This window comes from Rhinolophus hipposideros, assembly GCF_964194185.1.
Source record: "Rhinolophus hipposideros genome assembly, chromosome: 2".
NCBI lineage: Eukaryota > Metazoa > Chordata > Mammalia > Chiroptera > Rhinolophidae > Rhinolophus > Rhinolophus hipposideros.
The window spans coordinates 10,095,786-10,167,874 of NC_138048.1; the positions used below are offsets into that span (position 1 = coordinate 10,095,786).

General features: G+C 41.3%; 1 protein-coding gene across 1 annotated transcript; it reads right to left on the minus strand.

The window, feature by feature from the left end:
• Positions 1 to 15,134: 15,134 nt before the first annotated feature.
• On the minus strand, positions 15,135 to 45,103 carry ERICH6 (glutamate rich 6; the record flags this gene model as incomplete). The annotated part of the gene is made up of 12 exons (XM_081069962.1): positions 44,924 to 45,103; positions 36,463 to 36,525; positions 36,161 to 36,216; positions 35,933 to 36,049; positions 33,192 to 33,305; positions 32,081 to 32,238; positions 31,577 to 31,647; positions 30,559 to 30,704; positions 25,388 to 25,473; positions 23,287 to 23,442; positions 20,090 to 20,318; positions 15,135 to 15,398 (listed from the first exon to the last, which is right to left on the minus strand). The coding sequence occupies exons 1-12, from the start codon at positions 45,072 to 45,074 to the stop codon at positions 15,135 to 15,137; spliced, it is 1,611 nt and encodes a 536-aa protein (XP_080926088.1). The 5' UTR covers positions 45,075 to 45,103.
• Between the last annotated feature and the right edge of the window lie 26,986 nt (positions 45,104 to 72,089).

Consider the following 72,089-nt stretch of genomic DNA (forward strand, 5'->3'; position numbering starts at 1 on the left):
ACTGGCTGGCTTAAACAATAGAAATTTCTGTTCTCACAGTTCTGGAGACGAACAGGCCCAAACTAAGTTGCTCTCAAAATCGGCCTCTGGCGAGGCCTCTCTTCCTGACTTGTGGATAGCCTGTGTGCACACAGGCTTTCTTCTGTGCTCACGTGGAGAGAAGGAGGTGGTAAGAGAGACGAGAGAGAGATGGAGCTGGAACCACTTATAAGGACACCAGTCCTGTGGGATTAGGGCCCCACCTTTATGACCTCATTTAGCTTTAATCACCTCCTTCAATTCCCTATCTCCAAATACAGTCACAATGAGGGTTAGCTCTTCAACATGAGGATTTGGGGGGAACACAATTCAGCCAATAACAGGCACTTTTCAGACTAAGGTGCAGAGAGGGGAATCCCAAGCAGAGCACAGTCATCCTACTAAGTTGAGGTGCCAGATTGGAGTTCAAGGAGGTGGCTAGAATTTGAAGGGCAGACACCAAAGAGGGAGCTGTGCAAAGAAAGACATCCAGAAGTCTCCATAGGCGTTCCTTTGAGTATATTGCTGAAACCCCATGAGGCCGGGCACAGAATGGGGAGTTGTGAGCTGAACAATTCCCAGAGTGCAAAAGGGGTGGGTAACATACGTGTTCTGAGCTGCCAGAATGGAGAGTAACACATTTAGAGCATGCAGTAGAGACCCCAGGAGGGTCACACCTTGGCAGTAGGGCTAAACTAGCCCAGAGGGAAGACTACACCAAACGCACACATACAAGCCTCATAACAAGACTTAAAAGGCTCAACGTGATCCCAAAAGTAATTAACTATCTCACAGAAGAGTTTACATGCTTTGGAGGAAACAACAAAGTTCAATACTCCCCATTGGAGAGTCAATAAAAAATTACTACACATGGAAAGAAACAGGAAAATGTGAAGCATAGCCAGGAGAAAAACCAATAAAGAGAAACCACCCAGAAATGACTAAAATGATAGAATTAGCAGACACACATTTTAAAACATTTTACACATATGCTCACATATATAAAGGAAAACATGAATACAATGCTGAGAGAAATTGAAAGTATAAAAAAAGAACCAAATGGAATTTATAGCAATAAAACAATACAATGTGTTACACAGTAATTCTCTGGGAGGCTTAAAAGAAGATTAGACGCTGATGAATAGGTCGGTGAACTTGAAGACGTAGCAAAAGAAATAAACTGAAGAAATTAAAAAAGACTGAAAAAAGTCAGAGCATCAGTGAGACAACATTCTGAGATAAAATTTTTGAGTTACGAGAATCTCAGAGGAGGCAAAGAGAAGCAAGTATTTGGAAAACAATGCTGAAAAATGTTCCAGGTTTTTGAAAAGTTTGAGGTATAATTCACATGCCATACAATTAACCCATTTAAAATATACAATTGTTTTTTAGTAATATTCACAGGCTTGTGCAACAATCACCACAACCTAATCTTAGAACATTTTTGTCCTCCCTAAAACAAAGCCCTCCCGTGACCACAGTCAATTTTAGAATACTTCCATAAAAAGGAAAGCCTATGCCCTTTAGCTGTCACCCCCTTATTCTGGCATGCCCCAGCACTAAGCAGCCACTAACCTATGTTGTAGCTATATAGATTTGCATATTCTGGACAGTTCATATAAATGAAATCATACAATATGTGGTGTTTTTTGACTAGTTTCTTTCACTTAGCACAATATTTTTCAGGTTCGTCCATGTTGTAGCATGAGTCAGCACTTCATTTCTTTTTATTGCTGAATAATAATCCAGCAATAGTTGTATAGATACACTATTATATCTTGTAATTGTATAGATAACACTACATCTTATTTCATCAGCAGAAAGGACATTGGTGTAGTTTTCTCTTGGCTATTGAGAATAATATCACTATAAACATTTATGTACAAGATTTTTGTAGGAAATATGTTTTCAATTCTCGTAGGTATATACCTAAGAGTAGAATTACTGGATCATGTGGTAACTTTATGTTGAATATTTTGAGGAACTGGCAGACATTTTTCCAAAGTGGCTGTGCAGTTTACATTCCCACCAGCAGTATATGTTTCAATTCTACACTTCTTATTTTATTTGACTTTTAGATTTTAGCCATCCTAGTGGTTATGAAGTGATACTTCATTTTGGTATTTTTTTTAAAGATTTTTATTTAAAAAACATAGCTAACATACAATATTATATCAGTTTCAGGTGTACACCATAGTTGTTCAACATTTATATACCTAAAGAAGTAATCACTATGATCAGTCCAGCAATCATCTGACACTGTACAATGGTATCACAATATTATTGACTATATTCCCTATGCTGTACATTACATCCCCATCACTTGTTTGTTTTGTACCTGGAAATTTGAACCTCTTATTCCCCTTCACCTTTCCCTCTTTTTAATTTTTCAATTACAGTTAACATTCAATATTATTTTGTATTAATTTCAGGTGTGCAGCATTGGGATTAGACATTTATATAATTTAAGAAATGATCCTCCTGACTAGTCCAGTACCCACGTGGCACTATACATAGTTATTACCATGTCATTGACTATATTCCTTATACTTTACATCCCCATGACTAGTTTGTAACTACCAATTTGTACTTCTTAATCCCTTTACCTTTTTCATTCTGTCCCCCAACCTCCCTCCCATCTATCACTCCTATAAATCTAGAACACATCTGACACCATAGTTATTACTGATTATTGATTATATTCTTTCTGCTATACCCTACATCCCCATGACTACTTTGTAACACCGATTTGTGCTTCTTAATACCTTCCCATTTTTCACCCACCCCGTCAACCCCCCTCCCATCTGGCAACCATCAAAATGTTCTTCGTATCTATGAGTGTGTTACTGTTTGTTTGTTCTTTAGATTCCACATATAAGTGAAATCACATTGCATCTGTCTTTCTCTATCTGATATGCTCCTCTCAGCACAATATCTTCCAGGTCCATTCATGCCAGCAAGGATGAAAAGAACCCATTCCCTTCCCTGGCCGAGCAATATTCCATTGTATATATGTACCTCCTCCTCTTTATCCATTTTTTCATCGACTGACATCCAGGCTACCTCCACATCCTGGCCGTTGTAAACAATGCTCCAATGAACATATGGGTGCACATGGCTCCTCGAAGTAGCATTTGGGTGTCTTCAGATAAATACCCAGAAGTGGGATGACTGGGTCCTTCTTTGTCTCTTGTTATAGCCTTGGTTTTAAAGTCTACTTTGTTTGGTATAAGTATTACTACATCAGCTTTTTCAGGTTTTTTTCCGTTTTCATGAAATATTTTTTCCATTTCTTTAGTTTCAGTCTCTGTGTGTCTTTCAATCTGTAGGGAGTCTCTTGTTGGCAGCATATGTAAGGGTTTTGTTTTCTTATTTATTCAGCCACCCTGTTTTTGATCGAAACATTTAATCCATTTACATTGAAAGTAATCGTTGTACATATCTATATATGTAACTATTGCCATTTTATTGTTCATATTTTTTATTTTATCTTTTGTCTTCAAAAAGTTCCTCTAACATTCCTTGTAATACTGGCTTGGTGGTGATGAACTCCTTTAGCTTTTTCTTCTCTGGGAAGCACTTTATCTGTCCTTCGATTTTAAATGATATCCTTGCTGGTTAGAGTAGTCTTTGTTGTAGGTCCATGCTTTTTGTCACTGAATATTTCCTGCCACTCCCTTCTGGCAAAGTTTCTGTTGAGAAATCAGCTGACAGTCTTTGGGGAGCTCTATTGCAGGTAACTAACTGCTTTTCTCTTGCTGCTTTTAGGATTCTCTCTGTCTTTAACTTTTACCATTTTAATTATAATGCGTCTAGGTGTGGGCCTGTTTGGGTTCATCTTGTCTGGGACTCTCTGCACTACCTGGGCTTGTGTGTCTATTTCCTTTGCCAGGTTAGGAAAGTTTTCAGTCATTATTTCTTCCAACAGGTTCTCAATGCCTTGCTTTCTCTCTTCTTCTGGTACCCCTATGATGCGAATGTTGCTATGCTCAATGTTGTCCCAAAGGTCTCTTAAAGTTTCCTCATTTTATTTATTTATTTATTTATTTGCTGTTCCAATTGGGTGTGTTCTACTACATTGTCTTTCAAATCTCTAATTTGATCCTCTGCTTCATCTAGTCTGCTGGTGATTCCTTCTAGTGCATTCCTCATTTCAGTTATTGTATCCTTCACTCCTGACTGGTTCTTTGTATGGTTTCTGTGTCCTGTTTTATGCTTGCAAACTCTTTGTTGAAATTCTCACTAAGTTCCTTGAACATCCTTATAAACAGGGTTTTGAACTGGTAGGTTGCCTGTCTCCATTTTGTTAGTTCTTTTTCTGGAGTTTTCTCCTTTTCTTTCATTTGGGAGGTAGCTCTTTGTTTATTCATTTTGGCTGCTTCTCTGTTTCTGTGTATTAGGTAGGGCTGCTATATTTTTTTGCTGGGTGGCCTTATGTAGTAAGTACCCTATGGGGTTGTATGTATCACAGTCTCCCTGGTCACTTGCTCTGTGTGCTCCAGGAGTGTCCCTTGTGTGGGTTGTGTGTGCCCTCCTGTTATAGTTGAGCCTGGATTGCTATTGGCACCTCAGTGGGTGGGATTGACCCTCAGGCTGACTGCCTGTAGGGTTTGGCCACATCCCTAGCTTATGGGCTGTAGTGAGGTTTACTACATGGAGTAGGATTTAGCCCAGCAGGCTCTGGTGCCTGTTCAGACCACTGTTTGTGCCACTAGTGGGGCTAATTGGGTGGTGCTCTGCTGTCATCTGAGCCAACCTTCAAGTATGTTGGTTCTGGGGCCTCTTGGGAGGTGGTCCATTGAAGGCCCAGGTCAGACACTGCCTGTGACTGGCCAGGAATTACCTAGTAGGAGCTACAACGCAATCCACTGTTGGTTGCTGTCTGTGCTGGACCTGGAGTCATGTGGGAGAGGCCACATTGTGGCCATACCAGAGAATGCTGCCACCAGAATCAGGTCTGGGGTAGCTCTGCAAAATGCTAAGACACACTGAAGCATGCTGCTGCCTGGGGCTGGTTGCCAGCTCCTATAAGATTCAACCACCAATCAAGCCTCCTGCCATATGGAATTAGGTGTGGTGGGGTCTCAGTGAATGAGTAGGGCAGAGCTGCAGAGCTCACCAGACCAAACAGATTCAGATTTGGCCATAAGCGTAGTGGGTAGGCTTAACACAGGAAAGATGGCACTTGCCTGCTGGCTGCACGGGGTGACAGTAGGACCTCACACAGGGAAATTGCCAGCTGTCCTCCAGGCTGCCCCTCAGTCCGCCCCCTCCCCCCCGTATGCCTCTGATGCTCCCCCAAAGCACCATCCCTCTGCCGGATCCCAGGGTGAGTACCTGTGAGTGAGTGAATCTGTGTGTGGGCCCTTTAAGAGGACATCTGGGTTTCCCTCAGCTTCCATCCCACCTAAAGAGTCAGAATCCCCACTGTTTTTCACAGCCAGATGTTGTGGGGGCTCCTATTTTCAGCACCAGTATTCCTGGGTGGGAAGCCTTGTGTGAGGCTGGGGTCTCTTGCTCCTCCGTGTGGAATCTCTGTAGCCGAGATATCCCTCTCAACTTTCATCCACCACATGACAGATGTTTGGGACCACCCCATTTTGTGTCTTTGCCTCTCCTACCAGTTGAATGAGGCTTCTATTTTGTATCCTTTGTTATAAAACTTCTGTTCAGCTAGATGTCAGATAGTTCTCCAGGTTGATTGTTCTATAATTTAGTTGTAATTTTAATGTGTTCACAGAAGGATGCAAGCACAGTGTGTATCTACTCCACCATCTTGGATCATTCAGCTCATTTTGGTTTTTATTTACATTTTGTTTTTTGATAGCTAATAATGTTGAGCATCTTTTCATGTGCTTATTGACCATTTGTATATCTCCTTGGAGAATGTCTATTCAGATTTTTTGCTCACTTTTAATTGGGTTGTCTTGTTATTTATTGAGTTGTAAGAGCTTTGTATATATTCTGCATACTAGAATTTTATCAGATATGCAAGTATTTTCTCCTGTGGGTTGTCTTTTTACTTTCTTAATGGTTCCTTTGAAGCACAAAAATTTTTAGTATTAATGACGTTCAATTTATCTTTTTTGGAGGTCACTTTTGCTTTTGGTGTTTTATCTGAGAAACCATTGCCTAATTCAAGGTCATCAAGATTTATGCCTGTGCTTTCCTCTGAGTTTTAGTTCTTACAGTTAGGTCTTTGATCCATTTTGCATTAATTTTTTTTATATGATTAAAGGAGGGGTCCAACTTTATTTTTTGCAGGAGGCCATCCAGTTCTCCCAACACCATTTGTTGAAAAAGACTATTTTCTCCTTGTTGGAAAATCAACTGATCATAAATGTGAGGGTTTATATCTGAATTCCCAATTCTCCATTGATCTATATGTCTAGCCTTATGCCAGTATGACACTGTCTTGATCACTGTAGTTTTGCAGTAGGTTTTGAGATAGGAATGTCTGAGTCTTCCAACTCTGTTCTTCTTTTTCAAGATTGTTTGGTCTATTCTGGGTCCCTTGCATTTCCATATGAATTTTAGGATCATCTTGCCAATTTCTGCAAAAAAACAGCACGGATTTTGATAGAAATTATGTCAAATCGGTAGATCAGTTTGGAGAGTATTACCTACCATCTTAACAATTTTACGTCTTTTGATCCATGAACATGGGTGTCATTCCATTTATTTAGGTCTTCTTTAATATCTTTCAACAATGTTTGTAGGTTTCAGTGTACGAGTCTTTACTTCTTTTGTTAAAATTGTACCTAGGTATTTTATTTTTTGATGCTATCGTAAATGAAATTGTTAATTTATTTCAGAATGTTCATTGCTCATGTGTAGAAATACAGCTTATTTTTGTATATTAATCTAGTATTCATTCTGTAACTTTGTTGAACTTATTTATTAGTTCTAATATTTGCGTGTATATATGAATTACTTAGGATTTTTTCAATATATGAGATCATTCCGTCTGCAAAGAGAGAGAGTTTTACTTCTTTCTGATCTGGATGCCTTTTATTTCTTTTCTTGCTCTGACCAGAACCTCCATGTCAATAAGTAGAAGTGGCTAGAGCAGACATCCTTGCATGTTCCACATCTTGGTGGAAAGCATCCAGTCGTTGATCATTAAGTATGATGTTAACTGTGAAGTTTTCATAGATGTCCTTTTTCACAATGAGGAAATGCCCTGCTTTTTCTGCATTTATTAAAATGATCGTGTTTTCCCCCTTTATTCTGTACTATTGTCTATTAAATTAATTTATTTTTTCAGATGTTCAACCAACCTTGTATTCTAGGATAAATTTCACTTGCTTAGGGTGTATACTCATTTTTATATGTTGCTGGATTTGGTTTGCTAACATTGCTTGAGAATTTTTACATCTATATTCATCAGCTATATAGATATTTAGTTTCTTTTCTTGTGCTATCTTTGTCTGATTTGGTATCAGGGTAATATTGACCTCATAGAATGGGTTGGGACATGTTCACTCTTCTCTTTTTGGAACAATTTGTGAAGAATTAACATTAATTATTCTCTATGTTTGGAAAATTCACCATCTAGACCTGGGCTATTCTTTGTGGAAATTTTTAAATTACTAACTTGATCTCTTTACTTATAAGCTGGATCACATTTTTCATTTCTTTTTATGTCAGTTTCTGTAATTGGTATACTCCTAGGAATTTGTCCATTCCATTTAAATTATCTAATTTGTTAGCACATAGTTGTTCATAGTATTCCCTTATAATCCTTTTTATTTCTGTAAGTGTGGTAATGAATTATGAATTATGTCCCCTCTTTTATTCCTGTTTTAAGTAATTGGAATCTTCTTTCTTTTTTCCTTTCGCCAGGGCTTTCCTAACTAAGGGCTTGTCAATTTTGTTGTTCTCTTCAAGGAATGAATTTTTGGTTTTTTGTTGATTTTTTCCCCCTGTTTTTCTATCTACTAAAAACTAAAAATAAAGAGAAAAATCTTTAAAACAGCCAGAGTAAAACAAGACACATTGCTTATAGAGGCAGAGGAAATGCTGCAATACCGGAGATAATGGATTGATGCTACACTTACAACAGATGAATTGATTTTTTTTTAAGTTGATTAAGAAAAACATACTTTCTTTGAGTCTCAAGCTGTCAGTTTGATCTCTCCACAAGACAGTCTGCTTTACCAGGAAAAACTCTTTCCCTGTCCTCGAATTCCCAACCACCATGTCCCAGAGTTTTCCATGGTAGAGGTGATTGTTTATTCTTCAAGCATAAAGGGAAAAAACATCCAGAAAAGCAGTGCTGATCCCAGTGCTGAGTGTAGGCAGGAGTCTGTGCTGATTATGATGCTTTTTAGGGAAATATTGTTTTTCTCCCTTATTTTGGTCCTAATCCAGTCATGATCAACCTTGTCTGCATTTTAGAATCAGCTGTGGGAGCTTTAAAAAGCTACCAAAATCCCTCTACATCCCAGACCAATTTAAATTTAGAATCCAGTGGTGAAACCTGGCAATCTGAGAGTGTGTGTATATAAATATAAAAGATATGTATGTGTGTTAATATAAAATGTATGTATGTTGTGGTTTCTTTTTTTACTTATGTGGAAATTTAAAAATATGTACCAAAGTGGAGAGAATAGTGATCTTCAAACAGTGGGTATGAGAACCCCCAGGGGTGAAGGCTTCTCCATGGGATCAATGTGAGCTGAATAGCCAGGATAGAATTGACACCCCAAATATGCTTTGTCCAGCTTCCCCACCCATGTGAGGTGTAAAATGGATGTGGTTCTTGGTCATGAAGCAGATACCATTACACACACACACACACGCACTGCTGTGAAGAAAACTTTTCCTCTATGAATTTACGTCCTAGTGGTTGGAGGCCTACGAGTTAACTTACAACTGCCAGTTTAGAGATGACTGTCCAGTGATTTGCAATTCTTTGCTTTCAATGAAATTTTAAAAGTTTGAGCCAGACTTCCACTAAAATTTTACTTTCAATATACCAAAATTTGTCATGTTGTTGTATCAATTATGTGGTACTAATAATTGGAATGTTAAGTCAGTCAAAAGAATTTTTTTGAACATTTAGAGCTTTAAGGTCATAAGAAGTAAAGTTTTAAAATTTTAAAATAAATACATACTTTTGTGGTCAAGAAGGATTAGGAGGTAATCAGTAATATGATCTTCAACCATAAAAATATATCACAGTCCAACAAACTTCCTTGGAGGAAGTAGAAATGAAACTATACGTTCAAAATGAAAAAAAACAACGTTCAAGAACTATTTTATAAATCTTTTAAATAGATAATGCTGGATATCATTGCTATGGTATTTAGATTCCATTTGATTCATGTTAGAAAATAGTGTTTTAAACATCGATGGACCTAGAGGATATTATGCCGAGTGGAATAAGTCAGACAGAGAAAGACAAATACCATATGGTTTCACTTATATGTGGAATCTAAAGAACAAAATAAACAAAACTGAAACAAACTCATAGATGCAGAGAACATTTTGATGGCTTCCAGCTTGAAAGAGGGTTGAGGGGGTGCGTGAAAAATGGGAAAGGATTCAGAAATACAAATTGGTTGTTATATAGTAGTCATGGGGACGTAGGGGATAGCAAAAAGAATATAGTCGGTAATATTGTAATAACTATGTATGGTGTCAGATGGGGACTAGGTCTATTGGGGTGATCACCTCGAAAGGTATATAAATATCTAATCACTATGTGGTACACATGAAACTAATATAATATTGTATGTCAACTGTAATTGAAAAATAAAAGAATTATTAAAGAAATAAAATCAACTGATTAGCAAAAATAAAAGAATGTTTTATTTTAAAGTGTCAACATTCACAATACATTGGAAATTACATTCTTCACAATTGCTTAAACTTAGGAATCACTATAAATGTCAATTGAAAAATGTGCAAGGGAGAACATGCATTAAAAATAATTTTTAAAAAATTTTAAAGGTATGAGAAGGGGATAGTTTGAAGGTCACTGGTCTAGATGGATTGCTTTGTTTCCTTTTGGAGGGAGGGCCAAGGACCATTCATTAGAATGTAATTTATTTTAAACCTTGTCTTTGTAGTTTAATGAAGCAGAAATTGATCCATACTTTGATCTGTTTTAGGATGGATAAATAATAAAAGTTGCAAAAATTTACATGTGTGCCTATGAAAATTAGGTGGGAGTGTTTTGTATAACACTTTTGATCTATTCCCTGTAAGTAAAGGAGAAACAAAATGTTGATATGGTGCAAAGTTACTTTTACTACTTCTAATAATAATATAGTTTATTTTATGGTAATAATTAAGTCATTTCGTTCAGTCATCAGCTTTTAGTTTCTGTTGATTATGTAATCTAATTATCTAACCTAACTCTATAATCTATTTCTATCTTCAGGAGAAAGGTGAGTCCATTCCCTAGTTTGGTTAGGACTTGTAAACGCGAGGCTAGGGTCTCTGCACAAGCTTGGCTGGGCTCTGTAATAATCACAGTTGTTTCCATCACTGAGCACAGCTTACCGCACGCCGGGCACTGGACATATATTCTCTCTACTGGTCACTATCACCATGCAAAATTCATGTTCTCTTTTTCAGCTTTTATCTGTTTACAGCTGAAAGAACTGAGGCTCACGGAGGTTCAATAACTGGTCGAAGAACAACACACAGCTAGTTGGTGGAGAGCTGGGATTTGCCCCAGGACTCTGGTGGTTTCCACTTCATGCTGGTCCTGGGCAAAGAGTCCACAGTCGAGAAATGAGGGAAGAGCCCTGGATGCAGGGTCCTCAGACTGGGTTTCCTGCTCCCTGGTTAGCTGTGAGGCCTAAGAATGCACTTACTGTCTTTCAAGTTTTAGTGTCGGGAATTTGTAGGATTATGTAAGACATCAACTATAAGCAATGTAAGAGTACGCAGGAGGATTATTTTACTCTGTCTCCTAACTCTTATTCTAGAATTCGTGAAAAGCTATCATACCACTTTTTGGTGTCAGAAGTGTTCGTAAAACATCATTTGATTTCTGTGGCATTGGGAATTAAGTTGTGTTTTTCCATCAGTTGAATGCTACAGTAAATGGATTATCAAAGCTTAGAAGTGTGTGGAAGTGCACAGTATCTCCACCTAATTTTGGCACTGGGGAAAGAAGTCAAGTAGTGTGGGCGCCAGACAATGGAGCACATCTTTTTAGCTAGTGAAATATTGCCTGTGTGAATTCCTGATCATCCGGAATTGAAAGAAGTTGGGTAGAAAACGTCTAAGGGATTCATGTTAAACTCAATCTGGTCTCTATCTCTGGAGAATTATATATGTAAGCGTAGACAAGAACACAGTTGGTATTAAAGGAACATTTGAGATCAGGAGAAAAGACATGTGTAAGTTCCAACCTTCATGGCCCGACTCCCAACTCTACTTTTAAGGGTTCAGTGAAAGCCTCTGCTGACTCACCGAATTGTTGCTTCTCCCCAGTTACTGCTTCAAAAGTCCCTTCTATGTTTGCTTGCCTACTTCTGGCTAGTCTTTTAAAAAACAACAATTTAGGATATTAAAAATATATGAAGAATGATTAATGAAGGCCCGTAAACTTATCACCTTGCGTAAGAAATCGGGGTTTTGGGGGGTTGTTCATATTGATTTACACAGTTCATTCCTTTTCACTGCTGTATGGAATTCCACTGTTTGCACACCATGTCTTAGTTCAGACTGTGATAACAAAGTACCACAGGCCGGGTGGCTGATCAACGACAGAACTTTATTTCTCACAGTTCTGGAGGTTGGGAATCTGAGATCAGGGAGCCAGCAGGGTCGGGTTCCGGCAAGAAGCCTCTCCCAGGTTTCAGACTGCTGGCTTCTTGTGTCCTCACGTGGAGGAAAGAGTGATCTAGCTCTCTGCTCTCTTCTTATAAGGGCACTAAGTCCATTCTTAAGGGCATCTTTATGACCTAATTACCTCCCAAAGGCGTCACCTCCAAATCCTACCATGTTGGGATTAGATTTCAACCTATGAGTTTTGGAGGGACGCAAACATTTGGTGCATAGCACACCCCAATTTACCGACTCTTCTGCTGAAGGCCATTTTGTTGTTTTGCTATTACATCAGTGCTGCAGTGAACAAGCTTGTTTTTGTCTGTGTACATGTGGGATTCTCTAGGATTTATCTGTGTAGGAATGGAACTTTAGTGTGTTGGGTGAGCACACCCTCAGTTTTACTAGATAAGGCAAATGGCTCTCCAAAGATGGTACCAATTTAATTTCTCCAAAGCTACTTCAGCATTCCCATTGTTCTCTCTGTCTGGACTCCCCTTTTCTCAGCTCATTGTATGACTGCTTTCTTCTCAACCTTTACATACCAGCCCCTCCACGAGGCCTTCTCTAACCACGTAATATAAAGTAGCGCCCCCACTTATCTTCCTACTTACCCGATGACACTCATTCACATTACTCTGGCTTTTTATTGCATTGATCACAATCTGAAATGATGGACTTTGCTGTCTCTCGCTGGAAGGTAGACTCCCTGAGAGCCATGTACAATGCCTTCCATGTATTAAATCTTCAATGAATGAAGGAATGTGCACATGGATGGCTTCTCTACTCGGCAAGTTTCTTACCCTTTCCTGGACTTCTAGTCACCGTCCCAGCATTTTGCTGCCCACTGGTGTATAGATTAGGCAGATACGTTCCCAAATAGATACCCTGTCCAATGCTCTCTCTTTCCTTCTGAGCTGTCCCAAGATCTTATACATTGACTCTATCCACACTTGAACCTTCTTCTTTGGACTGAAGCCAGGTCATACCCCTCTATCCTCCATGCCTGGAATGATACACACACACACATATATATATTTCCTCTAAAAAAAGTGATCATTTGTCCAACAATGTATAAATAAAACCTAAAATATGTATAAGCAAAATAAAAATAAAAGTCATATTTCTGAAATCAGGAATAAGAGGAAACAAGGATTTTTTTGTACTACTTTAAGTTTTAGGTACAGCAATAATTTTGTTAATATTTATATCTGGAAAACCTTACACTTTTAAAGTGTTTTCTTCTTCCCTAATCCACTCTTGGTATATATAGGTGCTCAAAATAAGATATTATTATTATTTTTAACAACTCAAACCCTTAAATAAATATAACTGCCTTGAAATATGACCTTAATAGATAGATAGTAAATAAATATAAGTATTTTTCACTAGGAAACCTTTTTAATTTGAGACACAACATATATTTATTACATGTTTATTACATCATTGTTTTAAAAGTAAAGATCATTCTACATAACCTCTGGTTAATGCAACGTGGTGTAAGATGCTGTCTCATTATCCTGCCTATGTCCAATTAGGCCTCATTCAGTACCTACTGTGGGCTAAGCACTCCAAAAATCATTTTTACTGATGTACAAAAACATTCAGTTAAGGCCTTGCTATGATCGTTACTTGTTGTACTGTTTTGTGCTACTCTTCAGAGATATGCTGATACATATTAGCTCAATTAATTTAATATTCTATCTCACTTGATAGAAACGAAAAGATTCTCATCAATGAAAAGGAGGAGGCAAAAGACAAAAATAAAAAAGAGAGATTTAGCATTGATCAAGATGTAAGTTTAGCAACCTTATTTGCACAAAGACAGTGGTGGAGATTAGCAAGAGTAAAAATGACAAAATAATAAAACTGAATCTTTAGTGTTAACGCAGTTCCTATACAGCAAGCTGGCTAATGGCAACAACATAAAAGGTGGTGAAGGGGTTAATATCAGGACTGAGGAGCCTTCTCCCAGTAGCTCAGCTACTTCCTAATCGGTGCCCCAAGCTTCCAGTTACTCCTTTCCCTTCCATTCCCTGCTTGCACTTCCTCAGTTGGCTCTTAGGAGGAAAACAACATGATTTAATACTTCACACTAAGTGGTGAATGGTAGATAGGCTTAATCCCTCTTGTGCATTAGCACCGAATTTGGAATTCACTATAAGGAATGGCCCTCTCAAACTACATTTCACCCTCTCCCAAAGAACAGTTGGGCGGAAGAGGGGTACAAGCTTCCAGCTACACAATAAGTCACGGGGATATAATGTACAGCATAGGGAAGAGAGTCAATAATATAATAACCATGTATGGTGACAAATGGTTACTAGACTTATTGTGGTGATCACTTTGTAAGGTATGTTAATATTGAATCACTATGTTGTACACCTGAAACTGATATAATATTGTGTATCAACTATAATTAAAATTATATTAAAAAATAGTGGTGAATGACAGCTTTAGGCTATATGTGGCCATTCCATTTCAAAAAAACTATTACAAAATTATGAAAAAAAAAAAAAAAGAAAAAGAACAGGGAACCAACCAAGAAGCCTGGGCAAGCCCAGGAGATGCAGTGTTTGGGTGCACCAGGGACCTCTTTAGGGTTGTCCACCTCCAGCTCTCAACTGCTTTCTGCTCCAAAGCGACTTTATCACTGAGCAGGAGAAACTGCTGGGCTGTCCTTGCAGATTGAGCCACATCCATCCCCTCTCCCCTTGGAAGGGAAAAGAAAAAATGTCCCACTGTCCTTTGCCAGCCTGTTCCAGTTACGATTCCCCATGAGAGATGCCTGCCTGAATTTTGTGAGGTGGGAGAGAAGCTGCAGCCATCATTCATCTTTGGCAGGAGGTGGGTGGATATTCAGCTAGATGGCAGTTCTTGTTATTCCCTCACTCTAATGTGAGCTGCAGCTCTTCCCGCAGAGCGCAGAGCTCAAGCCACTTTTTCACTTTGGTGCTCCTGGCTTCCTGGCTTCCAGAGATTCCTTCACTTCCAGATTTCCTGAAAGCCAGCAGGGTTTTCCTAGGCCTTCACTTCCCCAATCTTTTGCGTGGTTTTGGAAGCGTCTAATCCCTCCCTGCTGTTTTCCTCACGGAACTCTGATTGGGACACTTTTGATGATTTACTCATTCTCTGCTGTCCTGAAAGTGAGTTGTTTAGTTTTCTGAGCCAGAATGTAAACCTGTGATGACTCAAGATGTGTTCTAAATTGATAAAAAAGCCTATGTCGTGGTCTTTCCTGGTCATTTTATACACGTTTCTTGAACTCTCCTACATCACCCCCCCCCTAAAAAAAATCAACAAAACAAACGAAAGCACCATCATTCTTAAATTTTTTCATTTATTATAGCTGCTATTGTTGTTATTGTATCTTGCTTTATACCGGAATTGTTACAAAGGGCAATTAGTTTTAGAGTAAGTGAAGAAAGGTAGGAAGGTTGCTTAAATTTTTCCCAAACCTGGCTGGAGGGAAAACTCACACATCCTTCAAGTTTATGAAACAGGCGTCGAATCTTTATTAAACTGGCCAGCAGAAGAAGGTCGTCCCCATTCACGTATCGGAGAACTGGAATCTCCTCAGGGTTTGCTAGCTTTTCAGCAAAGAAAGAGAAGGAAAGCTCAGGGTCCCGTAGTGGAAATGGTGCCTGTGGAACCAAGGAGGTGGAGGAGGTGGCGCTAATTTGGAGCTGGATTCCCTCTTGAGTCTAATTATCTATGAACCGCGGCGGTGTTATTCGAATCTGAACAAGGAATGAGCTGAAATGCTGCCGAGACTTGAGAGAGGAGAGCAGGCCAGAGCAAACAGAATTTGGACACATCCAAATGTTTACAATGTATTCAAGTAATTGAACTAGGATATCCTGAGCAGAACACAAAGATGCCTTCCTGGGATGTACCCTGTCGGGGGAGCGTGGTGGGTGCTGGCCTGAGGCTGGGAGGGTACTGAGGGGAGAGCCTTTGTCAGAGAAGGTAGCACCTGAGCTGATTCAAGAAGCACCTGGGCAACTAAAACTCCTTTCCTTCTCCTAAAAGTGATCCTGCCTCCAGGAGGCCATTCCGCGTTAACCTCTCCATGACCCTTGGCCTCTGTGCCCCCCACTTCCTCACAGCCTTTGGTGATTCAGGCTAATGCTCCTTGCAGCTGCCGGAAGGTGAATAGATCTGCTAGGACCGTCTTGCCTAAGGAGTTTCCAGTTTGCGGCTTCAGGACTAGCCTGGGAGTGGTGTGTAGCCTTAGTGGGACAAGCTAAATAAAAGCTGAACTGCCTCCTGTCAACAGAGTGACTACTTACCTGCAACAGACAAGAGAACTCACAGGATCTGTCTGCCTTTTCATCCCCACATCGGGAGAAAGGAAGGAAGGTAGGATCAAAAGGGAAGGAAGTAAGGAAGGGAGGGAGGGGTATGAAATGGATGAATAATGAACAGATCAGTATTTATCCTCCTGCAGCCAGAATCATCTCTTAAAACCCACATCTGGTTCTGCTGCTCATCTGCACAAAAACCTTCCTGACCACTGCACTGTACACCTGAAGCTGAATAATAATGAATGTCAACTATAAGTTTATATATATATGGTCACAGGATGTAGAGTATAGCATAGCGAATAGAGTAATTAAATTGTAACAGCTATATATGATGTCAGAGGGGTAATAGGTTGGGGGAGGGGGTTATCACTTTGTGAGGGGTATAAATGTCTAACTATTACATTGTTTTGTATACCTGAAACTAATTAAAAAAAAAAAAAGCGGATGGGACCATATCCAGAGTGATAAATGACCAAATGAAACCACTAACCCAAAACACACATGTGCTGAGCTCAAAGTCAACAGAAATGAGACGCATGTGCAGGCAAGACCTTAGATAAATACTAGGATGCTGTTTGGGAGGCCGCCCCTCCTCCCCTCTGTGTGGAGCCCTGATTGGGGCTAAAAGCCCGGTGCTGCAGCTAGCCAGTATTACCACTTCTCTGCAGTTACCAGAAGCAAACGTCAGGAAACAAAACATGCAGGAAAACAGAGATTCTCACATACAAAAATGAACACACAACCAAGAAGCACTGAACATCTGAGGAAATTTGAGGTCATGAAACAGGGGCTTCGGATTCACCCATCAGAGACACTATACTTAGACTCAAGAAAATAGAATTAGTCGCCAGAGGAAGACTTTAGAATAGACATAGTTAATATTTTCTGAGAGAGTTAAAAGAATTATTGTTGTCAAGGAAAACAAAAAAAACTACAGGACTTGGAAGTTTATTCTACACACGTTAAAAAAAAACATAGTTAACAATTTTACAGTACCATTGTAATATGTAACAATTAAAAATAAAATAGACAAATATGCTTGGAAATACGATATGGAAAAACCTTTAATACCTGTTAAGTGGAAAACAAAAAACAAATAGAATCCCCCAACAATATAATCAGTATGGTATAATCCAATTTTTATTTTAAGAAGATATATGTGAATAATTTAAAATACATAGAAAAGAGAAATACACACCAAATTTTGGGTGGTGGTTACCTTTGGGAAGGGGGTTAGAATAGAAAAAAGGATAAAGGGGGAATCTCATTTTTTACTTTCTATATGTCTATGTTATTTGAATCTTTAAATATGAGAATGTATTCACACGTCCCTTTTGTATTTTTTTTTTTTTGGAACAGGACGTTTTTTATTTTTATTGGGGAACAGTGTGTACTTCCAGGACCTTTTTTCCAAGTCAAGTTGTTGTCCTTTCAGTCTTAGTTGTGGAGGGCGCAGCTCAGCTCCAGGTCTAGTTGCCTTTGCTAGTTGGCAGCCCACCATCCCTTGTGGGAGTTGAACCGGCAACCTTGTGGTTGAGAGGACGCGCTCCAACCATCTGAGCTATCCAGGAGCTCAGTGGCTGCTCAGCTCAAGGTGCCATGTTCAGTCTTTAGTTGCAAGGGGTGCTGCCCACCATCCCTTGAGGGACTCGAGGAATCGAACTGGCAACCTTGTGGTTGAGAGCCCGCGCTGCAACCACCTGAGCCATCCAGGAGGCAGCTAAGCTCAAGATGCGGTGTTCAATCTTAGTTACAGTGGGCGGAGTCCAACATCCCTTGCGGGACTCCAGGAGTTGAACCTTGGGGTTGAGAGCCCACTGGCCCGTGTGGGAATCGAACCGGCAGCCTTCAGAGTTAGGAGCAGGAGCTCCAACCACCTGAGCCACTGCCCCCCCCTTTTGTATTTTTAAAACATCTAAAGAAAGGAGGATCATTAGGAAAGTAAAAACTTTTAACATCAAGTTCTTTCTTTTGCATGAAAATGTCTCTTTTTTCTGATTGGAATTCATTTCTGAAGGGGGGGTGCATTTTGTACATTTTTGGTAAGAATCACTTGCCATGAATGTAAGGTACTAAAAGGAGGCTGTGCCGTACATTTCTCACCAAGAAAGCTTGTCTAGAGCCGCGTCAGCTGACTGTGGCAGCGAGACTGACAGAAGCAGCCGGAACAGTGAGGAGCGCACTGCAGGCCTTCATTATATGCTGGCTGAATCGGAAGTTTCCCTTTTGTTTGGTGTTTATGAGATATTTCTGCCCGTGCTAAATATTGAGGTCTTATTTTCACTTACTGAAAAGGATTGACTTTTTCAAGGTTGAAGACACCGTTGAAGTTTGGAGCAATCTCTCCCAAGAATTGATGAAACGAAGTCCGAGTTTAAGGGACTGTTCAAAATCACATGTGATATATGCTACATATGTATAGAGATACACATAGATCTCTATGCCTGTCTCTACATCTGTGTGTCTATTTCAGCTTTACTGAGGTATGATTGACAAACTACATTTGTGTGGGGCTCTCAGTGACTGAGTACTTAGGGCCAGTACTTAGGGCCTGCGCATAGTGCTTTGCGTTCTCATTGAGTCTCCACCACAATCTACCAGGTAGGAATCATTATCCCCATCTTATAGATGAAGTGTGGAGGAGAGACTGTCCCCTGTGTGACCACTGCCGGACCCGTGAGCTAGACTTGTGCCAGAACAGATTGCTTTGCGTAAATCCCCTCAGAGACTGTCTGATTGTAATCGGTACTTTCCTTCTGACATAAACCAGTCCCTCTCCTCTGTGTTCCATGAGTGCTGGTTCCTGGGAACAGGCTGTTGTGCTGACCCGAGCAAGAACGTAAGGCATTTTTCCTTACCTGGGGATGGGTCACATACTAGAGTCCCTATCCATCCTGCCTGTTCTATGTAATTGTCTGGGGCTTGCCAAGCAGTGCAGAGGGTATGCACTTCACATTGCAGCCGCCCAAGGTGCACCTTGTACGTTAAGTTTCCCCTACTAAACGTGGTTAATTGCCAGACTGGAATGGCCAGCCTCTTCACTGTTTCCCTGCCCATCACTTATGGAGGTAGATTTTCAATTTCGGAGCTTCTCCCTGGGTCTGCGTGTACAAACATGAGGGAACTGAAGTTCAAGTTCACCCACTTAGCTGAGTGGCAGAGCTGAGGTTTGAAGCAATGTCTCTGTAACCCGAAGTCCTTAATGTTCTTAACCATTGTGCAGTATTGCCAGTTACTGAGGGTGTGAGTGCTTGGGCCACAGCCTGGGTCGGACAGAGGAATCAGTGAGATAGAGTCTGTTCTTCGGGAGCTCGCCATTCGGTAGGAAAGGCAGCCAGGAGGATCAGTACGGCAGCATGCTCAGCAAGCCTAGGGACAGAGGTGAGAACATGTACCAACAGGAGGCTGTGCCGTACATTTCTCACCAAGAAAGCTTGTCTGGAGCCCTGTCAGCTGACTGTGGCAGCGAGACTGACAGAAGCAGCCGGAACAGTGAGGAGCACATTGCAGGCCTCCCAGAGGAGGATGTGACTGACCCTCACTGGGCTAAGGGCTCGGGGGTCTGGGAAGTGTCTCCAAGGAGATGGGGCTTCTGCTTGATTTGAACATGGTGAGAACCCAGGTCTCCTGACGTAGCGCAGGGCTTTCTACTACAGCACAGAGAAAAGCACACATAATACGAAATCCTAAAACCAAACTCCCAAAGCAGCCCTACGCAGCCACAGAGCAAACACTCAGTAAATGTTGCTTGGATCCAAGTCCAAACCAAACGGAATTTCTGAGAAAGAAAAAACAATTAATGAGGCTGCCCCAACTCCATATGAAACTTTCACCATGTGTCTTTTCATTGAATTCTAAAATTCTTAGTGGACAGTGGATTACACACAAGTATAATTTATCAGTAATAACACTAATAAAAGTTATTTTACTCTTATTATTCTAAATGCTTTAATTGTTTTTAAAAACATGCTTACCTTCACTTTGGTTCCAACACTGATTTTTGCCTGTTGGCCCATTGCTAGAAAAGTGATTGAAATCTTGTCTTGTTCTAAGATGCGAACTCCAACATAATGGTTCAAAGCCAGAAAGACAGGCTTAAATGAAACAAAGGGTGAGGAAGAGCCAGAACTTGACCAATTCCAAGCCCTTACTCTGTTGCCAGCTGGATCTGAATATTGACCTCCCAAGATATTGATGTATACCCTGGGTAGAAAGGAAATAAAAAATCATACACAGTAGCATAGTAATTCCACCCTGAAATGAGCCCTGTCATTTGCTAACCAGAGAGCAGCAGTTTATGGTAGCCAATAGCATAAAATGATGGAAAACCTCAGGTAATCCTAGGAGTCATAAGACTGTGACTGAATTCTATATTAATTTGAAGTACTGGGCCCAACTCAAGACCTACTGATGAACCAAAATGGGTCTAAAGGATGGAACCAGGATGGTAAAGCAATTTGGAGAATTTTGTGCTGGGAGGGATGAAAAGGGAACAGGGAAGGTTTAGTCTGGACCAGAAGAAATACAGGACAGCAATCTATGTGCAAGGGGAGAAGGCCAGTACTCAGATTTTCCTCGATGAAAATGAAGACCGGGGGATGTAAATTCTGGGGAAGGCCAAATTGGCCACATTGCAAGAAAGGTATCCAGCAACTGGGAGCCAGGAGACTTTCTAGGAGACCTCCCAACAGGCTGGGTGTGGGCAGGAGGGAGCGGTCTCTGTGGAGGAGACGAGCTCTGGACCAGAGCAGAAGGTGGAGCTCACACTATCCGGGCTCCCCAGTCTCAGCATCGCCAACGCCACAGTTTACTATCCACATACGATTTAGCGCTGCACAGTCTGCCATCTAGTGGAGCTAATGACTTCCATTCTACTCGGTTATCTCCTTCTCCTACTCTCACCCTCTTCCAGCTTGGATCACCTTCCTTTCTTGAGCCGACAGAATTGTTCCAGTTCTGGGTACTTAGAAAGTTGGCTTAATTGGATAATGAATTATGTTTTAAAAACCAGATGAATTGGCCACGAGGACCCCCTAAGTAAAATGACTAATCTTATCCCCCCCAGTATCGATTAGTGGCAGTAACCTAATAGCAAAAGTACAAGTGAGAAATTGAGGTTATATTATATCTGGGAAGGATGATGCCAAATTATCTAGATAAATTATTTAATCAACACTCTTTGAGTCTATACCATGTACAGATAGATACATGCTATGTAGTGGCAAAGGTCCAGGGTGTGTCTTTAAGGAACATGAGTCCAGCAGGGGAGACAGGCTTGCTTCACGAGAGGCAGCTAGAAGTGGCTAGGAGAGTACCAGAGAGTCCCGTCAGAGGGCCCAGGAGAGCAGGGGGGGCTATGGGGGTGGTGGTGTGTGTGTGTGAGAGGGCTGCACTGGCAACAATAAAGTCCTAGGAGCTAATGACTATCTGGTGACAATGACATCCTGCCCCCACCCAGTGTAATACAGAGCCGCTATTGAACCCTGAAGGATAAGTAGAAATTCTCCAATATACAGGGAGGTAGTACATTGACTACTGATTTGGAATAAGAACACAAATAGCTGTCTGCGTCCTAACTTTCTCAACTCCTGGCAGTGTCCCAACTTTGTCAACTATTGGCAGAGTTTCTCAAGATGAGATGGTTATACCTTTAAAAAATTTAAAGGGAGGGAATATCTCTGTCTGAAAAGCTCAAGGACTTTAAATTGTTTTTGCAGTTCGAACCTATCCGAGCTCCCCAGTGAAATTCGAACCTGAATTTCACTTTCTCAGGCCAAATGAAATAATATGAAGTCACAGAGTATATCAGTTAGTAGATCAAAATGGGATCGGGATTTTAATTTTTCTGGAGATTTTGTTTGTATGTTATTGTTGTTGGGGGTGGCTGCGGGAAGCTTACTAGTTACAAATACATCTCAAACAATACTGCCCTGGGGCACCTGTGCACTGTAAATTATTTCCATGGATGAGACAGTGTAACATTATGAGGGCACAGGCTGTACAGACACCGCCTGGGTTCATATCCCAAATCCCCACAGTGACCATATAATTTACTTAGACGCTTTTTCCTAATATTGAAATTGTATGCTTCGTATTCTCTTGCTGTTTACAGAAAGAATATGATGAGCTTTGTTTTACATAGTTGCCTAGGAGTTTTCCACTGAGAAGCATATGGAAAGGCATATATCAATATTTCTCTGAATTGAACATTACTATCTAAAGACCACTAGCTTAAATAAATTTTCTTAAAGCCATTTTTATCATTAAAAAGGAAAAAGAAAACTTCCAGTTATAAGATGAGTAAGTTCTATATAATACTGTAGTATACAAGGTCAGACAGTTAAGTTCGCGAACTTGTTGCAATGATGTTGCTAACCTTTTTTGAAATCAGAGGGATTGTTCATTATGAATTTGTACCAACTGGACAAACAGTTAACCAAGTTAACCATTTGGAAGTGCTGAAAAGGCTGCGTGAAAAAGGTAGACGACCTGAACTTTTTGCCAACAATTCATGGCTCTTGCATCACGACAATGCACCAGCTCACACGGCACTGTCTGTGAGGGAGTTTTTAGCCAGTTAACAAATGACTATTGGAACACCCTCCCTGCTCACCTGATCTGGCCCCCAATGACTTCTTTCTTTACCTGAAGATAAAGGAAATATTGAAAGGAAGACATTTTGATGACATTCAGGACATCAAGGGTAATACGACAACAGCTCTGATGGCCATCCCAGGAAAACAGTCCCAAAATTGCTTTGAAGGGTGGACTAGGCGCTGGCATCAGTGCACAGCTTCCCAAGGGGAGTACTTCGAAGGTGACCATAGTGATATTCAGCAGTGAGGTATGTAGCACGTCTCTAGGATGAGTTCACAAACTTAATTGTCGGATCTTGTATACTTAAAAGTTGCTAACAGAGTATATCTTAAATGTTCTAAACAAGAAAAAAGAAATGGTAATTATGTGGCATGATACAGGTGTTAGCTAATGCTATGGTGGTAATCATTTGCAATTTATAAGGGCAAATCAACACAGTTGTACACTTTTAACTTATACAATGTAATGTCAATTATATGTCAGTCAAGTTAAAAAAAATAAAAGGAAAAATAAAATTTCACAAACCCAAAAAACACAAACCGAAAATCACAGCAGGAGGAACCTAGGAGCCTACCAGACATTTCCATTTGGATGGTAGCAGGAACTTCTGCCAGAAGAATCGAGCACCGCCAGGATTGCGGGGTTTGTGGGCATGTCTTCTTGGACGATACACACGAAGCCATTTATCTTGTTGGGCACTCGGATGATGGCGAGGTTTCCCGATGGGTAGCTGAGATCAGATAAGGTCATTCGAGTGTTCTAATTAATGGTCCTTGGCTATTCTGGGAATAAATTCAATTTATGAGAGAGCCCTTTGAAACTAAAGCATTCTGAAAATGGGAGGTACTGTTATTACCAAAGGATTTTATGTGAATCAAAATATATTTCTGAGACACAAGAAACCTCAAGAAAACACTAGCAAATGGAATCTAACAACATATAAAAAGGATTATATATCAGGACAAAGTGGAGTTTATCCCAGGAATGCAAGGTTTAACATCTGAAAATCAATTAATGAATATACTATATTAATAAAGAGAAAACAACATAAGCAGAAAAAACATGATAAAGACTGTTTTTCTTCTAAGATCAGGAATTAGACAAAAATGTCCACTTTCCCCACTTCTATTCAACATTGTACTGGAGGTTCTAGTCAGGGAAATTCTATTAAAGAAGACATGAAGGACATTCAGATTGGAAATGGAAGAAGTAAAACTATCCCTGTTTGCAGTTGACATGCTCTTTTACATACAAAATCCTAAGGAATTTGCAAAACAATATATTAGAACTAACCAATGAGTTCAGCAGAGTTGTAGGCTACAAGATCAATGTATAAAAAATGGTATTTCTGTACACTATCAGTGAACATTCTGAAAATGAAATTAAGAAAACACAATTCCATTTCTAACAGCGAAAAGAATAAAACACACTGAAGATAATTCACTAACTGTTAATACCTAGTCCTATCTAAGCTGAGCAGAAGTCCAGAGATGAAGTGAACACAAGATTGATTCAGAATCATTTTGAAAATCATCCACAGCCTTCAAGAGACTCAAGAATCAAAGCCTGGGCATGAAGTGATAACTGAAAATAAAAGTTGGGGAAGTTATTTAAAATTCATTGATATAATTAAAATAAAACCTATATACTGTTTCTCATAAGGTCTAGGGAACTAAAACTTCATTACACTTCCTGTACGGTGAAAGTCCTTTTTCCGGTTTATTACTGAGGTTTGACGAAACATTTAGGGAACTATGACTAAAAATGACTTTCTCCTATAAGGTGAGGCGTTCAGTTCTCCAAAACGACCTCTTCCTTTCATAGTTATTATTTTTTTGTTGTTGAGAGCCCACTGGGCCATGTGGGAATCAAACCGGCAGCCTTCGGAGTTAGGAGCACGGAGCTCTAACTGCCTGAGCCACCGGGCCGGCCCCTCCTTTCATAGTTTTTAAAAAAATTATTTAAAAATTGTTTTTAACTTTCCTTAAGATATTAAATTAAATAGACTTGATGTTAAAATACCAAAAGGCCTGGCCATCCATCTGGCAGAAATTCATGTGATCAATAACTCAGAGTTCCATAAAATTAATATTGAATTTTTGTATTAAAAATAACATGCTGCTCATGGATGCGTAAACTGGTACACAGTTTCTGGGCGGGGGCAAAATCTATCAAAGTTTTAAAATGTCCATAATTTCTTACCCAGAATTTTTATCCCGAGGTATTTAATTCAAGGGAATAAGTGATAAGTATGCAATGAAATATGCACAAAGCTATTCGTTTAGTGGTCGTACATAATAGCGCAAGATTGTAAAACCACCTTTGTTCAGTAATAGGGGGTAGGTTAAATTGATATAGTACATCCCATAATGAAATACATTGTGGTTATAAAAGTGGTATTGTATCTCTATATTTATTGTACATTATATACTCAAACATTATTTATTATATGTATAAAGGGAGCAAGTTATAAAATATAAATAGTTGAAAAACGGATTAAAAAATTACATATATGCTAACTCAGAAAAAAGTAAGACAAGATGTATGAAAAGATGTTAGCTTTTCTTTGGATGGTAGGATTTGGGGGTAATATATACTTTAAAAATATTTTTCTTTATCTGTCTTTTTGTGAAGAAATAAAACTAATAAAAGTAATTTGTTGCAAGAAAGGATACAATATTTGTGTTGTCCCATCTGGAAATGAAGTCAGAAATTTGCTCCCATGTTTGTAGTGCTTCTCTAAAAGCTCATTCCTCATGATCTATAAACCCCAGAAAATAAAAGGACACTTAACTGTTCATTGTTTCAGATAGCATGCATTAAGTATTGTAACAACAGACATCCTTTGCTTGCTAGACAGTGATACAAACCATTTATTAATTTAAGTGTTTGGCCTTGCTTCAGCAACAGGGAACAATTCTTAGGAATCATTAAAGATTGTCCCTAACCCCTTGAGATAATTTGATAAAATCTTTCTGGCAAAAAATATGACATTACATACCTGTTTGAAGGGGTTTTGTTTTACTTTATACACATATTACTAGAAAAACAAAACAGAAGATAAAAGCCAGCCCTACCACAATGAAAATATTCTATATCCTGATTATAGTGGTGGTTGCCTAACTGTCAAAACTCATAGAGCTGTATACCTAAAAATGGTGAATTTTACTCTATGTAAATTTTTCTACAATAAACTGATTTTAAACCCCAGTAGAAGCTGTAGCATCTGGCATCTCTTCAAGGATGACCTCGACATGCATCTGAACAAAACACTAGTGGAGTATGGGAAGTTGAAGAAAGAAATACAGGGAGATATTCCTTATTATATCTCTAGGTTTAACTCTTTTATAGGTAATACAAAATAAGAGATGAATTTGACCCCGACAATATTTTATAATAAATTATAGATTTAATTTGATTCTATTTATTCCCAATCTTTAATTATAATAAAATGGATACAAGAATTCCTAGAGCTGAACAGTGCAGCAATCTAAATTTTCATGTAAACGTTAGTTAGATACTTTAGAAGACAATACATTTTTCACTTTTAAAAATATGAAATATGAAATAAATTTATATAAGTGCTAAAATATGCAGTTTTGTTAATGAGTAATTATAAAGTGAATACCCATGTTATCACTGCTTGGGTGAAGAAACAGAACAATGCTGAGACTCTAGAAGCCCACTGTATGTCTCTCCCAAAATCAATATCCTTCCTTTCTAGACATAGCCACTAGTCTGATTTCACAGTAATTTCTTTGCACTTTTATAATTTCTAAGCAATATAGTTTAATTTTTCCCATTTTGAATTTTACACAAACAGAATCATACATTATATATTTTTATGTTTTTATTTCTTTCTGTCAACATTGTTTATGAGATTCATACACTCCAATGACTTTCATTTGGACTTTTCATTTGGACATAGTATGGTATTCCATTGTATGAATTTTCACTATCCATTCTATTGTTAATGGATAGTTGGGTTGTTCCCAGTTTTTGGCTATTATAAACAGTACTATGAACATTCTTATGTGCATGTATGCTGTTACCCAGTTCCCCTCAGATATTACGTCCAGAGGTGGCATCGCTGAATCCCAAGATATGCCTATCTTCCACTTTACCAGATAGTGTCAAAATTATGTCTAAGTTATACAAATTACATTCCCACTAGAGGCAAATAATAACAACTTTAGCTCTGTATCCTTTCCAACACACAGTACTATCAGATTTTATATTTTTTGCAAATATGATAGTATGTACTGATCTCTAACTGTGATTTTAATTTTCCTTTCCCAGCTTACTAATGAGGTTGAGCACCTTTTTATAAGTTTATTGACCATTTGAATTTTCTCCTTTGAGAAGTGTGCAAGTTTTCTTGGCCCATGTTCTATTAGGTAGACTTTTTCCCCATGTCCTTTTACATTTAGGATATGAGCCCTTTGCATGTCATGTGTGCTGCATATATTTATTCCTTCTTGGCTTGTCTTTCACAATTTTAATTTTAATTTATCAAATCCTTTATGGACACTGCCGTTTTCATCAGTTAGTAAATCTTTCCCTAATCTAACCTGAGGTAATAAAGCTATTCTCCCTTATAAAATAAATCTTTGTAGTTTTGTATTTCACATTTAGGTCTTTAATCTACTTGGAATTGATTGTTAAATATTTTGTGAAATAGTGACTCCAATTTCACTAAAAAGAGTATAGATGCCTGATTGTCCCAGCACTGTGTATTGAAAAGATTTTTCTTTGTCTATTATTGCGCAGTGCCACTGCTGTAATAAATAAGATGTTTATGTACGCATGAGTCTGATTCTGGACTCTTTATTCTTTGTCATGGGCTTCTTTGTTTATCCTGCTCTGACACTACACTGTCTTAATTACTATATTTTGTAATGGATCTTAATACCTGGTAGAGCATATTCCCCTGCCTCCAAACCTTCTTCAAGAATGTCTTGGCTATTCTAGATTCTTTATATTTCCATGTAAATTTTAGAATCAATTTGTCAAGACCTCCCTTCCCCCAAAACATACAAATATACAATCCTGTTAGAATTTGAAATTTGGGAAGGATGTCATCTTTAAAATATTTAATCTTCCAATCCATGAACAAATTTGTTAAATGGGTTGTTTGAATATTCTATTGTATTATTGCTTCTTTTTTGGTCTAATAGCCCTCTTAGTTATTGGGAGGTGTAGGCTGAAGTATCTCCTTTATATATTTTTAGGCTATGTTAATATGGGAAAAAATATTTTTTATTGTTATATCTTCCTGGTGGATGAAAACTTTTATCATTACGAAGGGCATCATTATGAAGTGATCCTCTTTATCTCTCGCAATGCTCTTTAGTGTTTTTATGATATATCATTTTTTCTTTATTTATATTTAATCTTTTTATATCCTTATATTTTAGATGTGTCTCTTATAAACAGTAGATGGTTGAATTTTTTTTCTTTTAAAAAAATTGTCTGACAGCCTTAGTCTTTTAACTGGAGTATGTAGTCTATTTATATTTAGTTACTGACATTCCTTGATGTTTTCTATTTGTCCCCTGTCATTTTGGGAGATATTTAAAATAAATTATTCTGTTTTTTGCTTTACTTCTACTGGCTGGGAATTTATACTCTTTCCTTCTGTTAGGTTTCTGGCTATTCTAGAAATTTCAGCAAGCAAACTTAATTTACCAAAGTCTGAAGTTCAGTTATGTATTTGTCCTTTTTTCAAATGAAGGATTTTAGCACACTGTAACTGCATTTAGCCTTCTTCCAACATCATGTACTATTTGTCATGCATTTTTATTCTATAACTGTTTTTTGAAACTCCATGAGCCATTATTTATTATTATTATTATTATTATTTTATCAGCCATTTTTTAGTTTTATTCATATATACCATATATCAGTTTTTTGCTTCTCATCTTTCTTAAAACTCAGACCACCCAACTACACAAAGAATATTCTTTGGAATTTCCTATAGTGAGGGGCTACTATTGACAAACTCTCTTCGTTTTTCCAGGCAATGTCTTTCAGGGGCACATTTTCTTGCAAGTTATGTTAACTGGGTACAGACTTCTAGATTGATTATTGTTTTCTTTCAGCGCGCTGAGGACATCCCACTGACTTCTGGCATCCGTTATTGCTATCGGAGCACCATCTGATGGCCTTGCTGTTCTCCTTTAAATGTAAGTGAAACTTTCTTTATTTTCTGTTTTTAAGATTTTCCTTTTGTCTTTGGTGTTCTACAATTTCACTATGAAGCGTCTAGGATTTTTTAAAAATCGATCCTGCTTGGGATTCATTGGGCTTGTTCCATATGTTGATCAGTCTCTTTTATAAGTTCTGGAAAATTGTCATCCATTCTCTCTTTAAATACTGCCTCTGTCTGATTATCTTTCTCCTCTCCTTCTGGGATCTTGAATAAATACATTTTAGATCCCTCATTTTATTGGTATATCCTACACTCTCTTCTGTATTCCTTGCCTTTTTTTCATCCCCATGGTGAATTTTGATATATTTTTAATGTCTTGTTCAGGTCATTAGTTCTCTCTTTAGTTGGATCTAACCTGCATTTAACTCTCATCATTTAAGTTTTTAATTCCCAGTAGTTGTTTTTTATGTCTATAAGTTCATTTTTTTTCTTTTTAAAGCTGTTATGTCACTTTATAGGTTTCTGTTCCCTCTCTATATCTCCAAGCTGATCTTTCATTTTTGTGAACATAGTTAGATCACTTCAATTTCCAAAATCTTTGCAGATCTTTTATTATTGGATATTATTCCTCTGGATTTTCAATTGTGGTACTGAGTTTCCTTGTGTTCTTGATTCTTTTTTCATGTGTGCTGGTAACTGAACTTGAAAGATCATCTATAGGAGTAATTTGAGGGCTGGATGAATGATGTTTCCCCACACAGAATTTGGATTTGATTTTGTCAGGCTCCTCTGTTCACTGCCTCCCCTCCTATGTCACCCGAGACAAACAAACCTGGTCTCAGTGATTTAATTTATAGGAACCTGTTTTGAGGAACTATACTTATATAAAAATAAACTCATACACAAAGATAGTCGAAGCAATGTTATTTAGGATAACAAAGATATTGTTAATAACTTGTATGTCCAATAACAAAGGAATGGCTAGATAAACTATATCTAAGCACATAGATATTAAAATGATGTTAATATGAGCTATATAACATCATGGAACATACTTTTTATAATTCAGTTTAAAAAGAGATAAAATTACATATATAATATAATTACAAGTACATTAACAAAACCTATGCATAAAAGTCTTGAAGAGTGTTGTCTAATAGCACTTTTGGTGACTATAAAATGTTCTGTATCTGTACTGCAATTTGGCAGCCATTAGTCATATACAGCTATTTAGCACTTGAAATGTAGCTAGTGTGACTAAAGAATTACATTTTAAACTTTAACTTAATTTTAATTAGTTTAAATTTAGCCATACATAGTATTCACTACTATATTGGGTAGTGCAGATATAGAAAATATTAAAATATTAATAATGATTTTTGGGAAGTGGTTGAGACCTTTGTTGATTTTCTCCCCTTCTTTTTAGTTTTCTAAGGCTTCCAGATGTTCCTTAATGTACAATAACCACGTCTTAAAGTAAAAAGACTTTAATCAAAAGGGCCCCCTATAAAACATATGTAAAGCACTATTGCAAAGTCTAGTAGAAGTTAAAAGGCCAAGTCTATACAATTCTTTTTGACAATAGTTAAAGGTGCCATGTGCCAAGCTGCTATATTCATCATGACAGCATTTATAATTTTAGGTAAAATTGGTTTTTAAAGAGTAGCAAGTAAAATAAAAATCAAAGCTAATTACCTTTCCACATGCTGTCCTAGAATCACAACAAACAATGGATATGTTTCTTTCATCTAGTTGAAAATCAAATGGTTTGTCATCAGTTAGATCTTTTTCTGGAATATCCATGGAAAGTTGGTAAGAAATTGTTTTCAAGTGCTTTGAATCTAATGGGAAAAGGATCACACGAAAGTACATACATGTTTTAAATTTTCCAAAATTGCTATTCTAACATGAAATTTCAAATACAAATGCATTGATTCATCAGACTATTTTTTAATGGAAGGAAAATGAGGCCCTTCATTAAGTTAAAGTGGGGGCCTTCTTTTGTTAAAAAATGAGATCATTTCTTTGTTAAAAGAGGAAAAATGATAATTTTCATTAAGTGGAATTTTCTGGCATTAGATTTAGTAAGAAACAGTTGAATATCAAGGCATTGTATACGAGAGATTTAATTTAAAAACAACCAAAAATGTATCTTCTCTAGGTATCTTTGTAATAGCTCAGAGTGGTAGAGGAGAACCTGACGTTCAGAAAGATTAAGTAATTTACCTAAAATCAGACAGCCTAAGAGGAGAAAAGCAAGGATACAAATCCAGAACTCTGATTCTAAAATCAGCGCGTCTTTACCTGTACCAGCACTATAACTATACTGGCCCGCCGACTGATGGAAACCACATATGAGGCAAGGAATCTGATTTATTTTTGACAGATTTTACATACCCCAGCTTGAAAACAAAATAGAATGTGTTCTTAATAAAACAAGAGACAATGAACGCAAAAGCTCTTTGTAGCTATCCTTCAAGTGCTCTATGGATCTTGCTCATTTATTTCAATCAGTAACGAGAGGAAGACTAAAAACTTCAAAAGCCAAGATGACTTAAAATATCAGATTTATTCTGAGCCATTTTGACGGAAGCATTGACTGAAATTAAAATGTTAAATATTGTTTTTTAAGTATGCCAATTTTAGTTTTTGGTCAAACATGTGAGCTTTCTAATGTACAACTGATGTATAACAACCGCGTTGATGAACTCACCGTCTTCAGTGGAAGTAGTGTGTTCATTCGGTATCATTGCCAAATGTTTGGCTATTTTTTCCTCCTGTTTTCTACAAGATAAACAAACAAACAAACATGTCAATCTGAAATGTGTTTCAAACTTAAAACTGTATACCACAAATTTTAACTGTTTAAAATTTGTTATTTTTATCTGTTATTACTTGTAAGTGCAGTCATTTAATCAGAGTACGTGGGGCTCTGTTTTGTGCACACATTTCTCCAATATAGCAATTCTGAATTGCTCTGACAATTTGGGATTGGTAAATTTCTACTTTAAATCAGCACGTTCACTGAGTTTCTTGGAGCTTCTGAATCTCATAACATCCATCAGGAATTGTAATAGGTTTGCTTTGGCCAATTTTTTAGTTCTTCACTAGAAATACCTATTTGAAATTATATATTTTGAAGAACAGGTTAGTTTTACAAAAGGCTGTTTCATTAAGAGGGTCTCTCTGAGTTTCAGTAGCAACGGCCCCATGCTACCTCTGCAAGGCTTTCTCCTTTGCTTTGAGTCTGTCAACTTCACTGCCATAGGCTGTATGAGGGTTGATAGAGATTAATTCAGCTTCAGACCTTTGCACTTTTTGTTTTTCCTCATAGATGTGGTCAAGCAGATTTTGGAAATAACTACAACAGGGGGCCTGGAAAACAAAGAGGTCACTTTCATCTCATCAGTCCTAGATAAAGATAATTAGAAGGGGGAGAAAACAAAAATGGCTAATGGGGTTTGAATCTATCATAATCTTTTTGGTAACAGCTTTATTGGGATACAATTCGTACACCATATAATCCATCCATTTAAAGTGTACAATGCAATAGTTTTTAGTATATTCAGAGTTGTGTAATAATCATCACAATCAATTTTGGAACATGAAGCCTGAACCCATTAACAGTTACTCTATATCCTTCTCTCCTCTCAGCCCCTGGCAACCCCTAATCTATTTTCTGTCTCTGTAGACTTGCCTATTCTGTACAATTCATATAAATGAAATCATACAATACGTGGTACTTTGTGACTGGCTTCTTTCACTTAGCATCATGTTTTCAAGGTTCATCTATGTCATAGCATGCATTAATACTGCAATTCTTTTTATGGCTGAATAGTATTTGATTTAACGGATACACCACATTTACTTGCCCATTCATCAATTGAAGGGCATTGGATTGTTTGCTCCTTTGGGCTGTTATAAATCATGCTGCTGTAAACTTTGTGTACAAGTTTTTGTGTGGACATACGCTGTCAATTTTCTTGGGTATGTACCTAGGAATTGAATTGCTGGTTTATGTGGTATTTATATGTTTACCTTTTGAGAAACTACAAGACTGTTTTCCAAAGCGGCTGCACCATTCCCCTTTGACAGTGTACAAGGGTTCCAGTTTCTCTACATCCTTGCCAACACTTGTCTGTCTTTTTGATTCTAGCCATCTGTGTGGGTGTGGAATGCTAGTTCGCTATGGTTATTTATGATTTGTGTTTCCTGGATGGCTAACACTTAACTTTTAAGAGTGGCAATGCAGGAGAAAATACTGCATATGTTTAAAAGTGGTATTTAAAAATAACATCATTTCCCAGTAAACCTGCTTTAGAACTTACATGTCCTATTGGTTGAGAACTACTGTTGTCAGAGTCAACATCCACACTGGAAAAAAATGTTCTTAGATCGCTCCCACAAAATTCACACCTGGGCAATATCTCCTCCTCTTCTTCCTTCAGAGAGGGCAGAAAAAGTAAAGACATGCCCACAAGAGCCCCTGAGAGAAGGAGGAGCAAGGGCTCTGGGCAGGGCCAGCGAATGTCCAGTAGGAAAGCAGGGGTGGTGGGAAGTGGTACCTATGTGAGGCCTTCTGTCAGGCACCCTGCGGACTCCCAGACATAGTTGGTGGGAAACTTTCAGGGGGCTGGTCCTATACTAGAAGCACCAAGCCAGCAAGGTCTGTATATTCCAGTAATGAGACATCACCTCTGTTTAAGAGCTTGTGAGGACTGAGGAGGCTCAGGTGGTGTTTTGCCGGCCTGTCTGGAACAGGCCACGAGAGCAGAGCTGAGCCCATCAGGAGCGACTTGGTGGGTCCTTGAGAGGCCGTCTCAGTGTAAGAAGACATTTGCAGAAATGACTTTGACATCAGTGTCCCTTGTTGGGGAGGGGGATGTGCAGTGTGTAACTAGATGCGAGATGAGGATAACACATACGGGATTTTAGGCAAATGGTCTAAGGAGGTTGAATACCACAAACTCTTTCAAGAAGTGTCAGGTAAGAAAGAGCCTTGACATTACTATGTAGACCACCATTTACAGTGATCAGCTTTTTGACATAGAGTCCTTTTTCAAGGGAAAGCCCAGGTTGAGGCCCTGAATTCTCCTGTCTGGTCTCTGAAGGTAATTCAGGAGCGGGTGGGGTGACCAGGGGAAGCAAAAGGAAGAGCTGGAGTGAGAGGCTCCGGCCTGAGGAGTTGAGGCACTGCGGCCACGCTGGTGATCTGAGGTCACGACGACGAGCAGCTGCGCCTCCGCACGGGCCTCCAGGAGAAGACCCAGATCAAGACTCGTGGTCATGAACACCACCCGGGCATCTGTATGTGCCATAGGACCCTTCTCCGGGACTGGCAAAATGGCCACTGTGGGGCCAAAGGGCAACTGGGGTGGCCTGCGCAGCCAGGGATTCACCCCAGAGTAATGCGCACCATCTTCAGGCCGCTGAAACCACACGGTAGTACAGCTGCAAGCAGCACACGCTGGTTGGGGGCGGATAAAATCTAGGATGGCTACCAATGATGGAGCAGGGCAGAAAGAGAGCTTGACAATGACAGGCCATCTGCGGCCTGTTCCATACAAGGGTTTTAGAAGTGAACTTCTCAGCCCGCGGTCCCTGTACCCCTTACCAAGGATGAAGCAAGGTGGCGGTGCTTACAGCCACGAGTGAGGCTGTAATCTGCACCCAGAGAGGGTATGGCCGCAGAGGAGAGCTGGCAAGCCAGCTGCTGCTGCTGCTGCTCCTGAAGCAGGCAAGTGCTAAAGCCCCATCTCAAAGGTCTGTCTGAAGAGCAGGAGTCAGCTCTGCCCAGGTGCCAGTGAGGGCACAACCTCCTGGAAGAAAGGCCACAGGCCTTCCTCGTGTTCAGGCCCACCTCTGGATGTCAGGGGAAGAAAGCGCAAGACGCTTCCTGGATACAAGCCTTTGCAATTCCGAAAGAGGAAGGTGCTATGTTTGAATAAAGAATTTCCACCCAAATTGTCTATAGGGTGACCATAAAGTTCAGAAACCTGGGCAAATATAGACAATAAATGCTGACTGATATTAAATTATATGCTATGGTTAATGTGTTTGTTGCCTTCATCGGAACTGCACAGCTCACCGTGCTGCTCGAAATGGCGGTGAGCACCCAGGGGGTGCACCCAGGCAGCATTCCCATCAACCCCTGCACACACACCGGCCGCGCCCTCACACGGGTGGTCTCTTGCTTTCCGTGAATAAGCCTGCACCTGTAGTGCGCCCAGAGGAAGTAATCAAAGGGGCTCCGATGGGAGGCCAGTGGTGGGGGGGGACATGCTGCTCTCTCCGCGTGGCCATAACATACAAGTTTGGAAATAATCATTCCACCAGTCAGCCCCTCACACTCTGGTGAAGCAGGTGGTGTCCCATCCTGTTGGAATTACTAAGGTGACCTGTCCCTTGCCTATCAGGCACAGGCATTAATTGGTCACTTAACCTGATGAAATATGGCAAACCTGTGTTCTACCTATGTTTCCAGGCTTTATGGCCACTGTTACGGGTTGAATTGTGTCCACCCCCAAAAGCCATATTGAAGTCCTAACCCCTGGTACCTGTGGGTGTAGCCTCATCTAGGAATGGGCTCCTTGCAGATGTAACCAAGTTTGAATGAGGTCATTAGGGTGGGCCCTAATCCAATATGATTCGTGTCCTTGGAGAAGACACAGTTGGACATTTGGACACAAGCACACAAACACCAGGACAGCTAGACAGAGACTGGAGTGACGCAGCTGCAGGTCACGGAGCAAGGACTGACACTACGCCCGGAGTTCCAAGAGGCGAGGAAGGATTCTCTCCTAAGGTCGGACTTGCTGACTCCTGGAGTTTGGACTTCTAACCTTCACAACTGTGAGATAGTAAGTTTTTATCATTTTAAGCCATCTAGTTTGTGATACTTCGTTACAGCAGCCCTAAGAACCTAGTAGAGCCATCCTGTCTGAGTGTTATTCAAGTAAATGGGCTCTTTACCTGTTCTTTTTAAAAGCATGTTCACTGTCTTCTGTGCAAATCATCATGTGGCTTTTCACATCATTTATTACAGTAGAAAAAAAAGAATTAAAATCACCTTGAAGGTAATGCCCAAACTGTAACTCTCATGTTTGAATGCCAGAATGGATGGTGGCCCGATGCTGGGTAACGTTCTCAGAGAAGGCTCAAACAGTGTTAGGAAGTCTTCCTCAAACTGAATTTTAAAAAGAGAGAGAGAAAATAGAAGACAAATGATTTTTACCATGAGCATAGCACTCACTAGTACGAGCATAGCATACTAGTTGGACTGATAAACATTTCTTACCTCTAGCTCACATAAAATATTTAGTTTGGGTTCTTCTGGATTAATTACCCATTTTTCTGAAGAGAAAAGGAGAGATTTAGAAGGAAAGTTTTTTCTTTTGTGCATTTTCTCTAGTTTGGGGATCCTAGCCCATCACACACACTGTGTAAATGCCCTAAAACCCTACCTGTCCACCACCTTCTTGTGCATGTTCTCAGGGGCGGGGCTTTCCTAAGGGGTTTGGGGACCGCCCAGGCTAAGGGGGGTTCCTAACAGCAGTTTGCCTTCTACAGCAGAAGGGATGACTCTGCACGTCCATTCACCTCTTAATTTAGAAGCCAGATTTACAGGTTCAGTTGTCTTCGTTACAGAGGATACTTTCTTCTCTGTAAAAAGAGTGCACATTTGTCATTAATCCTGACAAGGTGGGAAAGAAGTTTAATATAAAAGAAAATATGCCTCTTGGAAAAATAAGTACCCTTAATGTATTTTAATTTTTTTTTGCCTTTTTCCAAATAATATTTTATCAGTAATAAGGAACAAACAGAAAATTCATCACTCTAGTGTATCCCATTTTTAAATGTTCTGTTCCTTTCCAGTCCTAAAATACTACACAGATGCATATTTCACTTGATTATAATCATGTTTTTCAGACCTTATTGTTTTCTGCTTCTCTTAAGTACGATTTTGTCTACTTTATGTTGGCTGTTCTATAAAAGATTTTTCAGGTACTTGGGTGCTGGGGTGAGGGGGTCCAGTGCAACAGTGAGCTAAGCCATCAGGATTATCTCCTCCACGATTCCAGGGCAATGCTGGGAATGGGGAAGGCGGCCACCAACAAGCCAGTGACTGTGACTAAATGTCTAGAAGTTTAAGCAGATAGGATTGGAATGATGAAAAACCAGTCAGAACAACCTACAGTGGGAAGAGCTTAAGGGGACAGCAAGGACTGCTGTTGGAGAAAAGATAGGCTTCAGAAGATGACGCATTTCCTGTGTGAAGGACCTGGAAAAAAATTTAAATATGTTTTAGTTGCTCTGTCCAACAGAAATGTAAGTGCAGGTACAGAGGGTCCTCACTTAAATCGTCAACAGGTTCTGTGACTTTAAGGGAAATGATGTATGACAAAATCAATTTTGGCACAGGCTAAGTGATGTACAAGAGGTAAGTTCCTGCGGTGTCTCATCAACATCATAATGAGATTATGTTATTCAAGAACCTACTGCATAAAAATGAATGCACCAAGATTTTCATTAAGGCATTATTTGCTGTTGGGAAGAGCTCAAAAAACCCCAAACCAAACCAAAGCAAACCGAACCAAACCAAGACAACCTTGAAATATCTAGCAATCGTATTTATTACATAAGTCACAATAACTGTATATACAGGAGTACTGTACAGTCATTTCAAAGAATTAGATCAATCTTTCTTGACATGGAAAGATGTCCATGACACACTGCTAAGTAAACAAATTAAAGAAGAGGTAAAACTGATGTTATTTATAAGAAATGTAATTGTCTAATAGACTTTCAACTGACAAATCAGAGGGTCAGAGCACGTGGGGCAGAGATCCAAGATTAATACATAGAAATCAATAGCTTTCTTATACAGTGACAATAACCATTTAGAAAATAGAAAAAATTTTTCTATTACAGAAAAAAAATTCCAATTGTTACATCAATAAAAAAGACTAAAAGTACCTAGGAATAAATTAATAAGAGCTGCATCTGAGTCCTCTATGAAGAAAACAAACAAACTGTAAAAGAAGATTCCCCCCAACTAGGCGGTACACTGCTGTTAATGTACTTTAATAATGTAGGTTCCTGCTGTTCAAGTAATCAATCAAGGAGGTCATTAGAGGAGGCACCAATGCCTTGTCAGCAAGTAGCCTGTGTCAGCAAATGGAAACCTAAGCCAGAGTCAATTCCTGTAAATGCCTCAGGAGGCTACAGCCAATCAGATCATTTCCTTGCTTTGCTCCCCTGTCTTCTCTATAAAAACCTCTCATCCAGTTCTTGTCAGTGGAGAGCATCTAAATACATCTGGTCTGGTGCTGCACAATTTTCATCAACGTTTGCTCAAATAAACGCTTAAACATTTGAAAATGCTTCCGTTTATCTTTTAACACTGCCAAACAAGATCAAAGACTCAACCTGTCAAATTCCATTGAAAAATCCCATCAGAATTACATTGACCATAGAGATTCATTTGGTAATAATTAACATCTTTTTAATATTTGGTCCATTTTTATGCTAGGTTGTATCACTTCTTGGTGCAAACCCTCCCATGACGCCCCGCTTCATTGCCACAGAGAAAGATTTGGTCTTCATTGTCTCAGTGACCTGGGACCCTGGGATTCTCCTCCTTATTCACTCCGCTGAAGCCACACTGGCCGCCTCCTTGTTCCAGGAGGCACTTGCTGTTTCCTGTGCCAGGAACACTCCTCCCCCAGAGGTCAACGTGGCTCACTCACTCACTTTGCTCAAATATTTCGGCTTCTCAGTGAATATTGCCCTGAGCACCCCATCCCTTCCAACATTTTCTATTCCTTTACCTGCTTGACTTTGTTTTCCTTAGCACATACATCACCTAATGTATTATGTATTTACTTATTTTCTGTATTATTTATCTCACCATCACCTCCACCTGTCACGCTTCAACAGAAGATCACCAAGATGGGGGTTTTGTTTGTTTTGTTCATTGCTGTTTCCCTGGAACAGGGTTTGGCCTATGCTAGGCGCTCAATAAGCATCTAATGAATATAAGTGATATAACACAAAAATATAAAACTTGAAAGGAAAGGATATTCATAAAGGTTACTTCTGAGGAATATATTGGGATAAGTTAAAATTTTAATTTTTACATTATACACACTGGAGTTGCCAAAAAAATATATACAAGTGGACACTTTGGTCAACGTTGCTCAAGCAGTAGTTCGCCGTAATCAGAAGTGTCTGGACGCTGGTGGCAACCATTTTGAGCACCTCTTGTCATTGCAGAAGTCAACATGACTTGTATTCATCTTTTGTTATCGGTATATATTGAATAATACAATTTTAGTACTGTTTTCCTTTCTTGAAATGTATAAACATTTTTCTGGCGCCCTCTGTATTTCTTAATGGTTTGACATTGGAGAAACAGTGTGCATAGGTTACTTCTATAATAAAATATAAAGATATGTATCAAAATATAATGGCAGATTATTTCTTGATGTGAACATAAATGCCACCATTTCTTAAAAGACTCAGTGTCATGGAGTGTAAATATTGAACCTCATTTTGATCTTCGTAACAGTCCTGTGACAGCAGTATTATTATTGCCAACACGTGAAGAAACACACTGACTGAGGTTAGGTACCTCGCCCAACCATCACAGTGTTAGTTGTTGGGGCTGCAATTCAAACGTAGATCTGCTGGCCTCTGACACCGTGCTCTTCCCAAGGTGCCACCCGTCTCCCAGCAAAAGCTTAGAAATCAAACTACTCACTAGGCTGCTTTTTGTGAGACAAGTCTCGAAGCCAACTTTCTTATGTTTGTACTGATTTTGGAGTTCTTGGATACAAACTGTGATAGATCATCCTGCAATTTAGACAAAATGCGAGTTTTGAGTATACCTGTGTGGTTGTTAGCAGTTCCTCTAAAGATAGTACATTTAACAATCAAATAACAAATGCACGTAGAAGATCTTGAATTCTACTTTCTTTGAAACGTTTTCTTCTATTTTTATCTCTTCAGTGAAGTCAGGGAGCATGTGTTTGCATCATATCTGTTCTTTGGAAAGGACTCCTTTCTAACTCCCAGAGGCTCCTAGTACTGTATTATTTCCCTAGGGAGTAAATTACTACCACTCTGTGCATGTGTGCTGCTGCTGCTGGGGGCAGTTATGGTGTGTGTGTATAAACATTTCCTTGACTTTAAATGAGAACATGTCACTATTTTAAGTAGCTTAAAAACAATCCAAAGTCTTTCTAAAAGGCTGAAGTTAAATGCATTGTAACTAAACAATCTTCATTCTTTCTACAAGTAGTTTAATCAGTTAACTTGAGTTATCTTGATATGATAGAAGGCAGGACTTTGTTGACTTTTACTAGATAAAATGACTGATAAACAATAACTATTACTTTTCAAGTTCCTTTGCCTCTTTGAATTTTGTAGTTTGTAATAATTTGCTGCATCTTCTAAAATTATCAAGCAAATTATTTTCCAAATCAGTTAGTTAATTTTAGGATTGTCCCATTTTCACCTTTCTCCGTTCTCTTATGTCACTACCTTCCTTTTTTTTTTTTTTTATGCTTTGTTCCTTGGCATACTGCATCAGTGGGGTGTTTTGTCTTAATTCTGAAATGACTGTGTCCTGTAATGGGCAAAGTACTCCTCTGCTGAAGCCATCTGTGCAAATCTCTGGGAAGTTCTGTTTATATAACCCCCCAGAGAAACAAGTTCTAGGGACCAGGAGCACAGGGACACTGAAGAGCAATCCGAGACAATATCTAATGACTGGATTTTTTTCCAGTGCAACAGTTAACAAAATCAATACATTATTCATCTAGGTCTCTTTGTCTTCCTTAAACCAGCATCAAAGACTGTTTGAAATTCTGTGGCATGATGGCAGATGACCAAGAAGAATACCAAAATTAACGTTTTCGAAGAACTTAGTCATATATACATAGTAGTTGCGTTCTCACATTAGTTCATTCATCTTTGCAAAAACCAATCAAGGCAGGTACTAATACCTGTAGGGACTAATATCCTTTCTACAGGCAAGGAAGCTGGCTCTAAGGAACTTCTCTGAAATTATGTGTGGCAGAGGCAGATGGGAACCCAGACATGTTTGGCTCCGAAATCTGTGTTTCTGCACACTCATCAGCTGCTAAGTTTGCCCCATTTTCAACCAGAAGAGTAACAGGGCAATTAAAAATAGAAATTGAGCCAATATTGGTTGATTTTTATGACTCTTTAGGACAGATTTCTTTAAAAACACAATCTAACCAAATTCACCAGAGAATTCTTTAAAATGTAAAAGAAGCATTTTCTTAGGAAGATTGATGAGATAATTAAGAATTTGATCTAGGAAAGAGAGGTTCCCATACTGAAAGTCCAGGTCAAGATGGCACCTGAGCATACAATTCTGCCTTTGTTTTCGGAGATAACAAATACTTACAAACAAACACAAAACAGCCCTGGAGAACAAGAAAGCTGCCATCAGTAGACAAGGACTATCGAAGTCCTTATAAGAAAGTAAATAAGTGGCCTCAGGTTGATGGAAAACTAAAGCGGAGCACATCACAGCTCAAGACAAGAGGACTAGAGAGTAAGTAAGTAAAGTTCTTCCAAAGGGAATTCCCAGCAAACTCCTAGCTTAAACTCAACCAAATGCAGAGAGGAGGGGGTTGGGGGCTGTCATCCAAGTAGTTCAAAGAATGAACTTGGAAGAGCTGGCCAGGCAGGCACCTTCCTGTCCCCTTATTCAGGACATGTGGCAGCAGTTGCTTTTATTTTCACATGAAGCCCAAAGAACTGCTTTCTAAAAAGAGGGGGCAGCCTGCCTGAGGGGTGTTTAGCAGTTCCTCTAAAGATAGTACATTTAACAATCAAATAACAAATGCATGTAGAAGATCTTGAATTCTACTTTCTTTGAAATGTTTTCTTCTATTTTTATCTCTTCAGTGAACTCAGGGACCGTGTTAGGCCTGCACAAGAAGCCCAGTGCAGTCTGAGGTTACTTAGGACCTGCCTAACGGGCTTGGGTGAAGGGACAGGGACATTTCACCCATGAAGAACTCCAACCACACGGTAAAGTGTCCTTATGCTAACTCTAGTAATAGTGGGGTTATCCAGCTTGCTGCGTGCTGCTGACACTCCACAGGACGCTGGCTCTGACATACCCCATCACCTACATAGGTCAAGCTTCCTCTACAAGCCGTGTTAGAAAACAGAACTACTCAGCTGCTGACGGAGTCCATTGTAGCTACCTACCAGTCATTCATTTACAAATACAAATGGAAGGATTACCAGTCACTTAAGGACAATCAGTAGCATGGAAGATAAATAGAACTGATCCTGAAAAAAAAAGGAATACAAAGAACAAAGAAGACCTTTAGTATAAGAGTGCCCCCTCAAAGAAATTAAATACACACACACACACTCACACACACACACAACTATTTGAACAGCAACAGAGAACAAGAACCAGTTCTTGGAAATTACAAATAGGAATTCTGAAATAAGTTCTGTGCAAGGGCTGCATAGCAGCACAGAAACACTGAAAATCTTGAAGATACCCAAAGGCCCAACAGCCATCCATTAGGAATTCTGAAGGAAAGAAAAGGCTCAGTGAAGAAGAGGAAATGATCAAATATCAGAAGGGTTTGAGAATCAGACTGATCAGCAACACTGGATACTAGAAGGCAATGAAGCAATGTCTTCAGAGTGCTGAGGAAAAATGGTTTATTCTTTTATGCCAGGTTATATGATTAATAAAGTATGAGGGCAAAATGAAGAGATTTCAAGACAGGCAAGAACTCAGAAATTTGGCTACCCATGAGAGCTATATGAAATAATTACTGAGGAGTTTCTCTAGGAGAAAGAGAAAGAATAAAAGAAAGAAAGCAATATGGGAATCAAGAAAGTGTGGTCACTGAGCCCAAGTCAGAAAAATTGAAGACAATGAAAAACAACTGAGACTTGAGAAGTTCTCCTTTTCGGAGCCCAGTTTTACAAACAAAGGATTTCATTTTCTTATGCACAAATCCAGTCACATTATTGGGCTCTCAGCATGAAATTATGGGTATTGTTCATCAGTTTTCAATTTTTAGAACCATCTTGTACCCAAAGCACTAAGAGTTAATTATAATTACAAAACATAATACAAACATAATAAAGCTTGGCAAAGTTATATGACTTTACATAAATACATCAGTTTCAATAAAATTTGTTGTTAATTAGGAGAGGAAAGGATGAGATAGAAGTAGTACATTAATGTGTTAATTTTTCATAATAGAGTTAATTCTCACTAAAATAGATAAATCAGAAAGTAGAGGTTAAAGTCCTAAAGGTCGGAAAAACTAAGAATAATTTAACTACCAAAAATGGAGAGGAGGGAAGTAGTAGAAGTTACATTTATCATCGTTCATGGTGGGAAGTTAGTATTTATGTCAAAAATTGATAAATCAAGGAATGCAAAAATGCTACTTAAAATTATACTGGAACCAAAACAAACTGTTACAGTATGTTAATTCTGGTGAGTGAGAATGGGGGGTGAAGAAGGGTACAAAGATTTTTAATTTTATACCTATGTATACTTTAATACTTTAACCATATACATATATTATCTTTTATTAAAATGTTGAATTAAAGGGGGTATATAGAAATACATATGTGGAACAAAACAATTCTCCCATACTTAAGCATTTAAAAGTTGCTTGTAAAAGCAAAACTTAGGTGAATATTCAGTACTTCAAGATTCAAGTTTGGTGAGATTTCAGGGAAGATTTGTAAAGATATTCTACAACGTGTTTCTCTGGTGTCTTCCTATTATAGTTCAAGTGTTTGAAGATAAATAGCAACAAGAAGAAAAAAGAGAGAATCAAAGGAAAGACCATCATTTCCACTCTCTTCCCTAGGTGGAATGAGAATTGATCATTCTCAATTGTAGCCACTACAGACCTATGCTGTAAACTTTCATAGCACTAACTATTGTACACATGGCATACAGTTATTATATCATATTAACAAGCACACATGTCATCTCTACAGGTAGGTAATAAGTTGGAGATGTGCATGGACCTTTTCTCTATCTCCTCCAAAGTGTCTAACAGTGTAGATTAAAAAACTTAGTTGTAAATGTTCTAGATGATTTTACCCCACTTCCTGACATGTCTGTCTATCCAAAAAAGTAAACATAATCAGCTTCAAAAAATAATAATAATATGAACACTGAAAACATTCTATTACCTGTTTGGTTTTATTTCTGGTTTAGACACGTCTTTCTTAAATCTCTGAAATATTTTAGGAAAACCTGTCAAATGAAACATTAAAATTTTTAGCCATTCCCTCTACATCAGTGGTTATCAAAAGGGCAATTCTGCCCTCCAGGAGACATTTGGCAATGTCTGAACATATTAAGTCAGTGCAAAAGTAATTGGGGTTTAAAAGGTTAAATTGCAAAAACCGCAATTACTTTTGCACCACCTTAATATTTTTGATGGTCGCTACACGGGGTAGGGGCCAATGGCACAGCCGGGAAGCTACTAAAAATCCTATAATGGAGAGAACCTTCCTGCCCCGCCTCCCCCCACTCCGCAACAAAGAATTATCCGGACCAAAATGTTTCTAAGGAAGTGGTTTCAGCACAGGAAGTTAAACACAAAAGGTGAGTTGTTTTGCAGGGCTCATTTTAGTAGCATAGCACCCTTAAGGCACTACTCCTGCAGGAGTGGCACATGCCACAGTGCGTGTGTGTGCGCGCGTGTCCGCGCACGAAGGGGAGGATGGAAGGGGGGAGAAACACGATCAGTGCGTGAACGCGTGCAAAATGTTATAACAATGAGCGCTGCGGGGGGTCTGCCCACGTTCCCACTGGTCCGAGGCGTTCACCTATGATGAACCATCACACCCGCTCGCCAAGATTTCAGTGCCTTGGACAGAGGGGCTGAGAGACACGGGTGTGTGTGGTGGCGCCTGGCGTTCGCCGTCAGACACCAGGGTGGACCGAGGCCCGGAGTCTGCGGGCCAGCCGCCCCCTAGGGCCCGGGACGTCCGCGAGGAAGCGCGGGCAGGGCGGTACTTTTCTGCGAGCAGACGCTGGAGGATGAGGTGGTGCAGGGAGTCGGGCTGGGCGTCGGCGTCGGCGTCGGGCTCAGGCTGGGGCTCACGATGCTGGCTAAGCGCGGGCGGAAGGCCTTCAGGTCCTCGGCAGTACTGTCACCGATGGCCATAATCTTCCAGAAGTCATCGCCGAGCGTCCCCGGGGCCTCCAGCCCCTTCTCCCCCTCCTTCTCCTCTTCCTCCTCTTCCTCCTCCTCCTCCTCCTCCTCTTCCTCCTCCCCCTCCTCCCCCTCCTCCTCTTCCTCCTCCTCCCCCCCCTCCTCCTCCCCGTGCTGGCCCTCGTCCTTCTCCGGCTTTCCGAAGCTGTGACCCGAGTGCAAATTGGCCATGGCGGGCGGGATGCGGGACCGCGCCAGGCGGGGGGGCGCCCCCGTTGTGCATCCGTCTCCCTAAGCAACGGCGTGCGCGCGCGGCGGGGCCTCTGGCGTTTAAAGCCGCGGGACCCCCTGAGCCGGGTGGAAGCGCGGGGCCGGCACCGGGGCTTTGGGGCTGGGAGCTGCCGAGGGCAGCGGGGACCCCTGCCGGCTTCGTTCGCACCTGCCTTCCGCGGTCTGCTGGGACACGGTCTCCCTTAACTCTCAGCTCCTTTGGAGCAAGTTTGTGTGTGTGTGTGAAGGGGATAGCGACGGACACCCAGGAGGCCCCTTCTTTTGTTCTTCTCATTTTCAAATAAATATTTTTCATTTATAAAGCACCTTATGTAATCAAAGTGCTTCACAAGCATTATTACTTGACAACCATTCATCAATGTAAATAAACATGGTTTACAATCTATCAACAAGTCTTGTTTTTTGCGGATGTTGGAGTTTGGTTTTTGTGTGTGCGTAGACAGAGGCTTATTGGAACTTAGGATAAAACTTTATGAAAACAGGCACTGGCCTTTGGGTCCTAGTTTGTTGATTGGATTTTTTTAAAAAAATCCTGCCTTAAATGTTACCTATCTTGGTTAGTGAGCTGGACTCCTGTGTGTTGCTTGTTCCACCGTTTATACAGGACGTGGAAAAGACTGGCATCTAGCCTCTTTCTGGGGCTTTGTTTTCAGTTCACTGTACTTAATAAAAATTGTGTAAAATATTTATGTACACACAGATAGGTATACAGAATAATATAATGGACACCCGTTTACCTACTACCCCGACTGGAACACTCATACACCTTCACTGTAGAGTTCAACTTCCTTTTAAAAGCTTCTCAAGACAGAAATGTTCCTGGTTGAGGGATTTTGTTTTTGATGTTTGATTTCACTGATAAGATTTTTAAAAAGCTAACTAAGATTCCAGTGGCTGAGGATATCTGGGTGTTGTGAAAACGGCCTGGGCAGCCCCTTACATTAAGTGACTAGGGTTAGGACTAGAAGTCCCCTTGTATGAGCTCTGAATCACCTGACCTCTTTCAGCCTCAGTTTCTCTGGGTATTGATAATGGAAAAAAATACAATGGAATAAACAGTGCTAAGAGAGTCACTTACAATAGAGTCAGGAGGCTATTAGGGAGGTGGGCCTATGCAGATCTTGTGTGTCAGTTCTCATAGCTGCGATCAAACTGCTAAACCTGTTACTAAACTCAGTTCAAGGCTGAGCCATAAACATCCTGGAACAAACAACCGCTGTATGGACACATAGAGACTGTACCTCCTTCATGTAGTTTTCATCCCCTTCATTTGCATATTGGAACTAACCAATCCCTGTTAAGCTGGCCAGAGATCCTTCATTTGCATGAAAGAATTAGATTTTGTGACTTTTGCCTTGATAAACCATGCCTTTCTTTGTTCTCTCCAGAGTGCAGTTTGAGTTACCGTGTTTCCCCTAAAATAAGACCTAGCTGGACCATTGGCTCTAAGGCATCTTTTGGAGCAATAATTAATATAAGACCCGGTCTTATTTTAATATAAGACTGGGTATAAGACCGGGTCTTATATAATAATATAATTAAGATAATACTGGGTCTTATATAATATAGTATAATACCGGGTAGAATATAATATGATACCAGGTCTTATATTAATTTTTGCTCCAAAAGACATTATAACTGATGGTCCAGTTAGGCCTTATTTTCGGGGAAACACGGTACTTGAATCTGCATCTACAAATAAATGCTTTTTGTTCTTTATTACAGCCTGACTCTCTTCTTTGGTTAACAGTATAAATTGGGAATACTATTACTTACCCATAATATGTTTGTGGATATCAGTGAATGTGAAATGACTGTCTGCAATGGACAGTGCATTTCAGCCAAAGATCATTAAGAACACCTGTACAGTTAAATAAGTTGGTTTATTTACTCATTACAGTAAGATGCCTTAGTAACAGGATGCTGGAAAGAACCTATAGGATTTAGGCTTTGATTAGATGATTTGGGAGAGGGTCTAAGAAAGCAGGGTTTTGCTCTGAATTGGGGGCAGTTCTATGATGGGGTATTTTGTAGTGGCACAGTGACCTCAGTTTTGTCTGTGCTTGGACAAAATTATGATGCGGCTTTGTTTTGTTTCTTTTTATCATAGTTTTGGAGTAACCTTGTGTCTATTCTGTTTGGGCTGCTATAACAAAATATCATAAACTGGGTGGTTTATAAACAACAGAAATTTATTTGTCACAGTTCTGGAGGCTGGGAAGTCCAAGATCAAGGTTGTGACAGATTTGATATCTGGGGAGAGCCTATTTCCTGGTTCATAGACCTCTGTGTTTTAGCTCTGTCCTTACATGGCTGAAGGATCAAAGGAACTCTTGGGGGCCTCTTTTATAAGGGCACTAATCCCATTCGTGAGGACTCTCCTTACGACCTAATCACCTCCCAAAGTCCCCAGTTCCAAATACCATCACATTGGAGGTTAGGTTTCAACGTAAGAATTTTAAGAGGACACAAATATTCAGTCTATAGTACCTTGTCTGCGGTCATTATTCTTCATGAATGTTTCTGTCCAACAGAAAAATGAAATGGCCAGCTTTTAATAATATTGAGGTTAAGTTGTGAATATCAGGTCAGTTACTGGCATCAGGGACTTCTAGCTGTGAGCCTTGCAGTAACAGGGCTGGCTCTCAAGGGAGCAGAGAGTGAGAGGTTAGGTGTCTAGAATTGCTAAGCAATGTTTTATGACTGTCAAAACAAACTAATATTTATTAGCACTGGGAGCCAGCACTCTGCTGGGTGCTGGGGCCTGGCAGTGAGTAGGAGAGGCTGGTCTCTGACCTGAGCATCTGACAGAAGTCCCAAGAGCTTTCAGGCAATGGGGCAGAACAAGGCAGGTGAAAGGCACAACACTGCCTGTGCCCTCCAGGGAGTCTGAGAAAAAAACACACACAATATGATTAGAAGGAGAGAGCTTGCAGGCCAGTGGAGCAGGGGGCACCGATGAGAGGAGACATGTTGAGCTGCACTGGAAAGAAGGGTAAAACGTGGGTGTTTGGAGAGGAGAATGAAAAGTATTCAAAAGCATTCTAGCAGGCTCAGGGCAGGAAAGAGGCTAGGACAGAGAAGTATGGGTAGAGATGTTGACGTACAAATAAGATAAGTGGAATTAGAAAAAAGAAAGAATGAGCCCAACACTTTTCTGGGCAATAAAAGCATTTTGATGGTAGAAGGGATGAAAGGTCATGAAATCCAACTGGCTCTTTTTACATAGGGGAAATGACTTGTTCCAGAGGAGGCAAGTTTGTTTGTTTTCAGGGTCCTCAGAGAGCAGAATGGAAATGGGGGTGGGGTGAGGGTTTCGAGAGAGCAAGTATAAGGGTACCTGTACGTATCCTGAGTTTTGGCCTCTAGCGCAGTTCTGTGACTGGTACAGCATTTTCTCAGTTGCATTGTGAATTGATTTTTTTTTTTTTTTTTTTTTTTGTTGAGAGCCCACTGGCCCATGTGGGAATTGAACCGGCAGCCTTCGGAGTTAGGAACGCGGAGCTCTTACCACCTGCGCCACCGGGCTGCCCCGTGAATTGATTTTTTAAAGTACCCTTGTTTAGAACCTTTACATCCTTTTTGAAAGTCTTAGGGGTCTCCTTACCTTGGATCCACGTACAACACAAAGAACACCTTATTTTTCCAGTACGGAATGTCACTCTCTTGTTTTGGCCTCTCAGAGACTAGACGATGCTGGGCCATTTGCTGGGTTCTTTCCCGCTTCCATTCCAACCCCCCCCTTCCCCCCCCGCGGGTGGGAGAGACTTGGGATTTGAGAGTCAGGCACCACCCCTCTCAGTGGCTGAGTGACTTTGAGCTTGTTGAGCCTCTCATTCCTACTCTGAGATCCCTCATCTGCCTATTTCATGGGGCTATTTTGAGTTAAAGTTTAATTATTTTAATTTTTATTATATTATAAATAGAGATATTCTTATTTTCTCTGTGAGAACTGATCTAGTATTTTATTTTATTTTTAAGGAACATATAATTTTGTTTAAGAAAATGTTAGTTCTATTATCTGTAAAACAATGTTTTAGAGACTTCTGATGTAAGTGGATGAAAAACATTCTTTTCCTATCAAAAGTACATAATATTATGTAATTGTTCTCTGTCACCATCATTTGGTATTTTGTTTCCCTTCCTACTATTTACCACGTTCTCTCCGAAGACTGCCATGACTACAACCACTTTGACAAAGGCGAGAGAGCGAATTTCTGCCCAGTGCAAATTTCTTATTTGCATGTGGAATATTTTGAACACGCTATAGATAGCTCTCTGTTCAGGAAGAAAGCGCAGGGTCTCTTCACAATGCTTTCGCTAAGCATTGCTCTCATTCATAGTGGAAGAACAATAAATAGTGAAGAACCACAGCCTTGATGAAGGCTGATTAAGAATGCCTGGCTGCATTAGTGTCTTAGTCCATTCAGGCTTCTGTAACAAATACCAGAGACTGGGTAGTTAACAACAGAAATACATTTCCTATGGTTCTAAAGACTGGGAAATCCAAGATCAGGCAGTGGCAGATTTAGTGAGAGCCCACGTCCTCATTCACAGACCCCTGTCTTTATGCTCTGTCCTCCCTTCGGCAGATGGCTAGGGAGCTCTGAGGGTTCCACTCTCAGGAGAGTTCCACCCTTATGACTTAAGCACCTCCCAAAGGCCGCACCTCCAAACACCATCACATTGGGCTTTAGGGTTTCAACATGTGACTGCTGGGAGCACACGAACATTCAGACCATAGCAATTAGCTATGGGGGGCACCTTTCTAAATGTCAAATCCCCCTTCTTTCCCACAAGCCCCTTTCAGATGACCCCTGAAAGTATGTTTAAGGCCTCTTAATTAGCAGTGACATCCACTTTGTCTTTCCCCTTAATATTTTATATGGCGCGTTCTCTCCCTGATTGCTATGCAACCAGCAGAGACTGCCTTGGGAAAGGGGCAATGCAGCAAACACTTTTCTACCCTAAGTCCCTAAATCCTCCTGCTTTCTCCTCCCTGACTTCATATCTTCTTCTGAGTTCTTTTGAAGTCAAGCCCAGCTTTATCACTCTTTGACTCCATCTCTTTCAACCTGTAAGACTAACTCTGCTTCATATTCTTGTCTCTGGACTGTCCCTGCAGTTACAGAGAAGTAGAGGCCCTTTATCCCTGCTGAAACTAACCACTCCAGGGACATCCCTCTCCTTCCTGCCTCCTACAGGACTTCCCATCCATCCATCCATTCATTCATTTAGCATTCTCAGTAATTCATTCATTCAAAAAATATTTATTGAGTGTGTGCTATCTATAGCAGGCACTGTTCTAGGCCCCAGGGAAGCAGCAGTATATAAGGTTTATGGTCTCTCTCATGGTGCTTAGATTGGGGGAGGAACACACAATAAGTCATGTGTTTGAAGGTGATAAGTGCTATGAAGAAGAATAAAGTGAATGTGAATGGGAGGGATGCAAAGTTGTAGGCAGGAATAGTTGCTTTTTTATAGAGGTGGGCACGGAAGACCTCTCTAGTAGGGTGATATTTACGCCAAGGCATGAAGAAATTGAGGGAGCTGGCTAGGAGGGTCTCTGAGAAAGAATATTCCAGGCACAGTGTGGCTGGTGCAAGAGCAAGTGATGAATCATGTAGGGCCTTTGGCTTTTCTTCTAAGATGGGGAATCATTGGAGGGCTTTGCACCAGGTGTGGTTTATGTTTTAAACTAGACTCAACTAGATTAGCCTCACTAGATTATGGGAGAGCAAAGGCTTAATTAATAGGAAGACCTGATAGAAGGTTATTATAATGGGCAATATGCTTGGCAGCATATTAGAAGTACGAGGCCAACAGCAAAAGAAAGACTGTTGGGAATACAGAGATGAATGCTGAAAGCCCACTGCCCTCAGAGAGCAGAGTGGGAGGGAGATAGGACAAGTTCACAAATAACTATGGCAGAAGACAAAATGTGACTTCTGCCACCAGACAGGCAGAAGGATGTCTTGGCACTTGAGACGGCTCCTTGGTGGGGACCAGAGTGGAGAATCAGGAGACACTCAAGACGGAGACAACCATTACCTGGTAGATTACATCTAACCTATAGCCTCAGACATGTAAAAAGTAATACATGTGCCAATTATACCCCAATAAAGCTAGGTAGGGTGGGGGAAAAGTAATATACACTCATTACAGAAATTTTGGAAATGCAGAAAATAAGGAGAGGGAAAAATTCTATCCATACTTCTGCAGTCGGAAGCAAGCACTATTAACATTTTGAGGCATTTTACTTCAGTCATCTTTCTCCGTACAGGTACACCTCAGAGATATTGTGGGTTTGGTTCTAGACCAAAATATACAGAGGGTGCCAAAAAAATGTATACACATTTTAAGGAAAAAACTATTAAAATTGCAATATTCAATATAGACTGGGAACAAAAGATGAATACAAGTCACGTTTGACTTCTGCAATTACAAAAGGTGCTCAAAGTGGTTACCATCAGCGTCCAGACACTTCTGATTATGGCGAACTACTGCTTGAGCAACGTTGACCGGCTCTTAAAATGTGTATGCATTTTTTTGGCATGCCCAGTGTAACAAAGTGAGTATCACAATAAAGAGAGTTGTGATCTTTTTTTTACTAGTGGAGAGTCTTGGCTTTAATATGTAAAAAATGCAACATCTGTGAAAGGCAGTGAAGCGAAGCACAGTAAAACAAGGTGTGCCTGAATATTTATTTTCCATCTTGTGAATGTGTACAGTTTTGTATTATGCATTTTTTCATTTAACATGACATCATAAACTTTCTCATTTTATTAATCTGTATATCACCTCAAGTAGCTGTACCCCCATTTATTTTATTATTTTTGCATTCAGTTAGAGAATGATCCAAAAAAATATCTGATCTCAGTGCTTTAGGTTCTGAGGACACAGCTGGGAATAAGACCTACAAGTCCCATGCCTTCATATTCTGGAAGAAGTTAAACGAAAGAATTAAAGAAGGCAACAAGTAAATAAACAGATCTATCCATAAGATAAACTTAAGGTGTTTTAAACAACTAAGTTTGTGGTAATTTGTTACAGCAGCAAAAAGAAACCAACACACTAAGCTCATTTCCACCTCAAGGATCTCGCTCTGGCTCTTCTCTCAGCTATTTGCATGGCTGGTTCCTCCTCATTCAGGGCTTAACTTACATGCCGCCTCGTAAGGAACTCCCCTTTCAGCCCTCCATGGTGTTACATCACTCTCTCCCCCCACCCAATTCTCTCCTAGAAAGAATCAGCCCTGCCAACATGTTGACTTTAGTGCTGTAAGACTTATTTCAAATTTCTGACCTTGAGAGAAAGGAGAACTGACAAAGGAGTGGGTGCAGGTGGGGGACCAGGTTAACCTGCTGTGTTAGTCTGTTAGGGCGAAATACCACAGACTAGGCGGCTCAAACAACAGAAATTTATTTTCTCACAGTTGTAGAGGCTCAAATTCCATGATCAAAGTGCTGGGAAACTTGATTTCTGGTGAGACCCGTCTTCCTGGCTTGCAGATGGATGCCTTCTGGCTGTGTCCTCCACTGGCTTTTCCTTGCTGTGTGAGCAGGGTTGGGGGTGGGAGAGAGGGGAGAGAGGGGTTAGGAAGAGGGAGACAGAAGGGAGAAAGATGGAGCGAGAATGAGAGAGTTCTTACGAGGACACTACCTGATCAGGGCCCCACCCTCATTTTACCTTAATTACTTCCTTAGAGGCCGCATCTCCAAATACAGCCACTTCAGAGTTAGGGCTTCAACATATGAATTTTGGGGGGACACAGTCCATAACACCCACTTTGAGGAAAACAAAGGAGCCACGATTTCAAGTGACCATTGTGAGGACAGAGCCAGGAGTACAGTTTCCAGGCTCTTGGCCTCATGAGGAAAGGTGCTCACTTGGGTAGTAAATGCCCATCAACTGTGATTGGATGGCCATCAGATGTGGCTAGTTGGCCATCAGCTGTAACCAGTGAGCCATTGGCCACTAATATAATTGCTGTGGTTACGCTAGCAGGAAATGGGGGCTAGCAAGAAGATGGTGGCTGGCAAGCGTGGATTGCAGTTAGCACGGCAGAGTGCAGATTTTGTGGCTCCTGGTTCCTGTGTCTCTGGCCCAGCTGCCTGCGAGAATATAGTAGTATTACTACCCTATATATGGCTCTGTGGGTGTTCCTTTTTGGCCTCACCATATCCTGTGTTCTTATGTGGGGAGTGGGACTAAAGACCCCGCCTGTCAACCTGCATGACACCATTGTGCCAGAAGTGGTGACCAAGGCCCAAGAAAGACTACTGGACCTTGGTGACTAGGTCATTGACATTTGTAAGAGCGGTTGCAGGGACCCAGCAGAAGTCTACACATCTTTTAAGATCTTTGCGTTAGTTTGGGTTCTCCAAGAAGTAAACGCCAAGATGGGGAAAACCCCTGTGAGAGCATTGCTTTTGCAATTGCATTGCAGATCTGAGGTCTGAGGAGAGGTTGAAGGAAGGGGGAAGAAAGGAATAAAGGCTGGCTTGTTGGAAGAGTGTAGGCAAGCAGTATGGTTCTGGGGAAATTTGGCAAAGCTGTGAGGGACTTCATGAGCCAAAGTTCCAAAGTTGTCTGTCAGGGGAGTGTGTCTTGCAGGAATGCTCCTGCTGGGGGGTTAGGGGGGCGGTTTCCCTGTCGCGCTCAGTCATTGGCTGGGAGCTGCATTGGAAGTGTGGTGGGGGATTCAGAAAGTGGCCTCTGGAGCCATCAGGCAGTTATGCTCCTCCCACACCTCACCCCCAGCAGCAGGAGATGAATGCAGACATTTCCATGGGGGTCACAACCTGCTCTGCTCAAGTGTGCCTTCCCCCATGAAATCTCCCGTGACTCCTCTCCTGGAGCTTAGTCACCGTCTTCCAGAGCACTCTTTGTTGTTTAATCAGAACACTTAGCAGGTGGTATCAAAAGGACAATAGTACAATTGTTAAGCACTTGGGTTCGAAGAGCAAGAGTCCTTGGGTTTAAATCCTGCGTTCAAAACTAAAAAGCTGCATGACCTAGCTAAGATACCCAGCTTCTGTCTCCACATGTGTAATATGGGAAAATACTTAACTCCTCCTGACAAGCCCATGAAGTGGCCTAACAACCACTTCTTTGAAGTGGTACAAAAAACTAATATTCTTTGTACCTGTTTTATAGGCTGGTCATGTGGGTTCAATTAGTTAATATATGTAATAACTTAGAACAGCTCCTGGCACATTGTAAATATTGCATTATCTATTTACATTTTTGATTGCCATTATCTTACAATTAGAATGCAATAAGTTTGTGGATAGAGGCAGCCATGTAGATGATCCTTTCAAAGCTTGTCAGCTGTCCAAAAAATAAGTGACAAGTTTAAGAAAAGAGATTTAACAGGGATACATATAAAAACCCAAGTGTATTTACAGGCTGAGAAGGAAGTGGCAGCTTGATTGTAAACTCTTGCCAAATCGGACTCTCCTCTGCTTGTTTGCTCCCTACTCTCCCAGCAGTTTTTAGCACATAAGCAACTTAATAAATGACAGCTGATCCTATATGAATGTTGTGTGGGAAAATTGCAGAGGTACAACATCTATGAGCAGGGGACACAGCACTGGTTTCCTCTTTACTCTGTTTTCTGGATTACATTTTTAATTTCATCCTTCGACTCAAGTTAAGTGTTGATAATGCACCAGGCTTTGGACTTGCCATGGAGTTAGAAATCCTGCTTTATTTCCTAGCGTGGGTTTAATGAGGAGAGTAAGGCATATGGCCTGTTAGTACAGGAGAGGTTTTTGAGTGTGTTTCAGGAGCCTGATGGTCTTGACATATTTACCCTGTCCTGTCAATGATTTCTGTTGGAGAACTGGTCAGCCAGAGTTCAGGTATAGGCTGATTTAATAAGCCGCTGGCCCTTATGTCTCCAGCTGTGTCTCTCAAGACTCTTACCACTTCTTCTGTCATCAGGTCCTCCCAGAAGTCTTTGCGTTCCTTGAACGTGCCATGCCATCCCTCCCCTCGGGGCTCGTGACATGCTATTCCTGGTACCTGTGTGCCTCCCCTGGCTAACACCCCTCATCCTTCATGATTTCCAGGAGGCGCCCACAACATACCCATGGCCCCTGTGCCAATCCTTTCAGAGAGCAGAGATCCCAGGCAGTTTCTACTTGTTATTTGTCTATGTGTCCTTACTACCATAGGTTGTAAGTCCCATCAGGGCAAGAAAAGTATCTATCTTGTCCTCCAATGTGCCCCGAGAGCCTAGTATTACTTAATAAAAGTAGATGGACCACACAGAAGTAAATGCGTGGTAGGTATAATTTGATTTAACCCCTCACTTCACAGTCGAACAACTCTGGCTCAGACACTTGGTGGTTTATCTCAGCCCAGAACTCGTTAGTGGCCGCATGGGGACTAGCACTCAAATTATCTTGTTCCTGGGGCAATGTCAGCCTCACAGCACTGCAGAAGCCCCGTATGCCCTTGGCACTGTTAGGATTAACTTGGGGCAATTTAAAACAATGCACACATTTTATTAAAATGTACGCGTAGAAAAGTGTACAAATTGTATGTATACAGCTTGTCAAATTCATGCAGTAAACACAGAACAATTTTAATGATTAAATATTAACTAAAATAGATATAATTAATATAACCTTCTTCATAAATATGGTGTGAAGACTCACAATCATTTTCTCTTCCCAGTTAACCAATTAAGCTCTTAAATTAACTCACCTGCAGAGGCTGCTGCCCTGGGTTTTCCAGAGATGATAATGTACTTGCTGGTTGCTAAGCCCCTCACTTGGGTTCATAAAGATACAACTGTTCTCCCTTTTTATTCCCATCACAGCTGCCCGAGGCCAGGTCTCAGTAGCCACCACTGTTCAGACCCAGCAAACCCGTCCACCTTCTCTCCCTAGGCCTCCAGGCCTGACACGTGAAGGAGGAGCCTTCCCCTTAAATATCCAGAGCACAGAGTATGGGGACAGTTTTCAGGCTCTCGGCCTCATGTGGAAAGGTGCTGGCTCGGGTAGTAGTTGGCCATCAGCTGTTACCGGTTAGCCATTAGCCACTGATATAACTGCCGTGGCTAAACTAGCAAGTGCGGATTGCAGCTAGCAAGGGGTTGGTTGGTTGGCAGAGAAGCGGACGGCGGTTGTAGATTGTGTGGCTCCTGCTTCCCGAGTCTCCAACCCAGCTGCCAGCGAGAATATAGTGGTATGACTCCCCTATCTATGGCTCCGTTGTTCCTTTTTGGCCTCACCATATCCTGCGTTCTTGTGCAGGGGAGCGGGAGCTGAGTCCCTGCATTAATTACACAGAGCATCTGAAAAGGAGGTGTGCCTTTTCCCTGGACATTGGAACTACTTGCCCATCTGACCAGGTGATCTAACTTCTGAGAAAGACGGCCCTAGGAATTCCCAGGTGCCTTACACAGGCCCTCAGGGGCTTTGGTGGATTGAAGCGATGGCTACAAATTCCTCCCATCCTTGTAGCTACAGTCCCTTGCAGTGTAACGTGGCTACTTCTTCCATCAAGAGGTGGAATCGTCTGTTTCTCTACTCCTTGAAGCTGGGTTTGATCATCTACTTTCCTTTGGCCAATAGGCCATTAGCAGATATGATGTAAACAGAAGCCCCAAAGCACCTATGCGTTGGACAGTTTGCCTGCTTTTGCTGCCGCGAACTCTGAGATCACCATGTGATGAAGCCTGGGTCAGTCCACTGGAGGGTGCGAGAGTGTGTGGAGCTGGGACCAGCAGTTGTAGCTGAGTGCCCTTGCACCGACAAGGCTGCCAACCAGGGAATGTGAAGGACAGCTCCAGGCCACCCACCGACTGGTCCAGGTCAGAACAACTGCACAGCTGAACCCCAGAATTGCACGTGAAAAAAAATGGTGAGTTTTTTGTTTTGTTTTTCAAATCACTAAGTTTTGGGGTGGTTTGTTATATGGCAATAGATGACTGAGTTGAAAGTGATTTTCTGTTCCAGCCTAGATAGTACAGTAGCTGGCGCTTCTCTAAAGAAATAAATAAACACACATTCAATACCCCTCAGTACAGCAGCACCCTAGATACACATAGGAATAAACACACACAGGTACACATATACTTGCAGGAGAGAACTTTTCTTTTTTTCTTTAATGTTAGAAATAAATACCTCTGGGGAGCTGGGAGAGTTGGTGGTGGGGAGAATTAACTTGAGCACTACACAATTTATTTAGTTGCTTCCTCCCCATTTAGAAAAATTAGGAAAGATATTGAATTTAATAAGTGAAGTTACTGAATTTCCATATGCTAATTTATAGAATATAATTGAAAATAAGGACAGATCAACTTGACTATAATTATTTCCTGAGAAAATTATCAAAATTGAATGGAATCTATTTATAGGCTTCGTTTTTTATTATTGATATCTACAACCTACCTGACTTTGGGTTCTTTTATTTTCAATTCCAAGTGGCATTTAGCGGGCAGATGGGGAAAAGAGAGAAAGTACTTTAACCTTTGATCTTTAGGTTCAGGGCTTGGTCATGCAAACCATTCTGTCAGAAATCCAGGCAAAGATTCTGAATGGAGAGAAAAATAAGGTTAAGAGACCCAGGAAAGGGAAGGTGAGGTCGGACTATGGCTGCCAACCCAACACTGAAGCATTCAGGGATTTAGATATCAGATGAGAACTGTCAATTGAAGCTCTGCTAGTTTCTGGGCAAGCATGTTGTAGAGAGGATCAGGGCAGCTTCTCGGCACGTGGATGATGTTTCAAACAAGTAGGTCGCTGCCAGGGCTGAAACAGTGACTCTCCGTGGGGTTGAGGGGTTTTAGACACTCAGGCTGAGTCAGGAAGATGCTTTTTTAAAAGCTACCCATCCAGAATATCCCGAGTAACTGGAAGACCTCAAGTCCTCAGAAGACACGAGTCTCTCCTCTGAAAGGCAGTGCTTCTTAAACACCTTTGGTAGAGTCTGGGGTTATTGCCTTCGTAGGAACACTGCAAAAACCTGTTGTTGGTTTGCATGTCAGAATGTATGTATTAGTGACCTGATAAAGGAACTTGAATTTGAGAGATGACTGTGGAGAGTATCAAGCAGTATTTTTTCCTAGTATGTCCTTTATTTAATTTAAAAAAAATCGAAGTACAGTTAACCCTTGATGAATGTGGTGGTCAGAGGGTGCTGGCACCCACCCACTGTAGTCAAAACTTAACTACTAATAGTCTACTGTTGACCAGAAGCCTTACCAATAACATAGACAGCCAATTAACGCATATTTTGTATGTTATATGTATTATATACTGTATTCTTACAATAAAATAATCTACAGAAAAGAAAGCATTATTAAGAAAATCATAAGGAGGAGAAAATACATTTATAGTATTTATTGAAAAAATCCACATATAGGTGGACCCACACTGTTCAAACGCATATTGTTCAAGGGTCAATTGTACATATAAGCCACCTCCTGGGAAACTCCCCTTTTGTGCAACCCTTCCTCCCTTCCATTCACTACCCACCCCCAAGGAAAATTGCTGTCCACATCTCTAACAGTATTGATTAATTTTGTCTGTTTTTATCTTTTATATAAATGGAATCATACAGCACGTGCTCTTTTGTATCTGGCTGCTTTTGTCTTTATTGCTGTGTGTAGTTGTGGATTGTGTATTCTTGTTTCTGCATAGTATTCATTGTCTGAATATACCAGTTTATTTATTGATTTTTCTGTTGATGGGTATTTGGGTAGCTTCCAATTTGGGGCTATTGTGAGTCATGCTGCTGTAAACTTTCTAGTTTATGACTTTTGGTGAACATATGTTCACATTCTGTTGGTAGTTTATTTTTAATTGTAGAAGTAGTTTACCATCACCAACACCCCCCTTTTGAGTCAAGAATTGTCTGGTAGTTGCTGTGAGGAAATTAAAAGGGAGCAGTCTCAAAGGGCAGAACTCAGGTGAAGGGTGAAAATGGTCCGAGTGGCTTTAGTATCCTGCATTGGCAAAATGTCTCTATCCAAACCTCAGCCTCTCCCATACATTCTCTTATATAACCCTCCCAATGGTAGTTCCATTTTTTGCTCCATTTTACAGATGAGAAAACTGAGGCATAGAGTCCAAATACCCTACCCCAAACCACATGGGTAGCAGGTAGAGGTGCAAGAATTGAACTCAAGTGGTCTAGCCCCAGAAGCCAAGTTCTCTACTCAGACATGTTGCCTCTCTGTATCTTCATCATCCTGTCTCTGCCGGTAGGGTGGGTTCTTCTCGTGTTGCCACCTCTTTCCAATCCCTCCTGACCACAAATCTCCTTTCAGCTACTCCCCACCACGTTCATGATGGTGGTACCTACTTGCATCATCTCAATTTCTTCACCTCCCACACACTCCTCCTCTCACTCCAGCCTGAGTTCAGCACCTACCACTCAACCACATTGGATCTTGCTCATGTAGGGGAGGAAGAAACTTTCCTCTGCCTGTCTAGGTTTTTCTGGCTGGTCTAATCAAATCAACACGAGATAGATTAACTAGAGAAAATAACCCAATTTAACTACATAGGTAAGTATGGGAACCCCACATACTGCAGAGTCAGAGACCCCACATAAATGAAAGGTTCAGGGACAGCAAGTAAAAATAAGGTATATTTGGCATTCTGGGCTAATGAGGTAACGCACCTTGAGGCTTCAGAGGGGTCAATAAGAAGAGCAGATGTTCAGTAATTCAATAATGTCCCTGCCCTACAGATAGATCATAAAAAGTTATCTTTGGTAATAACTCTTACTATGGGCAAGGCTTCTAATTTAAATCCTTTAAGGGAGAGGTAAAAGATTCTCATGAGTCCACAAGGCAAAATAATTCACAGACCAAAGAAGCACATCTTGGGGAGGCCTGTTCTAAGCCCCTTCACTAAGGTCACTGATGACCTCTCTGCTGTTAAATCCAATGGTCATCATGTTGTATATCTCTCGGCAGTTTCCAATCATGTTGATGACTCTCTCCTTGAAACTCTCTTATCTCTTAACTTGAATAACTTTCCCAGTTCTCATCTTACCTCTTTAATCTTTCCTCAGCCTGTTCTGCTGACCAGTCCTCTTCTATGCCACCTTCAAACATTGCAGTGACTCATGCCTCATTCTTGGGCCCCCTTCTCTTCTAATTCCATACATTTTCCATAAATCAGCTCATCTCCATCCAATATCACATTTACCATCTATACCCTGAGCATGCCACTTGTTTAATTCTAGTTTGGATCTTTTCTCTGAGTTCCAAAATTGTATATCAAACTTCCCACTCCACCTCTCTACCTTTTATTTCAAATTGTATTCTTCACATTGCATTCTTCAAATTGCAGCGAGTGTGATCATTTAAAAGTGCCAATCCAATCCTATTAAACTTCAAACCCTTTAAGCAATGGCTCCTCGGGTGGAAGGGTAAAACCCTGAACACAGGTGATAACACCTCGCATGACCTGGCTTGTGTCCCCAGCCACCACACAGCCATACCCACCAGCTTTGTCTTTCATACCTGTCTAGCTCCCCCACCCATGCTGACGCCCAGCTCATTCTGTAGATCTCCACTCGAACTTCTGAGATCTTCCATGAGTCCTCTAACCACGTCAAGACCCTTTATTACCTGTCTCAGAACCTCTGCAACTTCTCTTTCACAGAGCTTTTTATGATTGTCATTATTTCATTACGTAAGTAGTTGCTTAGCCAGTGTTCCCTGCCAGAATATTAAGCTCTGTGAGGGTAGAAACTACCCTGTGGGGCCCTCTACTTTGTTCCCAGCAACCAGAACAGTTTCTGGCCTCTAACAGAAACTCAAGTTTCTCAAATCAATGAAAGAGGCTCAAATCAATGAAAGAATTAATGACTTGTCACCTTCAGAACTTTCAACTCCATCTCTTCTGATTGGTCCTTACTCGTATTTTATCTGATATGTTTAGAATGTTAATAAAAGTAAGACTAGATTATCTTAATTTGTCCTGTGTGGCTACTAAGCCAGTATCAAAAAGAAGTGGTTTATACGCTCAACATCATTAGCCATCAGATACATGCAAGACAAAATCACAGGAGACACTATGCTACACTCACTAAGATGGTTATAGTAAAAAAACCGACACGTGTTGGGAAGAATATGGAGAAACTAGAACTCTCATATACTGCCGGTGAGAATGTAGAAGAGTGCAGTCACTTTGGCAAACAGTCTGTCAGGTTCTGACCAGGTTAAACATGGAGTCACTATATGACCCAGCAATTCCACTCCTAGGAATAGATCCAAGAGAAATGAAAACATATGTCCATAAAAAACACTTGAACATGTTCATATGTTCCTATCAGCATTATTCATCATAGTCAAAATGTAGAAATATCGCAAAGGTTCATAAGCTGATAAACGGATAAACAAAATGTGATATATCCACCCAAAGGAAAATTATTCGGCAATAAAAACAAATGAAGTACTTATACATGCTGCAATGTGGATGGGCCTTGAAAACATGCTGAGTGAAAGAAGCTAGTCATGAAGGACCACATATTGTGTGATTCCATTTTTATGAGACGTAGAGTAGGCAAAATAGGCAAATCTATAAAGACAAAATAGATTAGTGGTTGTCTAGGATCTGTGGGGTTTGGGCAAACGAGGAGTGACTGCTAATGGGCATATGGTTTCTTTTAGGGGTGATGGAAATTATGCAAAGGTGGTGGTGGTGTTGCACACCTCTGTGAACATAAGAACAACCATTGAATTGTACCCTTCAAGTGGGTGAATTGTATGATACGTGAATTATATCTCAGTAAAGCTGTTTTTTTAGAAAAAAGATGGTTTGTTTTTGAGGGTATCCTGAAAACACCTCGCCCAGACATTAATAACAACTCGTGTGACAACACTAGGGAGCACTGCCTGTGGTTCTGCATGTGGTGCTTCATCCCAGTGCTCCTCTGTCTGCAGATTATGGCCCCCTTTGCTTTGTTTTGATGTGAGGTTTTATGTCCTTCCCCTCTCTTGAATTGTGAGGCACTGTACAAGCTCAGACTAATACTTCTCCCCTCTTAGGGTTGTTTTGAGGGTTAAATGAGTTAGTATATGCAATGTTATTAGCATTGTGCCTGGCACATGGTAAGTGTACACTAAATATTACCTATTATTATCCTGACCACAAATTAGCAACGTTTGTATTGTTACCAAAAAACAACAACAACAACAACAAACAGAGCCATGGCTTATGTTTTGCAATTTAAGTGGCTATTTGTGTGCTTTGGAAAGTTCTATCACATCCAGTGCATTTATTTTTCCCCTTCTGGGGAGTTGAGCTCAGACCTTCCTCCACTACATCCTAACCCTGTACAACGGGGTGCAATAATATAGATGAACACGAGGGGGCAACATGCAATTGCAATGAAAATGAAATCAGCACACTTGAATCTCAGCAGAAAATATAAAATGTCTAGTTTCAAGGGAAGTGAATCAAGGAAAGTGAAATGTCTTCCTTTAAGATAGTGTCTTGTAGTATTCTATAGGAGAGGAATATTATTACTATATCAGAGGGGAAAGATGGCCGCAGTACTACTCAGATTCTCCTTCCGTGTGCTTGCATAGAGAAAGCATATAGCCCTTCGCTCACGGGCCCTTCGCTCTGTAGACTAGCCCTCGTGAGAACATTTAGCTTTTCCTGTGAGCTGGTCCTTCTGAGCGGAGGCTCTCGTGGGAGGCGTCTGGGAGCCGACATTGGCGCTTCCTTTCAAAGCACTTTAAAAGCCTATAATGTCTGGTTCCTGGGAGGCTCAGTTGTGCTTCACATGCTAGGCTTCGCTGGGATGGCTGATGGGTTTCTACTGAGTACGTGTGTCCCTACTTGACTTGAGTCCCTCGAGGGCAGGGACCATACCCCACCTTCACCACTGTGTCCTCAGAAGTTTGCAGTGTGTGGCATGTTCTAGTGAAGCTGGGTACCTGTTTACAGGACTAACCTGCTCCATGAGCTGAAGCTAGGAAAAGGGGGAAATTATGACCACCTTGGGCACAAGCAGTGGGACTCCCCTCAGGGAGACTATTCTTTAACTCTTTCTACATTACAAAAGCAGTTCACATTCATGATGAAAAAAGCAAGCAAAAGAATATCTAAACTACTCATAATCCCGTCCTCCCAAACTTGGGGAATACCATGGATTCTTTTCCGCTTATGTCAGAAAATAATATATAAATGTGTGTGTCTGTGTGTGTGTGTGTGTGTGTGTGTGTGTATTTACATCTATGGAAGTGTGGAATATAGTACTCTACTGTATGGTGGTACTATCTTTAATTCCCCGCTTTGGGGAATTTATGCTGTTTGTAATTTTTTGCTCTTTTAAAAAGCAGTGGTGAATATGCTTGTAACTAAATCTTACCCAACATTCTTTATTAATTCCTTGGGCTAAATTCTCAGAATCAGACTTTCTGGGTGATGGGTGATTGACATTGTCACCGCAGTGACAGTGCCCTTGATCAGATGAAACATTTTTATTACACATCACACCAGAGCTCTCTAATGTTGTCTCGGGAGTGACATCACCATTCAGAACACTTGGTGAAGTTGGTGTTTGGTGACCCGGGCTATGACTCACATAAGAAAATGTGAGTCATAGAAATGTCTCTCATCTTGCCTTTAATCTTGGACAGTTCAGGTAAATCTAATCTACCTCGAAAAGACAAAGAAAGCAACCCTGGAGTATATTCATATAACTGTGCCACAGAGTCGGGAGGTAAGATAGAGAAGCCCTCCCACACTGTGGGAGCAGGGAACACATCAGAGCATAAGTGTCTGGTGCTCCAAGGGCCAGCTCTCATTGACTGTGTCCTGAAAGAATTTTTAGGGGTGGTCAGGTGGCTCAGTTAGAGCACTGAACAATGCCGGTTCGATTCCCACATGGACCAGTGAGCTGCGCCCTCCACAACTAGATTGAAGACAATAGGTTGCTGCTGAGCTTCCGGAGGGGAGGCCCAATGGCTCAGTTAGTTAGAGTGCGAGCTCTTAACAACAAGGTTGCTGGTTCAATTCCCGCATGGAATGGTGGGCTGCGCCCCCTGCAACTAAAATTGAAAACAGCAACTGGACTTGGAGTTGAGCTGTGCCCTCCACAACTAGATTGAAGGACACCAACTCGGAGCTGATGGGCCCTGGAGAAACACACTGTTCCCCAATATTCCTCAATAAAATTAAAAAAAAAAAAGGTTGAGGTAACATTAAAAAAAAAAAAAGAATTGTTTGAAAAGTAGTATCATTGCAGCCCATGTCCTCTCCAGATGCCTCCCTCTGGATTTTTTTCCAATTTGAAGGTAGGATTTTTGGTTTGTTTCTTTCCCCCATTGTTTTCCAAAAACTCTTTGGGGATTAGACTGGAACTGACTGCTCCCCTATCATCTGAAGACCCCTGATGGGTTGCAGCAGGGAAGTCACCTCTTGACTGGTTTCTTTCTTGAAGTTTCCCAAGATCGTGTTCCAGTAGGTCTTAAAATTACACACAAATAAAGAACTAAACATTTAAAATATATTTATAGGGATTTCTTTATAGGAGGGTAGAGACAGCAGCACCCAACTGGGGCATAGTATTTTTACATACTATGTAAAAATTTTACATAGAGGAGCTTAGACTTTGCTATTCACTGGTGAGAGTGGGTGTACAGGAATTGCACTGGTTTTTACTAAGATTATATGTTTATTGGAAGAGGTCTTGGGGGAAGGGCTGATTATTTATGGAGGGAGGGAACTAAAACTAACTGAAACCACCCGTTGGTGCTGCCATTTATATTACTGCATTGCAGAAATGCACAGTGGCTCTTGGTAGCTTACAATAAAGCTGAAACGCTTTGGGCTGATATTCAAGGCCCTCACTGATACCACCTGCTTTTCAGCCTTAACATCTCCTACTGCTTACAGATCTGTGTGGATGCTCTACTTCCTTTTGGCCCTGCTTCTACTCTAACCATGGCTGTGGCAACCAGCTTCATGCACATGTACCCTGTCACCTCTCGCTTGAGCTGCATGGGGAATTGCTCACTTTCTGGTTGACATCTCCCTGGCCCTGCAGTGTGGGACAGAGGACACACTTGATTCCTGGACTTGTGAGGGCCTTACCATACTGTGAACAACCTTTGACGAATGAGGGGTGGGAACTGGAGGGTTAAGACCACCCCCTTGTGTCTGACATGTGAGCATTTCTGAGGCCCTTCTCCCCAGCGGACTGAGCTGTGGGTGCTCACAGCTGTGACCAGCTGAAAATGCACCCCCATGCTGGCTTTCCCTTCTTGCCTCTTTGCCTCTCCCCAGCCCTCATTCCTGTTCCTTGGGGTCACTTTCCCAAATGCACTGCATCTAAACCTCTTCTCAGGCTCTGCTTGCCGGGGAAATAGTCACTGTCCTGTTCTGATTATGTTCCATGCTCTTCATCTGTGCATTTCTTTAATACTCACTTGGGGACCATATTATATACAATAATACCTCGGTTTTCGAATGTCTCTGTTGACAAACATTTTGGTTTACGAATGCCATAAATCTGGAAGTAAGTGCTTCGGTTTTCGCACACCCCCCGGTAGTCGAACATGTCACATGGCTTCTGCTGAGTGCAAGATCCTGAGGCCTAGCTGTCGCTTGTTTTCGATCGTTTCAGAACTCGAATGGTCTTCCGGAATGGATTACATTCGAAAACCAAGGTACCACTGTATTCCTGGCCTGGGAAAGGGCCCTAAAATGTAAGAAAGAGTCAGTTCCAGGCCTTGCTCCCAAGGAGCTCGTAGTTTCAAGGAGGAGACAGACAGCTAAAAACTGGTAGTGGGACATGGTAAGTGCTATTCCAGAAGGGGGAACACACGTGATAGGACAAGTGATTCGGTTTGGGGTATCTGGGGAGGTTTCCTTGAGTGGAAAGAAATTTGCTGGAGGAAAGTGGAGAAAGACTTTCTGGGCTGAGGGAAGGGTTGGGGCATAGACAGAGAGTCATGAATGTGGTATGTTTGGAAACTGAGAAGTTTCGGGAGACTGAATGTGCATAGTACAGTCTGTCCAAATCTGAGTGCCTGTCATACCCTGAGAAATCAGAGAAAGGGCCCTTCTTATTGTCGCTGGCTCGGTTCTGTCCTTTTGTACTAGGTAGCCCTCCCACCCGGCTGCAGCTGGTCAGGGGTGGACGTCTGCAGAGCTGGACTTGGGGCAGGTTGCGACCTGAGTCTGCTGCTCCTGGGAAACTAAGTTTTGCTTCTCTTAGCCTCACAGTCGTGTGCTAGAGTTACTGTGCATCAGTGTCTCCTCTGGGGGACAACCAGCATGCAGCCAGCATCTCGGGAGCAGTAGGGAGGGGTGAGAGGTTCTGTCCTGCACCTCCCACGAGGATGCCCGTCTCCCCCAGAGCAGGCCCCTGCTTGTATGTGTTTCTATTTTCTTTGCCATGAAACAATCCTGCAGTGGGGCCATTGGTGTCTTTCCACTGACTGCTATCTCCTTGTGGCAGCCTGTAACTCCTGAGTCAGGACAGGCCAGTGACTTTCAGAGTTAGGTAGACTGGTGACTGTCCCACTCAAGCAGACCCTGTCTTGGGGACATGGAGTCAGCAGCAGTTGGTGGAGGGTGGAAGTGAAAGGTGCCAGGCAGAAGCAACGAGGATAGAGAAGAACAGAGAGGAGCAGGGTGCGGGGACAGGACAGGCAGAGAGAATGTGGCTGAGTGACAGTGATGCGGCAGTTCCAGGATCTGTGAGACAGTGAGGCATCCTCAGAGGGGGCTAGAGGACCTTTCTGTTTCTGAACTGCATTCCAGGCTCCAGAAGCCTAGGTGTGTGGCTGGACCTGTGTTCCCAGGAGCAAAAATACCCGTGGACAACTCCCTATCCCCTTACCTGTCCTAACACAGGGTAGTGCCAGTGGCCACACTACCTGGGTTTGAATGCTGGCCCTGCCACTTACTATGGTGTGAACTTGGGCCAGTAATTGACCTCTCGGTGCCTCAGTTTCCTCATTTGTAAACCAGGCTACTACTGGTGTCTACCTCATAGAGTTGTGATGGCTGAATGAGTTAGTGGATATAAATGCAGAGAAGAGCCTGACATATTAAGCGCAGTATAGCCAGGTAGCAAGCCCAGCTTGGGCAGGACACTCAGTTGGGTGATGGAGGAGAATGTAAGGGACCAAGTATAGACGTGTGCGTAAGCGACAGGGACACTGACAGAGGATGGTGGAGCGCCCCAAGCCTAGTACCCGCAGGAAGGCTTTACCTGTCCTAGGCCTGACCGGGGTGAGGGGAGGGGCAGTTAGCAGACACCCTCCAGGGCAGGAGTGGAGGGCATAGCTACCCCCAAGCCCTCTCTCCTCCCTTGCTCTGATCTCCTGCTCATATGCCCCAAAGACCAGCCCAGTTGGAGGACAAAGGGAAAGACAGTTAGGTGGATGAAAAACACAGAAGTCAGCCTGCCAGACCCAAAGCAGGTGGTGGTGGGAAAGGAAGGGGCAGTCAGTGCTTTCCCAGCACAAATGCCAGCTAATGTGGCTGCTGCTGTTGTGCTTTTGTGATTGTTACAACAAATCCCTGTCACTTGAGGACTTTACTCATCTTCATCCCTTGCAAGCAAAACAGCCCAACAATCAGGGAATACAAAGGTGAGACCTCTGCCCCCCCTTTCCCGTCTCTGGGGTCCCAATGTTCTATGCTGTCCATAGCTGGTCTCCTCACTAGCAGGCAGAGACAGAGGCCTTCTCCGCTTTAGAGCCTGAGTGCCCCACACAGAACCGGGCACACGTCACTGAGGGCTCTGTTGGGCCACGGCTGAAGGAACTGTGAGAAGCATAGCGTTACCAGACTCAAGGGGTTTGCTGCTTGAGGTGCTCCATTCAAGAATGAGAGGTGGTTGTTAGGTAGTTTAATTTACTTGCTGCAAGTAAAGGAGACAGGGGATTCACATCCAAAGCTCTGTGTCCCCAAAGGGAGGCTTAAGCCATTGCTTACACTATTTGGTTAGTTACATGTTGATTTCTTCTGTGCAGTTGGCTAAACTTATCAGTTGGGTCAGTCAGGCTCATCCTGTTACAGCTGCAAATACTGTGCTCCATTTTAATATTTAGCAAGAATAGCATTTAGTAAGAACTGCCCAGACCTTGAGACCGCTGTCCTAGCTAACAATAGCACCTTTTTATTTAAACCACAAGATGTTTGATTCACCCAAGGGATGAGGATTCTTACAACTGTATGTTCACTGTATGTACCTATTAATATTAGAGTTACTTTCACCTACTCAAAAAGTGCCCTTTGAGCCTCCCCGCTGCCCAGGCAAGTTAAAAAAAAAAGTAAAAAGCAAAACTCATATAATCAACTGGCGGTGGGACTTTCATCTGTCAGGGCAGCCGGCCTCCTGTAGGAACCAGCTCTTCCAGCAAACAAGCAACTTTGGGCTCAGAATGCTGAGTCATGGAGAGCGAGCGGTGCTGGCTGCTGCGTGTGGTGAGGCAATTAATTACCTTAGAAAATGCTGTGTGTTGTGAATATTTACATGATACGCAGGTCGGAGAGAGGAAGTTGAAGGCGGTGCCGGAGGAGGGAAGGAGGCTCGGGGTGGCTTGGGTCTGGGAGGGGGCCGGCCCCAGACCGGGCTCTGTCTCAGACCCCCTCCTAGTTAGTGCCCTGGCTTCCCTGATCTCACTGACTCGTGACAGGAACCCTAAGCAGTTGGTCCCTGAGGTTGGGATCAGGACACTGAGGCTGTACATTGAAAAGCCGGTGGCCCCTAGGAATGTCTGAATTGGAACCCAGGTGTTATGTCTTCAGCCCTTCCAGCAAACCAGCAACTCAGTGGGTTCTTAACCACTAAGGAGTGTTTCCCGAAGTGGAGTCATTGCAGGCCACCGTCAGACTTTTGCCACTTCTGTGTATCACTTCTGTGTATTATCATTTGCTTAATGTCATGTTTTGGATTGACGTTTTTTGTACTTTAAACAATTTTGGTTCGAAAAAGACACTGTATCACTACCATAAATGGGAGCTAGATTCCCTTACAGTAAATAAGGTAAACCATCATCACAAATACAATGGAATTCCACCTCCAGCCTGGCTGACTTTGAATTTTAGCAGAATGATTTCAAACTAACTCCCTTTCCACGGATTGGTTGCCCTGAGAAGCCCCTCTCCCCTCTGTCTGATCTCTAAGATCTGTAAAAGCTGATTTGAAATTGGATGGGAGCCAGAGGGGTGCTGGTAGCTGGTAAATGTTTAACACCCGGTGCTGAGGGTGTAGGGATAAAGGAAAGTGAGAGACGGAAAGCCCTGTAGAGGGGATGGTGAGCTGAGCAAGGCTGGCGGGAGCACTGAGGGGCCGGGGCTTGGTCAGGGAGAGGCTGCTCCTTTCCCCTGTGCCCACCCTCCCCTCTGCTTCAGCCCTGCAAACTCCTCTCCGCCTCTCAAGGCCCACTGCACGTACTCCCTCCTCCAACAAGCATTTTCTGATCCCCCCTTGAGCTCCTTAGCATTTTGTAGGTCCTCTTACCTTAATTTGCTTTGTAAGGACAGCTTATACAGTGGCATATTTGATAGGGCAATTTGCCTCTTTGTCTTACGCTTTCAGACATCCACTAGACTGCAGTCTGTATCCTAGCCACGTTTGCAGGCAGGCAGCGCTGTTGGAAGGACCACAGTCCTGGGTTTGAATCCCATTTCCACCACTTGTAAGCTGTGTGACTTTGAGAAAGTTACCCAGCCTCTCTGCGCCTCACTTTCTTCATTTGTTAATGGGAATAATACTCACCTCACAGTGTTTTGTGAGGTTTAAGTTATATTAAGGATGTACACAAACACAGAACCGACCACAGAGCAATGGATTGTTGTATACTGAATTGAGGAAAAACAAGTTAGGCCTTGAAGAATGAGTAGCATTAGCATAGCTGGAAAGATACGGGAAAGAAAAGTGCATACCCTGAGGTCTCTCCTCCAGTTCCTTAGGGGACAGGTAAGAGGGTGGGGTGGCTAGGGAGAGAACAGCAAGTGCCGCTCTCTGAAAGGGCCATCTTTCCATGTGGTCAGCAGAAGCCACTGTAATTCTAGGACTCAGGTAGCCCCACGCATTTGTCTGGTGTAATGGAAACTCCGTCTTCTGAGCGGCTGCAGCCTGCCTCTTACTTGATATCACTGCCCTGGGGACTGCAGTGAATAACTAGAGCAGGACTTAGGGCTTGTCTCTCAGGGAAATGGAGTTGGACAGTCCTCAGGAAAATGTCACCCAGGTGTTAAGGCAGCCTGGAAAAACACCCCAGCTTACTGAGGAGCAAACCTGTCTGGTGCCTGGAATATTCTAGGCTCAGCTGGATTCAGTACCTTTCTTCTAGATAAGGCTGGGTATGCACAGACTCCATCACCAGGACCTTCTAGACATCATTTACCGCAAACTTCGCTTTTCGTACAATTTTTGAGGTTACAACCTCTCTCTCTTACTTTAGTGTATTTTCACAGTGGCCTGCTTCCTGATCATCTTAATTGTACACAGAGATAATCTGCCCTGAAACTCCTGTCTTCATAAAGATTTTGCTTCTGCTATCATTGCCTCTTTCGCCAGCATCATCCATTTCCTCCTCTCCTCTGGAACATTCCCATTTGTTTAATACGATGCTCTAGTGGCTCCAACTTAAAAAACCCCACTATTCTGCTGAAGCTACTGCTTCGTTTCTCTGCCCCTTCTCAGCAGAATTTCTTGAAGGCGTTGTCTGTCGTCCTTGCCGTGTCTCCTCACTCTCCCAGGCCCTCCACCCGCCGGCTCCTCTCCACCGAGCCTACCTCCATTGTCTTCTTAGGAGCATTCAACAGTCTACTTCTCTCTTCTACTTGACCCTGACTTTTCTCCTGGCACCAGTCTCTAGGCTTTCTCCTCTCCTTGACAGCCACTCCTAGAAGTCTCGTGTCCGGGCTTTGGTTCCTCACCTGACCTCTAAAATATCAGTGGTCCTGGGACCTGGGCCTGATCCCACTCTCTTTTCTGCCCCCATTACTCCCCCAGGTCTTCTCATCCTGTCCCACAGCTTAAACACCGTACATATGGTGATGGGCCCTCAGGCCTGGTCTCTCCTCGGAACTCCAGACTCATAAACAACTTTCTGATTGCTGCCTTCAACCATGTGTCTCTCTGGATTTCTCCCTAAACCGACTCTTTCTCCATTTTTTTTTCATCTCCATAAACGGAACTTTACCTGGTTACTCAGGGCGAAATCCTAGGAGTGATCACCTTTGGTTCTTCCCTTATTCCTGTAATCACCATGTCACCCTGACTCCCCATCCAATTCTTTAGCAACTCCTGTCACATCGACCTTTAGCAAACGAGCCCCAATATGCCCACTTCTCCTTAGCTGTACCCCTACCCGTCCTTGTCCATGCCATACTCATCTTTCACCTGGACTAATGCAGTAGCTTCCTAAATGCTTCCATTCTTGCCCACTACAGTCATTTTTCTTCACTGTGCAGCTAGTGCTAGTTTTAAAAATGTAAATCAGATTTTTTATGCGACTTCTTAAAATTCTCCAGTGGCAGGACGGCCGCTTGGTTCAGTTGGTTAGAACGTAGTGCTTATAACACCAACATTGCTGGTTCGATTCCCACATGAGCCAGTGAGCTGCGCCCTCCATAACTAGATTGAAAACAACGACTTGACTTGGAACCGATAGGTCCTGGAAAAACACACTGTTCCCCAATAAAAAAAAAAAAAAATTCTCCAGTGGCTTCCCATTGCACTGGGAAAGAAACCCAGACCCCTGGCTTTGGTTTCACAGGG